Raw genomic sequence first — 72,089 nt, 5'->3', positions numbered from 1 at the left:
ACTCTAGCAACAATAATAACAATGGAAAACCCTTTAAGTTGGTACGCCATCAAAAGTATAAGAATTTCCAATGCGTTACCATAAACTATTAACGCAAGTAAGAACCATGTAAAGTTGTGCTAGTGCACAAGAAAACACATGAAACTTAAATTATACGTCCACAGACGTCGAAGTATATCACACACGACTATTCAAAGCAAGACCTTTGGAAAATAGGGCACGACGACACCAATACGAATCTCGTCAGTGGAAGAACTACCTTTGGAAAAGCAGCATTTGGCCACGTGATCCTACAAACAACATGAATCTTGCTAAGGTACGTTGGAACAAGATTTTACATCATCGGTGCACAGTCTAATCAGAGTCATAATTATTGACGCTGCAAAAGAAGTCACATATCGGTACAATTCCCCTATTTCATTGACGACAAAATATGCAATATTCGACATTCCATGATAACGTCACTTAACAACGGTTATCACACGAAATTCCAGATAAAGTTCTTATATTCCTTTCATTAAAATCCTGACTTCTACATATAATGAGTTGACCTTCGCGTTTCTACTTCTCCTAATGGTCATCATACCATGAGGATTTCTTTCATAATAGCGAATATTGATCTATTTCATTTCTTGGTAAATCCACACGTTACACATGCACTGTTTGTTGTGCATGTGTTTCATTTAAGTTATGAAGACCATAGGAGGGCTTCATTCCAATCTATTGTTTTATCAAAAGTTCAAATCTCGTTTTGCTATACTTGATCTTTGCATTATAAACCGCATTTTTGCAAAACGATAATTCTTTGATATTGAATCGATGAATTTCCTGAAAAACTCGATTTTCTTTTGAATGGTATACATGGTTTTTGTTGTAACCATGTCAGAACTTTCTTGGACTCGTTTTGTTTAAACCAAGTTCAACTGTTTGAACTTGCTCGCATTACGTATTCAATTTAAGATCCCATATGATGGATTGCAGCTATCATATTCGAAATAATCCCAACAAGCACTTCAATTCTCTTGAACCATAACATGCTTGTTTGATCTTCGACTTCATTGAATTGTTTCTTTGATCACGATCACCTTGTGGTGACATTTTCACAAGTTTGAAGCTTGCGCTAATCTCGTTGCTTACACCATGCTCGGATTTAATTATTTAATTATTTATTATGCATTGATATTAAATCCGCTTGTTTGATCTATGTATTGTCAGTCTTAATGCAATTGTGTGTTAAGATAATGGTACCCCAGTTCGTGTTAAATATTCCGGTGTACCTCTAAAGTTTCTTTCATCATTGATCGAAAATTCTATAATATTCATTTGGTCTTACCATCATCAATTGAAAATCCTATTCAAAATGAATATCTAAAAATTTTACTTCTTTGAAGCTTTCAGTTGCTTACACGGTGAATTTGTTCGATCGGCATAATTATTGAACTATTTCAATCATTACGACGCCTTACGGTATCGGTATAAACTTGTAGCTTGGGCTAATCATAAGCATACGAATCATTCAAAACTATGTATTTCTTTCGCTCATTCTTGAAAAGTGGTCTTAATACAACTATGTGTTAAGACAATAATACACCAAATTTTGTTGTATATCGGTGTATCCTTATGTCAACACATTGATTTTTCTTATATCATAATTCGATAGTGACAAATTATTTTCGTATTTCTATTTCATTCAAGCTTGTTGACTCCAAGTCGTCCTCAGTTGACAATCAAAGTAAGTTCCCTTTTGACAATGACTTCTATTTTTTCTAAAGTCATTTACAACTTGTAAACATTCACATCTATTGATCATATATCTTTTCGACTTGAACCTAATCACCTTGGAAACTATATCATTTCATCTCATTCATTTGAACATCTTATCTTTTGAAATATCTCGATTCGCTTCCTTGAAACTCTCAGTTAATTTCGAAAATAGTAAATTTATTCGGTCACCATAATTATTGAATTCTTACAGCACTTTGCAGTGTCCGTATAAATTTGTAGCCTGTGCTAATAATAAACCCTATTCATACGTCATTCGTTTAATTCGTCATTTTAATAGTCCTAAGACAGTTATGTATTCAGACCATGATACACTAAATTCTATTGTCTAGTGTATCCTTACCATTTAAGTAAATGATATTGATTTTCGGGTTGATCATTGACAAATCATTTATATATATATATATAGAGAGAGAGAGAGAGTAGGGTTCCTACGGAAAGTGTGTTTTTCCTAGAAAGTCTAGGAAGCGATCTTGTCCATCCGATTGGTGTGTTTAAGGGTTGAGATCAAATCAATGGCAATCTTGTAATAATTTACTAAATTTAATAGATTGTTTTAAATGAGGAGGGGCAATTTCGTCCTTATGTGTGTTTTAAATCAATCAAAAATAACCGTCAGAGATATCACATCTCCTTAATACACGCCAATTTCCCTCTCTCTCTTTCTCTCTCTAAAATCATACCAAAAATACAACGAAAACCCTCTAAAATCATACCAAAAATACCTAAAATCATGGATCAAGATAAGAGATTTACCAACTTCTATATACGTAAGATCTTCCCAACATTGTGTTCTGTGTTTTAGTAGGCGATTAGGGTTCAATCGTGTTCTACATTGAAGTAATTGATGTTTGAAGGGAAGAGATTCAAAGAACAGAGGGATTTGAACAAGATGGATGGAAGCAGAGATGAAGTCGCCGGAAGAAAAGTTGAAGTTGCTGGAAGCACAGTTTAAGTCGCAAGAACCCTAGGTGTGTGTTTAAAATAACAATTGTTTGTAGGTATTCCGTTTGTTGTGGATGACTCTGCTTGCTGGGGCGATATCTACTGATGTAAAACACATTTGTATGAATCCGCTTGATGTTAAAACACAGCTGTATGAATCTGAATTGCTGTTAAAACACAGCTGTATGAATCTGAATGATAAAACACATTTGTATGAATCTGCTTGTTGTTAAAACACAGCTGTATGAATCTGAATTGCTGTTAAAACACAGTTGTATGAATCTGAATGATAAAACACATTTGTATGAATCTGCTTGCTGTTAAAACACAGCTGTATGAATCTGAATGAGAAAACACATTTGTATGAATCTGCTTGCTGTTAAAACACAGCTGTATGAATCTGAATGATAAAACACATTTCTATGAATCTGCTTGCTGTTAAAACACAGTTGTATGAATATGAATTGCTGTTAAAACACAGTTATATGAATTTGAATGATAAAACACATTTGTATGAATCTGCTTGCTGTTAAAACACACTTGTATGAATCTGAATGCTAAAACACAACTGTATGAATCTGCTTGCTGTTAAAACACAACTGTATGAATCTGAATGCTAAAACACAACTGTATGCATCTGCTTGCTGTTAAAACACAACTGTTTAAATCTGAATGCTAAAACACAACTGTATGAATCTGCTTGCAGTTAAAACACAGCCGTATGATCTGAATGTTAAAACACAGTACCAAGAACATGCTGATAGATTCCAGCAAGAAAACGAAGGAAAGATTGATATTAAGTGAGATAAAAAAAATCGAAAACAAAAAATTCCGAAATTTATGGATAGTTAGTTATTGAAGATAATTTCCTAAAATAAAAATAAATTGTGAAAGTACATAAATGCCCATTTAGATAAAATCCTTCAATGCAACATGTCGCGTTCTTATTGCTTCCTAGACTTTCTAGAAAAAAACACACTTTCCACCCAACTCCTACTCTATATATATATATATATATATATATATATATATATATATATATATATATATATATATATATATATACTTCCATTCACAAATAGAGATTTATCAATTCAGAATCTCCCTCAATTTATCAAAGTAAGTTCTCTTCTGACATTGAATTCTATTGTTTCTACAAAGTCATTTTATTTCAAAATTCATGCCTATCAAATATCTTTTGATTCATAAAACTTTGTCAAACTTGTTTCATCTGTTGGATCGTCGTTGACCCTGAATGAGTCGATCAGAAGAGTAGTTTCTCTAATTCAAAGGCGGAATCAGTGAATTAGATGCTCAAACTAAATATAATGCTTCACTTTATTGATTCTGATAATGTTTACAACCTGGAAGCAATTCGGCAGCACTTCGTTACAAGTTCCAAGTCGTTACAAATGAAACAACCATGCACCTATTTATAGAGTACTGGAACCGCTTATACAGACTGCCATAAAAGCGATCCAGACAAGTTAATGTGGTTCGCTTATATGAACAATGTTCATATAAGCGGTCCAGCATGATAGTGTGGGTCGCTTTTATAGACATTGTTCACATAAGCGATCCAACATGCTAATTTACCACTTCTCGTTTCTCGAACCTCGTGCACTGGTTATTCTAACCTATCCTATCCTATTACATGATACAAGACGAAGTCAATAGACGTAGTGCACCAACAGACTCCCCCTCGGATATTGACGAAGTCTTCAGTGAACATTCTCTGTTATGCCACCTCTTCAGTCTTGATCATCTTTGCCAACTTCATCATCAGTAGGCTCCCCCTCTCATCAAGCTTCCGTGCTTTTAGAGATCATCACCTTGCTTTTCAGCTACAAGCTCTTCCTCACTTACAACTTATCTTCAGACTCCCCCTTAGACTCGGCTCTTTAGGATCGTAATCTGGTTCTTTCCTGTAATCACTCATACAAATGATAAGTAACAACATTTTAAACTCATCAACCAATAACCGTAAACTGGCACTATACAACTTTCTAAAACACTCCCCACAGATTATCATTCAAGTTCAAATTAATGACCTTGAAAATATTCACAACCTGTTTTTGAGGTTTTCTAAAAATTTCAAGTTTCAAATTAATGAACTCGTTTTGTTTTCAGAAACACAATCAGCATACTTAGATTTTGAAACTCAGCAACTCAGACATCGGTTTATCGAAAATAACGCAGAAATCAAACTCTTTTTGTATTTTCTGAAAATATAAAGCAGTAAAGAAATATATACAAACATATTTACAAACAATATTTTTGTTTGAGTATGCGTCAGAGGATCATATCAGTTTTTGACAAGTCACAAGTACCGTTAAGCTTTAAATCATATTCAGAATTAAACAATTCACTTAGATTGTCGATATACTGATCCATTTAAATTTTCATACAAATTTCAACTGATTCAGGATACGATTTAGATGTTTTAAGACTTAAACTCATTCATGTGTCCCACCTCTTGAATATACTCCCGTATCCAGAATCCCAATATTCAGTCTTACAAGTAAGAATACTACAATGATGTCTGTACATAAATTAGGGGTTAAATGCGAGAACTGAGGGATCTCAGGTCAGAACTTCCGTTCAGCAGAGAGATATCAGTTTCGACTTTGCAGTGTGTCCCCTTTAGAGGATCTTTTCAGCTACAACAGATGATTATCAATTTTATTGTCTAATCAGCTGAGGGCTTTATGCTATATTTCAAGCATTTCAAGATAAAGTATTAGCCAGGGACTAGGTCAGAACTACCGTTCAGCAGAAGTCCCGGAATAATACCCCAGACATCATAGAGTATAAACACCTAGTATATCAGAATAAGAGACCTTTCAAATGAGATTTCAGGGGTTACCTATATATCCAAGTAGTGTTCCCCACAAAATAAGTAAGTTTGAATTTAGGTTTATATCCCGAAAAAGCTTACTAAATGTATAAAAACCTATCGGCATATCATTTGTGAGACTGCTTAATGCTATTTAATCATTACATTTCTTTAGCATACTGTAACTGTCTACTGATGTACAATCATTTCCTCTTTTTACGCAAAACTCAAATTTTTGAATTTATCATGTTTTTGTATTTTTCAAATTTTCTAATGTTTTTGTATTTTCTAACAAAATTTCTCCCCCTAAAATGCAAAACCATTAAAGAAATTTGACAAACCGATACTGATAGCTTTGTCTCGCCATCCATTTTCTGCTTCTCATGCTCTGTTTTGCAGAAAATATAACATCAAGTACCCCCATGATTTATAACCCATTGATTTTGACAGTTAGAAAACCGTTCTTCAACTTGTGAGTAATCATGTTTGTTCCGCCGTGAGGGTTTTGGCATAGTCCATCACCACTTATTCAAAGTAAACTAATATCAAACATCACAATCATCAACCAAACAAACAAACAACCAACAAACAAACAGCAATCATCAAACACAACACAAACTTATACAAAACAACAAACAAACTCCTTGTCTGACCAAAACCAGGGATCTTCAACCTCTTCCTGTGCAATACTCTCACAATCTTCATCAGCAATTATCACCTGCACATTTAAACCTTATCAAATACGCAAACAATTTATCATAAAAATTTCAATCAATAAAGATAAATGCCGATTCATGCTTCGCAATCCAGGAAGCTCCGGCAATTCCAACCACTTAATCAAACATGGTGTCCACCCAGGCCTCAGCAGCCTTAGGTGTAACCTTGATTCTAGCAACCTGAATTTTAAAGTTTTTAGCCTTGAGCGGTGGAAAATTTGCATCATAGACAACCACATCTGAATACTCAGACGTTTTCTCCGCAGAAGTTGAACTTATTGTATCAGTTTTTGGTTTCCAACTTTGTTTCTGTTTCTCATCTTTCATCAACTCAACACTTTTCTTAACAGACCACACTTGACCTCCTGGAGTACCTCTTTTGTAAAAATTAGTTTCTTTCTGAACCTTTTGAGTTTGAACAACATTTTTAGGTTTCCAAATCTTTTGAGGTTTTTTCACACCAACCGATGTTTTCCGACTCCATGATGTTCTCATTCTGGGTGTGTGAGAATTCCAGGTCTGTCTAGAATTAAACCTATTCGGGTTTGATTTCCAATTTTGATTTGAGGCAAACTTGTTTGTTGTATACCGCCAAGTTTGTCTTGAATCAAATCTGGTTGACCGCGGTTTCACACTCTCAGATTTCTGTGTCTCAACATCAACAGACTTTGGATTTGGACACTTTCGTGCAACATGTCCAATTTGATCACATTTAAAACATACTTTCTTTGAAACATCCTTTGCCTGTTGTTGTTTCTTTTTCATATCCTCAAACTCTGCATTAGATTGTTTTCCAATTTTGAATTTTTCTTCTTCGGTGAAACTTATTCCTTGAACAAAATTCATTTTTGTCTGAAAATTGGACCTTTCAGTTCTGTTTTGATTATGTTTCTTCTTATACCCCAAACCAGACTTCATATTTTTCTTCTTAGAACCAGGTTTGTTAGAAGACCCTTTGAAACCTTTACCAGCAAACTTCGACATTTCAGACTTCTCAATTTCAACCATCTTAAAAACTTTGTCAATTTTCTCTAAAATCACATTCTGAATCGGGAAAACCACATCCAAGAATAGTTTGTCCGATCCAATCATGGTATAAACCAATCCTTTTGAATCATCATTCAGATTCTTCTCAGATTTCGTGTCTTTCAGATATCCATCATAAAGATTTCCTTCATCTTCATCCTGTGATTCAGACTTTCCTTTCAAAACACTATTACCCACCTTACATACCACCTCTGAATCATCAGCATCATCAGATTTGGTGTAAGTCACATCGATACTTTCAGGTAATTGGTCAACTATGTTCAAACCTTTTGCCACCTTTTCCTCATCATAAAAAGTATAATTGTCCCTCAATGGTGGTGGTACCTGATGAAACTCTGAACCAATACCCTTTTTACAATTATTAGTATCTTTGTCATCTGGTGTGATATTGAAAATACGTTCGAGAATGTACGAAGAGTTGTGATAACTTTGAAGTTTTGTAACAATCTTTTCTTTTTCAGCCAAGACTTGTTTAAGATTAGCAATTTCATCAACACGCTTGTTTAATTCAATTTGTTTTTCTTTAAACTGTCTTTCATACAATTCTTTGGTTGTTAAAGTTTCAGACAATCTCTGATCAAAACTTTTGACTTGGCTCTTCAAAGTATCATAAGCTTCTTGTACTTTTTGATTGACCATTTTAAAGAATCATATTGTTTTTGTAACTCTAGAAACTTAGATTCTTTCTCAATGCAATCAACACATTTTGTGTCACATTTTTCTTTCAAAACCTTATTTTCTTTTTCAAAATCATGACATTTCTGTGTTAATTTCTCAACTTTTAATTTTAAGCTTTGCTCTGTGTCAATCCTTTCTTTACATTTCAGTTTTAACGCATTTTCAAGTTTGTTCATTTCATTATCTTTTGTTTTGATTATTTCTTCTTTTTCAATACAGGCTTTGCACTTTTCAATGCAATTCCTGCACTTGTTTTCCTTTTCTACAACCAATTCAATTTGATAATCCAGAAGATTTTATTACCTCAGTGATTGAAACTTCAGCGTGCTCAGCTTCCTTTGTCTCCTGTATCTTCTCAACTTTTTCTTCCATCTCTTTCGGCTTTTGTTCTTCCTCAGCTTTTTGATTCTCTTCACCAGCAAGCTTTGCAACAGTCTTTACTTCTTCAATCATCTTCTTCAACTCTTCTTCTTTTCTCTTCTTCATCTCTACCACCTTCGGTAGACTCGTTTCAAAGACTTCTCTCAACTTGTTCATCAACTCTGGCAGATAGCTGCTATCAGAAAGCCTTTTCGTGTTGAAAGTACGCTCACTTGGAAACACATTGGTTACAGCATCAAAATCAACTTTTGACGGATCTACCACTGGATTCCCCTGTGGATCCAAGTAACACTCCAACTCTTCATTCCATCTCTTGGCTCTCTGTGCTTCTTGAAATGGTTCATACAGTTTGCCAATCTCCCATCTTGCACTGTCTCTTCTCCACCATGTATCATGATCATCTTTTGCCACGAATGCATAACCAACAGCATCCTGTTCTGGAAGAACTTCTTTGCTCCAGTCATAGCCTTCATCATCATAAATGACTGCTAGAGCCCTTGATTTTTCTTCCTGCTGTTTCAACCTTGGTGGTTCAGACTTATTTTGATGATAAATCGCTTTCTTGTAATAGTCTTCGTTGAACGGATTTTCAGAATCTTCAGCAACATACGAATTTCTGCACTCGCGCTTGAAGTGACCTTTTTGTTTGCATTGAAAACATGTCACTTTGGATTTGTCAAAACCCAGTTTAGTAGATGGCCCTCCAATTGACTTCCTCCCCGTAATTTCCATGAACCGTTGTGCTCGACGAACTGCACTGGCCATGCACCATCTGATATCCATCAGTTCCATCTCTTCGGGGTCTACTTGATCATACTCTTCTTTTGTCAAATTGGTATTTCCAATCTTCCCTGCAACGAGGCCTTCATACGATTCCAATACAGATGCTAAGAAAACCATCTGTTGTTTTGCTGATTCTTCACTGAAGTTCTGCCCATTCTTTAAATCGATTGTGATATTACACTGAAATACATTCTTTGAAGCAGTTTGATCTGAAGTGTTTGAAGAAGAACCACTGTGAAAACCACTGTGAAGACTTTCATTGTTGACTGATTTCGAACTTTCAGCAGAAAATGCTGTTTTTGGAGAACCAGCATTTGGTACATTTCCTCTGTAATAAATCTCTACATTCTGCTGATACGCTGGACTGTTGACTTTAGATCTCTTTAACTCCAATTCATGGCTTTCAAGCCTCTCAATCAGCAAGTCAACCTTTAGATCATCTGGCTTGATTGTATTCTTCAGCATAAGAGCAAAATATTGCCAATCTTGATCATTTGGCAATGCATCAAACAATTTATCCACCATCAATTCTTCAGAATATTCAATTTTATATCTAACCAATTCCATTTTCAGATGTCCAAATCTTTCTAACATCTTACAAACAGATTCATTTTTCATGCAATTGAACACTTCAAACTCTTTACGCAACAATTTCTTCTTGTTTTTTACAATCTCGTTACTCCCAACACACTTTCTCTCCAATGCTTCCCACAATTTCTTTGACGTTTTTTCTTGTTCAAGCAATGAAATAATATCCTCTCTCACTGACTGTTTAATCAAAGTTATCATTCTGTATTCAGCAACAACATTCTTTACATCTTTTTCTGTAAAATCTTTCTCCTCTATTAACTCTCCCTCTGCTTTCTCTGGTGCTTGATATTCAGTTACTAACTTTAACCAGCTTTCAGGAGCGAAAGCTTTCACCCATCCTTCAAACCTGTTTTTCCACCAATTATAATCTTCAACTTTCATCAATTTTGGTGGCTTTTGTTGACTTCCGTACATGTTTTCGAACTTCAGATTATCCGAAATCTCTTTTGAATATTCTTTCAACTCAGCTCTTCTATCAGACGATTCAGTCGTAAACGCGTTGTAGAAAGTATTGTAGAATTCTTCACCGTTGTTCGACATTTTTGATCTCCTGAAAATCAATAACCTGGAAGCAAACAAACAAACTTAATCAGTTCAAACAATATCAAGTAATTTTGAAATATACTAATACTCGATTGTCGTGAAATAATCTTGACACTTGAATGAAATCAGATTGATCGTATGAGCGAAATCAGAATGGCCAAATAAGCGGACCAAAAACTTTGACAAATGAGCGAATCTGGATTGGACCAAATAAGCGAACCAGGACTTGTCACTCAAGCGGTCCAGAAAGTGTCACTCGAGCGGACCAGGAAATGTTCAGATGAGCGGACCAAACTTATTTTGGAGCGGTCCAGATGAAATAATGTACGAATGAGCGGCCCAGGCTATGATCGTTCGAGCGATCCAGGGATGTACACTCGAGCGATCCAAGGCAGTTTTTGGAGCGGTCCAGATGCAAAACTGAACAAATGAGCGGTTCAAACAACTTCTTTTCGAGCGATCCTGGAAGTTCGAAAAAGCGATCCTTAGTTTTTAGCCTGTTTTACCCATTTTTAGTCCGAATTTCAATCTAAAACTTTCTAGGGTTTGTTATTGTCCAGTAATACACGTCCTGTGAAAAATTCGTCCGATTTTAACCGTGGAAACTTGTTTAAATCGAAAAAGAAGGTGTAGAAGACAGAAAACGGATCAAATTTGAGCTGAACTCTTCTTCCTGAGCTCTGATACCACTTGTTGGATCGTCGTTGACCCTGAATGAGTCGATCAGAAGAGTAGTTTCTCTAATTCAAAGGCGGAATCAGTGAATTAGATGCTCAAACTAAATATAATGCTTCACTTTATTGATTCTGATAATGTTTACAACCTGGAAGCAATTCGGCAGCACTTCGTTACAAGTTCCAAGCCGTTACAAATGAAACAACCATGCACCTATTTATAGAGTACTGGAACCGCTTATACGGACTGCCATAAAAGCGATCCAGACAAGTTAATGTGGTTCGCTTATATGAACAATGTTCATATAAGCGGTCCAGCATGATAGTGTAGGTCGCTTTTATGGACATTGTTCACATAAGCGATCCAACATGCTAATTTACCACTTCTCGTTTCTCGAACCTCGTGCACTGGTTATTCTAACCTATCCTATCCTATTACATGATACAAGACGAAGTCAATAGACGTAGTGCACCAACATCATCCCATTTGGTTAACATCAATTCCTGAAACTAAAAATTTTAAAACCATTTGAATTCCAACTATCCAATGAAATTGATCTTTTGATTCCATCCCAGACACCATGATATATTAAAAGAAGTAACGTAACCCCAAGAAGATATCATAGTCCAAATCTAGAGGACGAGATTTAAAACAAGGTGGGGAGGATGTAACAACTCTCACCAAAATTATTATTAATTTATTTACTTTGTCCAATAGGAAACCCTAATTGAGACCCCCAAGTAATCCTGCATAAACCCTAAAAATTTCAGAACAATCATAATCAGGATCAGGGCCCCTAAAACTCAGGGGGGGGTAAACCCTAGTTAGTAATATCCACACAGTTTGCTGTCTAAATCTAAATTTAACATTCCGTCGACTCACCTGAGCTACAAACACACGTGGCTACCCTATGATAGGATGTGACCCTTCGCGTCACGCGACGCCCATACATGACCCCTCGCGTCACGCGAGGGGGTCAAATTCTCAGTATAAATAGAGGGGTTTGGGACTTGAATTTCTGCGTTTGTTCGACGTAAAAATTCATTTTCTACGTTGAGTTATCTTCTGTTTACTACCAAACACACACATAAGCTCGAATTCTGCTACGATACAGGGTATTAACTCGATCGCTGCTAAGATTCAATGTCCGATCGATTGAAACTATCCGAGGGATGTTTAAGTGCTGCGCAAACACGGGTTATACTTTGTCAATTCATCGTGATTCCGACGGGATGTTTGAGTGTCGCCCGAACTCGGGCTATACTCTGTCATTCGTTGCGAATCCGCTAGATGTTTAAGTATCGCACTTTGTCATTCGTCGTGAAGGTTTTAATCTCGTGAGCTTATCGTAAAAGTTGTATTCAGTTACTTACCTAGTTTCGTATGCATTATTGTTTAAATTAGGTTATCAGGCTTATCAGTAGGCTAAACTCTACCCCATACACTTACAATCAAAGTAGATGCTAATTCTCAGAAGTAATTGAATCAGGAAGCTTGTTAAATCAATACTGCATGCTTATAAAGTGAGTCATTCTCTTTTTACCAAACTTGCTTTCAAAATCATGTTTGTTTTCAAAGTTATAATTACAGGGATTAAGTCTTTGTAGTCTTCATTACAGCCGGTATGTGGGGTTTTGTATACATTACTTGTTATTCGTCACCATTGGACAACGGGTTAGCCAAGGGGTGATATGACCATAATCACAGACACCATTGGACAACGAGATAGCCAATAGGTGGTCGAGTGACAAATACCGTGGGTATATGGTTGACATGTATAGACATTGTAATCGCTCTTAATACTGTAAATTATAACTATGGGTCATTTTGTGCAAACTGAATGAACTCACTCAGTATTTCCTGCTGACAAAACCTTTTTAAAACGCGTTTCAGGTAATTACAGTAGATCGGAATAAGATATGGATACGGCACCAAAAAGGTTTACAGAAGTGGCTTGATTTATCAATTAAATTAAATTAAGAAAAAAAATTTATGTAATCGGGTTTATCCCTTATTAAAGCTACCATTGTAAAACATGGGTTTTTATCCCATCTATTTAATAAATAAAAAATCCTGTGTTTTCTAAACTCTGATATTTTTCCTAACTCACGGTTCTGATGAAATTTCCGCTGCAATGTTTTCAAAAATAACCACCGGTACCACTTGGCTGTTCGCGGCCCAACGATCTCGTCCAGGGTAGGGTCGGGGTTCGTGACAGAAGGGGAATGCTGAGCAGCCATTTCAAAGTTGATCCTGTCAAGGTGGATCCGAATCCTTTGCACAAGTAAGCCTCTTTGAAATATGATGGATAGGATTGATCTCCATACGTTCCCTATATTGGGTGACGTGCTCCTTAGGATCAGTAGTTCTATCATACAACTTCATATTAGGAGTTTGGAATCTTTTTGGGATCTCCGTACTACATATTGGGGGAGCGAACCTAGAGATCTTGTGACTCTTAGGAGATACCTCTGGTATTGGTTGCACCACTCCTGGTACACTGGAGATCATGTCCCTTAACTTCTTCAATTCTCTTGCCATTTTTGGATTGACTCCTGCAATCTGCATAAAATTGTCATTCAACGAATTATTATTAGTAAGATTACCAGTGTTAGGTTCCTGGCTCAAGGATCCTAGGGTATCTCTCGAATCTCTGTTTGATGTGATCTTGACAAAATGAGCAGGACCAATTGGTGCCAATCCTGAATGCATGGGCAAGAAATCTCCTTGGTGAACTCCTGAAGATCCTGGCGTATTGAAGTTTAGAGTTCTGGCCTGGAGAGGTGTTGTTACTTCCATCGAGTTCCTGGAGTTCTTCAACTCCCTCAATTCCTTGAACAACAGTTGGTTGGTCTCATGTTGTTGTTTTATCTGGTTTTGCACCGAGGCGAACATCAACAAGATCTCATCATTTGAAGCCAAGACAGGTCCTGTAGTTGATTTTCCAGATCCTAAATACATTCCCTGTAGTAGTAGTGGCTTTCTTCTTGTGACCGGAGCAAACAGAGGAAGAGAATTGTTGGTTCCATTTGTTGCAACTGTTATAAAGGATGTGGTTGATGAGGATTTTGGTTGAGAAGCCATTTCCGAAAATAGTTTTGCAAGAAATTGATTCAAAAGGAATTTTAACAAAAATTTTATGATGAAAAGCACCACTGGCCCCACGGTGGGCGCCAAATTGTTTTGGTCAAAAACTTGTATGATGAACTTAATAAACAAAATAAGAAAGTGAGGTTAGGTGCTTATGAAAATGGTATACTTTATATCTAGGATCCTGAGTTTACTGTGAGGATCCTCAGTTCTGAAAATAAATTACGTGATGATTTTGCTTGATAAAACCTTGGATTTACGACAGACATGTATGAAAATTGTGAACAATAACCAACACAAATGATATGCTATGGGGAAAGAGCCTTTGATCCTCCTTGTGAAGATGATATCCGACACAAAAAACCCCGGGAGCTGGAAACTTCACAGCTCCACTAAGATTTTTATAAAAATGAGTATAAAGAATGTGACTTGATCAACCGAATCTAGGTGTTACAACGGACAACTTTGTATGTGTAAGTGTATTGAGTGTTTGCAACGAGTGTGATGTGTCTAAGTTGATCCGATCAAGCCAATTTATAGTACAAGTACAAAATAAATCCTAACTACTGTTCCGAAATATCCGGGATCCTGAAAGAACCAGTCTTCGACCATTGCCACCCTCCAACTTTATTTCCACACGTTTCTTTGAACTAACTCTTCGATAATTCTAGTGCAACGTCCCTCCTAGCCGTTAACAAAGAATATTCCTACCAGATATTCCTTCAACATAGAAGCAATTGATTATTAACAAATATGTTAAGGATCCTAAGTCCTTTCAGGATCCCGACACGATTAAACTACATCAGGATCCTACTACAGACCTGCTACACTCAGGATCCTGACTATCAATATTCTATCCCAAACAGGATAGATGGAAAGACTTTAATGTTCAGGATGTAATTTTGTAACTTCGGGCAGGGTCGTTCCTATGTTTTTGGAGATCATAAGTGAACTATGAAGTGGAGGCCCTTGGCAAAATTAATAAGCTTCTTGTTTACCTTTTTTTGCCTTTTTGCATCACCAGATTTAAAAGTTCGGATTCGATCTGACATTGCTAAAAAAATCAATTAAGAGATTAACAATGAGCCCTAATTCCTAAACAACAAACTAAAATAACCAAACAAACAAGCCCTAAAGGCCTAAACAGTAAACAACAAAATGAAATCAGGCAATCAGCAATTCATAAATCGTAACAAATGAAATAAGCAATTCACAAATCGCAAGTTCACAACATATGAGGATAATAATATCTAACCTGAGTGCCACTGTCAAACCGCAAAACTGAGCCAGCAACAATACCAAACCTCGAATGGCAAAACTTAGCCACCAACAATATCAACTCTCAAATCGCAAAACTAAGCCAACAACAATACCATATCTCAAATCGCATTACAGAGTCACAAATAATTGCAAAACGTATTTATCTTTGAGGGGGGGGACTTTAGACTTTGAGCAATATAAAAACTGATAACTATGTAAAATCTTAAAATAGTTGTTTACCTTTGTTCAATCGAGATTCAAATGCCATGATTCATGATACCCCAAATATGAATTCTCAAATCCCTAAAGTCCGCCCTACGATACTAGTTGCCAATGATTCCATCGCTGGTTACTCAGTCTACGCCGTAGATTTCGAAGTTCATCAATTCCTGTTTCTCATCGATTGAACCATTATTGCACGTCAATTTTAATAGCCTCCCGCCTTTCACGTTTATCTGGGAGTGAAACTTGGGTTTAGTGACTGCGGCTCTGATTGTTTGGAGGATTGGATTTGGGCCAAGGTTATTTAGCATATTATTACATATATGGGCCTAGTATAATAAAAACAGACCAGAAAATTGGAGGCCTCTCAGTTTAGGTGGCCCTAGCCCTAGGCCTAAGGTCTTAAGCCTATTGGGCCGACCCTGACTTCGGGTTCCAGTTTCTAGTTGGCCCGATTTTTCTATATTTTTTTATAGAAGTTTCGTCGTTAAAAGAACACAAATGTTTTGAAATGCTATATAACACCACTTATATACTTTTTGTGACACTTGTTATATAACCTCACCTCCTCCGTATTATAACATGTTATTACTACAAATGGAGTAATGGAAACACAAAATTAGTTTTATCCTACAAAATACAAATAATATTCCTTGATCAACACAAAATTGATTTTTGTAACCCAAGATGTACACCTAGTCAAAAGTAACACTTTTAATAAAAGATCTAAATTTTCAATTATTAACTAGTCTCAAACCACATAATTCCTCAACAAACCTTACACATGTATATATATCTGCGTGTCAGCCGTTCAAAAAAAAAAAAAAAAAAAAAAAAAAAAAAAAAAAAAAAAAAAAAAAAAAAAAAAAAAAAAAAAAAAAAAAAAAAAATATATCTGCGTGTATATATCGATCGAGGCGTCGGTTCCTTGAGACTCGCGTGAAATTTCGTGATTTCTTCTCAATAATCACCTTTCTGGTCCAGATCTTTCTCTCTCTCATACGCGTAATCTGCTGCTAATTGATCCCGATCCGGATCACAATTTATGTAAGCTCACATTTCTTTTCAATTGTAGCTACACGATTCGAGTATTTGTTTATATGAATGATGATGAGAATTGATTGTTTTGCTTAGATCTATCTGGTTTAGTGCTTGATGTGCTGGATCGAAGTTCTGTAAACCTTAATTTGATGTTAAAGAAATGCGTAATTTGATCTAGATCTGGTGTTATCGTTAGTTATGATTCATGTTTTAGGTTTTAGGTTTTAGGTTTAATGTGTGTAGGTTGATAATTGATTGACTTTTTGTTTGATTTTGAATCTAATTATAGTTAGATTTAGTTCAAGTTGAACATTTGATGTTTGATATAGATGCTGATTGTGATCTGTTTTGATTACTTAGTTTTTATTGCAGTTTTCTTTTATTTCAGGAAATTAGCATGTGTTTTTCTAGGTTAAATGCAATAACTTGTAGATTAATGATCTGTTAGTTAGTTTTTTTTTTCTTTTTTGTTGAATGGTGAAATCTTATTAAAACACTAACAAGGTACTAAAGAAAGCAAGGATGTATTTATTAGCTTGTTTGTTTCTTTTGTTTTGTTTTGTTTTGTTTTTGTTGTTGAACGGCTAAAGTTTTATTAAAACACTAGCAAGGTGCTAGAGAAAGAAAGGAGAAATCTGTTAGCTTGTGCTTTCCATATTTCTGAAGAATGTTATTTGGATCTGTCAAACATGCTATACAGTTTGGCAATTATGTGATTTGTCGTTGACTTAACTTTGTTGGTTTGTTGTTCATAGTGTGTTGTTGAATAATTATAAAGGTTTTTATCGTGTGGATTTTGTAATCAGACTTTTGATTTGTTAAACTTGTGACAGTTACGGTATGGCTACTTACGAGCCAAAGAACATCCTTATCACTGGAGCTGCAGGCTTCATTGCCTCTCATGTTGCTAACCGGCTGATCAGAAACTACCCTGATTACAAGATCGTTGTGCTTGACAAGCTTGACTATTGTTCCAATCTGAAGAATCTTAACCCGTCCAGATCATCCCCCAACTTCAAGTTTGTGAAGGGGGATATCGGGAGCGCCGACCTCGTCAACTACCTTCTGATCACCGAGTCGATCGATACCATCATGCACTTTGCGGCACAGACTCACGTCGATAACTCGTTTGGCAACAGTTTTGAGTTCACAAAGAATAACATCTACGGAACGCATGTGCTTCTAGAAGCCTGCAAAGTCACCGGCCAGATTAGAAGGTTTATTCACGTGAGTACGGATGAGGTGTATGGAGAAACAGAGGAGGATGCCGTTGTTGGTAACCATGAAGCTTCGCAACTTCTTCCTACGAACCCGTATTCAGCCACAAAAGCTGGTGCGGAAATGCTTGTTATGGCTTACGGTAGGTCATACGGGTTGCCCGTGATCACCACTAGAGGAAACAATGTTTATGGCCCAAACCAGTTTCCGGAAAAACTAATCCCGAAGTTCATTCTCCTGGCGATGAGAGGACAACCGCTTCCGATTCACGGTGACGGTTCTAACGTAAGGAGTTACCTCTATTGCGAAGACGTTGCTGAGGCGTTTGAAGTAATTCTTCACAAGGGGGAAGTTGGTCATGTTTACAACATCGGGACCAAAAAGGAAAGGAGAGTGATTGATGTTGCAAAAGATATGTGTAAGCTTTTCAATATGGATCCAGATTCAAGCATTAAGTTTGTGGAGAACAGGCCGTTTAACGATCAGCGGTATTTCTTAGACGACGAGAAGTTGAAGAGCTTGGGTTGGTCCGAAAGGACCATATGGGAAGAGGGTCTGAAAAAGACCATCGAGTGGTACACGAGTAACCCGAACTGGTGGGGAGATGTCTCTGGAGCACTTCTGCCTCATCCAAGAATGTTAATGATGCCAGGTGGCGTTGACAGACTCGTTGACGGGCCGGAAAATGCTGATTTTGATTCAGCTGATGTGGCGATCAATACTTCTCAGATCGGAGTCCAGATCCCTAGCTCGAAAGCCAGTGGCATTGCTCCTAAGAAACCGGCTTTGAAGTTTCTCATTTATGGGAAAACAGGGTGGATCGGTGGTTTACTTGGGAAGTTATGTGAAAAGCAACAGATTCAATACGAGTATGGAAAAGGTCGTTTGGAAGACCGTTCGCAACTTTTGGCTGATATTCAAACTATTAAACCTACTCATGTTTTCAATGCTGCTGGCGTCACTGGCAGACCAAATGTTGACTGGTGTGAATCTCACAAGACGGAAACTATTCGTACCAATGTGTCGGGCACACTCAATCTAGCTGACGTATGTAGAGAACATGGACTCTTGATGATTAACTTTGCTACTGGATGCATCTTTGAGTATGATGCTAAACACCCCGAAGGTTCCGGAATCGGTTTTAAGGAAGAAGATACGCCAAATTTCACTGGGTCCTTCTATTCAAAAACCAAAGCTATGGTAATCACTAATTCACTATTATTCCGTCATTCTTTTTGTCGATATATTAGTAATGTATAAATATCGCGTGTTCAGGTGGAGGAGCTTTTGAAAGAGTATGACAATGTGTGCACGCTTAGAGTCCGAATGCCGATTTCATCCGATCTCAACAACCCACGCAACTTCATCACCAAGATTGCTCGTTACGATAAAGTTGTGAACATACCCAACAGCATGACAATCTTGGATGAGCTTTTACCGATTTCAATGGAGATGGCAAAGAGGAATCTGAGGGGAATCTGGAACTTTACGAATCCCGGGGTGGTAAGCCACAACGAGATTCTTGAAATGTACAAGGAGTACATAAACCCAGAATTCAAGTGGGTAAATTTCACTCTGGAAGAACAAGCAAAAGTGATTGTGGCCGCACGAAGCAATAACGAGTTGGATGCATCAAAGTTGAAGAAAGAGTTCCCCGAGCTGCTATCGATTAAGGAGTCGTTGATCAAGTACGTATTCGAACCGAACAAGCAACAGTGAAAATGATATGATGATTCTTTATAGAATTTGTAGAACTCAAGATTCACTTGTGTTTGGTTACTTGCTAGTTTGGTTTTGGATTATACATCTGTAATGTTTAAAGTCATATTCGTTCTAGTGTTTGTTTCCAAGTATCATCATACAGAGATTATAGGAGGCGAGGTTGATTCTCTAGGCGTATTTTATATTCATCATTTTGTCTACAGTTGGTTTGTTCAACAGTTGGTCGGTTTTCGATATCTTCTCTTCAGTTCCATTAGAAACCACACGCAGGCTTGTATTGGATTCTCTATGATATTTGTTATTTCTTGACCATAAATTGTTTGTGTGAAGATGTATACATTGAATGCACAATTTGAGATGGGACAGCTCACAGCACATGCCTGGTGTGACCAGCTAATGGCCAACTCACATGGTCCATTTGACAGGCAATTACTCTGCTTTAATGCCTCTATGGTTCACACGGGATCAAGTACCACACCTGACCGGTCCTTCAAAAATTGGTAGGGCCTTTTGTGAAAGGTCTTGGAAAATCAGTGGCTGCAGTATCGACTGTTGGTTGAGTAATAAGATATATCAATTCGCGTGTATCGTTTAGGGGCAAGGCGGGCGTGGCTCTTTGTTAACGTGCTTGGTTGACAATTGAATGGAAATGAAACTGATTCACTTGAATTCCTTTATGGAAGTCGAAATAAGTTCTAAACTGGGAACAAAAGGAGTCTGAACCACACACCCTTAGGGGTGGTTTGTTTACCTCTTAATGAGGCTCTTAATGGTTCAGACCTCTTACCGGTTCAGTACTTAATGGTTCGGACTGTTTGTTTCACGAGCAGATATCTGAATGGTTCAGACATTTGCCTCTAAATGGTTAAGATTTATACAAAGTCTGAATGGTTAAGACCTCTAATCTGAATTGGTTCGACATTTGTCTCTTAACGGTTAAGCATTATACAGGCTCTTAATGGTTCAGACCCCTTACTGGTTCAGCATTTAATGGTTCAGACCTCTTACTGGTTCAGTACTTAACCATTCAGATGTTGCCAAACAGCCCCTAAGTCTGTTTCAATAGGTCACCCTTTACACAACTTTATTCCTTTAACAAAAATGTGTTTTTTTTTTTTTTTTTTCCCTTTGTTCATTATCCATCGTTACGAGATGGAAATTTATACAACTTTTTTCGGAAAGAAGTCTGAAATTTTAAATGCCTCTGGCGTGTGTTGGTTAATCAGCAATCAAAAGGCGTTTGGCCTAGCAGTACCAAGCGCGCAAGAAAAGATGTGGTTGCGTCTTCAAGTCGTTTGGTGTAACAAAAGGGTCCACATTTTACTATTTTGTAAAGGTTGATCATTATCAAATACAAAAAAGATGGCAACAAAGTCTAGCACAATTTAATATTATGCGTGTTTCAAAATAAAGTAATGCATTAACTTTGACCATGACACAGAGAAAAAATGGGCAGACAAGATGTACATTTTTTTAAGATGATCAAATCTACAATTGACACGAACCCAAAAACAGATCATCCATCTTCTCACCATTAATTATGAGCACTCTCAAATCACAACCCCCCAACATGCATGCATATTCTTACAAAACAATAACACCATTAGCTGGCTGCCTTCACACATGCCCCACATTAGGATTGCAACACATGATCGATCATAGTAATGGAACAAACACCATTCAATCTAACAAATGTGTATACAACTAATTAATTTTCAAAAGGCTTGAGTAAGATCTTTCAAAAACGAAACCACGTCATCCGATGTTGGTAAAAGGTACCGCGCGTTTGTCCGGGTCCGTCCTACGGCACACGAGAAATAGTTATCTGCTTTAAGATCTAGAACATTCCATGACACCTTGTCAGGTGCCACCGATGATGACCGTTTTCCACCATTCTCAAAACCATTGTTCCTGTTATTGTTTATTGTTGGTTTGTTATGTGGACTTTGAAGAGGTCGTTGCTGCTTCTGAGACGTTTTCGGCCCACTTTTAGAGTGTTTCTTATCTCCGGGACCCTTTGTAGCATCACTTAGTTTGGGTCGGGGAATACCCATGCCGTTGTAGGGAAGCTCTGGCTCGAAAAAGGTGAATATATCCTCGTCCTAAAAGTATACATATAAATCTTGAATCAAAATTATGACATGTGTATATGCAAGACTCTAGGCAAATCCTACATTGGCTGGCTGCAGGGCTCATATTAGACACAACACGATGACCTGAGGGGCTAGACACAAACACGAACTTGTTTGATAAGACAAGAACCTGTTGATTGAGGGTTGTGAATGTGATTGTGAGATGCGGGCAACGGGCATGCGGCTGAGAGAGACTGAGGAAGGGAGAATGTGAGATGCGCTGGGTTTTATTCAATTGTGAGGTCGTGTATGTCAGTTTAACTCCCACCCCATATCCTATTTTCTAATAAAAATTATTAACGTGTCTTAATGGGTGCTTAACATGTCTTTAACTTGTTCAGACACGAAAATTAACAGGTCTTATCATGTCGACTTGTTTAAGACACAAAACTTGTTAAGGTCAAACACAAAACCTATTAAGGCCGTGTCGTGTTATCGTGTCCGTGTCTGAAATTGGTTGTGAACAAGACAGATGTTGGGGTATGTCATATAAAGATTGTCCGACCTCAAATAATACCAACGGGTTTTGGGCACATTGGCTATGGATGAGAGGAGAGTTTTACAGTTATGCGTGCTTGGGGAGTAATTCTAGGTAGAAGTCCAAAAAACGAAAACCGTGAATTCCTAACAGATAATATTGGTTGATTTGAGAGGCCGGATGTCATAGTATGTATATGTGCAGAGATAGGTGTAAAACTTACCTTCCCTAGAAAATGGCCGATACATAGGACATAATCAATTGGGGATGAAATAGATTTGCTATGAACTATCTCGCCCAATATACGAACAATTGTGATACCCTGTAAAAGATTGTTACCATGGATTAGAATTCGATGCATTTACCTATGATTCACGTTATGTAATTATCTTTAACGTATTAAACGGGTGGAATCAAAGAATTAGCTTAAAAGAAAATGGGTTGAAAGTACATCAACGTGTATTTTTTATGCATAATGTTCTGAAAACTAGATTGTTGTTGAAAAATTGTAATCAAATCCGACATACTAAATCATAAACAAAGTAGGGAAGTAACCTTAGTTACACCAGCTGCTCGAACTTCAACTGATCGGCTACCTTGTACAACATCCACAGATGCATTAGATATCGGGCCGGTCCACAAATGCTGCAGCATGTCTCGGGCTTGAAGCCTCCCGAATTCAACATCTGCATTCGCATTTCCATCAAAACAAGCAACCAAAAAAACACAACATTTTAACAAAGGATCATGAAAACATGTCGAAATACCTGCATACTTGTAATTCCATACCAGTGATGTCTCACGAAGCTCAAAATGTGATCGCGGTGTTCTTTCAGTAAAATACTCAAAGACATGCTGTTACAAAGATTTATAAAACAATAACTATAAAAAAATAATCAAAATCTTTGAATAAAAACGATTTAGGAGGTTGTATGCATCTCAAATAGTTTAGGCTAGGGCTGCAAAAAAACCGAACGACCTTGTTCGTGTTCATTTGTTAAGAAATATATAATTTTTAAGAACTGTTCATGAACACTTACCGAACCAGTTTTTATGTTCGTGTTCGTTTGCTAAGGAGATGGACGTGTTTGTTAATTTTAGGCAGCGAACGTTAATGAACGCCAATGAACACAGATGGATACAAATGAACACAAACAAGCCTTCATGAACAGAATATAAAATACATTGACACTTACTAAATATTTCATTTGTCAGAATTTTGAAGTATTTAAGTAAAATATAAAAACGAAAAACACTAACGAACTATCGAACATAAACGAACACGTTACCAAACGTTTACGAAGATATAAACGAACAAAATTTCTTGTTCATGTTCATTTGTTTAATAAATGAACGGACACAAACGAACTTCCCACCAAACGGTTCACGAACTGTTCGCTGAACGTTGGGTTCGTCTGGATAAACACAACCCAACCCATTTATAAGTAAACGGGTCGAAAATATTTACATATAAAGGTAAAAGCAGAACCTTTACACTGTCGACCCATTCCATATTTGAATGCTCGGGCATAGTTGTCATCCATGCTCCCTTAGCGGATCGCAGAAACATTCCATTCTCAGCCGCCAACCACATGTTAAACTCACCAAAGTTCTGAGAAATTCAGAATACTTCAACATCGTCAAATGAACACGTTAAATGATTAAAAAATAACTAATACATAGATTTGGAATAATACATCATCCAATACACTCTGATCACTTCCACTAAGAACAACAACGGTTGTATGTGGATCATCGCAAAGCTTCATCAGTGATTCTTTCAACTCCGGGTGCAATTTAAGATCCATTTCACGGATCTGATCACCTCCACGTCTACCAGGAGTATCAATTGGTTCGGTTAATGTAGCACTGAATCCCTGTGGTTGTTTACCGATGTCAAGCGTGAGAAAAGTCAACACAAGATAAGTAAAGTCAACACAAGCAGCATTACCAGTATGATTAATCGATTACTTGACTGTAAATAACACTCGATAGCCTCTTCAACTGGCAGTGGTGGTGGAACTTGCCTTATTCTTTGTTGTGCTTCAACTACAGTATCGTTCAGTTCACTACAACAGTCAGCATTTGAATAGGTCAAACCCTTATTAAAGTCAAAAGTCAACTGTTACTTTAGGATGGATCGAAAGTCACTAAATTGTCTTTTATTGATGAACAGATTATTATTGTAATAACATTATCTAATGCATTAACTCTTTAAAAAGAAAAAAAAATGTTTGCCAGTCAACCTGACTCGGGACCCACCCTGCCCATTTTGTACCTTAAGAAATGTATGCGAGCCAAAACCGACTCGACGTGTTAGTAGAAAAACTAGTATCATCCCATTACCGAAGCTGGCCATTTTTGTACCTGACAAAAGTTTCGGCCCATTCTTGAGCAGTATGGGTCGTGACATGCAAGAAGTTGTGGCAGTGGCGTTTTTCTCTTTCTTCAGCGCTCATATTCAAAGCTTGGCCTATTGAAGCTGCAACTTCGGTTATATTCCATGGGTTAACAAGAATAGCCCCAGCACCAAGGGATTGTGCTGCTCCCGCAAACTACACATACACAAAATGAATGATCACACACACACACACACATAGTTATATACTGTATACAGTTACCTCACTTAAAATCAGCACCCCTCTTTTAGCATCTTGGCATGCCACATACTCATAACTGACGAGATTCATTCCGTCCCTCAAAGATGTGACAATTGCTATATCTGTTAAAGTAAAATTAAATACATATTTCGTAAAGCTCAACTTTGGTTATATGATATGAAGAGAATCAATCATGAGAGGTATGGATTAGTACCGGTGACCGCATATAGTGCACATAAAGCTTGAAAATCAAGAGACCGGTCCTGCATGCATATCAGAATGCTCTTCAATATTAAATAAACAACAAGATCAGTGGGTGTGTAAAGTGTAAAAACACACACACACACAAACTTAATTTTGTTAAGAAAGAAAAGTTTTTTTACTAGAAAACAGATTGCTAACCAGATGGTGAATTGGAACCGTTGTTAGTGTCCCGAATCTTCCATTGATCCGGCCCACAATTTCATGGACTTGACTCGTGAGTTTCTGATCTGAAAAGTCGCATAATGGGAGATCAAAGATATATCAGCAACATTAAAAACTGAAACTATCAAATTTTTATTAACTTACACTCGGGAACGTCGGTTCTTGTTGGTACGGCAATCTGTAACAAAACCACTTTATCACGCCAATATGGATTCTCTTCCAAAAACTTCTCAAATGCAAGGATCTTTTGGGGAATCCCTTTGATCATATCTAGTCGGTCAACACCTAACATTACCTGTAACAAGATTAAACGTTGCAAGAAATTTGACATGTTTTGGTTCGTAATTTATTCTTTCTTAGTTTGTAACCGTGACACAGGGCCCACGAATACTCTGCTAACCAATGTATGAAAAGTATGTTTAAAAAAAATGACTTTTGACATCACCTTTCTCCCTGAAAATCTCTCTTTTAGTTCTTTCATATGTTCTTGCACTTGTGGATTCTCGAGCGCACGAATGAAACGATCTGAATCTATACCAATTGGAAACTGTATTTCCACCAGTTAAAGAACAAACGTCAGAGAAAACGATTAATTATGTAACTAACAATTTAAATTAAAAATTACCGCAGCAACACGCGTCAGCCTCCCTTGATCCTCTACACCTTCAGGAGTACCTTCGAGTCCAAGTATACGAGTACAAGCACTAACGAAATGTCTTGCATAATCATACGTATGGAAACTGAAAAATATTTAACTAAGTTACCATATCATATTACGTTTTTTTTAGAATTAGTAACGGTTTTTTTTTTTTTTTTTTTTTTTTGAGAAATAAAAACTTACCCAACCAGATCAGCAGCGAGAACTGCGCGTAATAGCTCAGAACGAGAAGGCAATGTTCTATGAATTTCAGAAGACGGAAACGGTGTATGAAGAAACCAACCAACTTTCATGTTACTGTTATGATCTTTTAAGCATTTTGGAAGGAACATAAGGTGATAATCATGGCACCAAACCACATCACCTTCTTCGTAATGCTCGTTCACCACATCAGCAAACATTTGATTCGCTTTCTTGTACGCTGCAAATTGAGATTGGAAGCTTCTAGTTGTTGCTAGACGGTCTTCTTGTGGAAGACCGAGATAATGAAAAAGAGGCCATAATATGTTGTTACAATAGCCGTTGTAATATTGATGCACAACTTCTTCATCAAGAAACACCGGTATACATCTCTGCAATAACAATAACTTATCATAACCGTTAACATCAACCAACACTCTTTATGCAAATTTTGAAACACGGTCGGTACCTTCTCAGCCAATGCTGTAGTTAACGCTCGTTGCCCGGGCTCATCGGGCACATTTACACCAGCCCACCCGATCCATTTTGCTTCAACCTCCTTAACACCTTCAATACGTTAAAATGAAACCAATTAAACTGATTTCGATAAGTTTGAGAACAAAAAACATTAAAAAACTTACCAAGAAGCGCGCTAACAAGCCCGCCAGCACTAACTTCAAGCGACCAACTTTCTTCACCTCGTCTAACCGCAGAAACAGGCAGTCTGTTAGCAACAACCAATAAGCGCTGCGTAAACAGTCCACCATCCGGTTTCTCCCAACTGTCGCGCGCAGCAGAAGCACCTTCTAGATATTGTTCAACCAAATTATCACTAAACTCAAAGCCATCATTAGTGTTTGGTTCATTAGAATTTGAAGCTTTGCTGTTCTTTCTTAGCTCTCTTTCTCGTAAAAGTCTCTCGATACGACTCGATGGGACTGATGTGTTGCCATTGCTGTTGTACTTATTTGCAGGCATAATTGTGTTCCCAAACCAGTTGTTCTACATTAAAATTCAAACAACCAAACACTTGAGTAAACAAACAAACAGACAAAATCTGTATGGGCTAACAGGGAAAGTACAATAAAACCCTTTTTTCTAGTAAACATAAAAACCTTTTTTGTTACTTGAAATATTACCGAATTAAGCAAAATGGAATAAACACAAATTCTTCATCATCATCATCCTCAATAAACACAAAAGAAACATGGAGAAAAATGGGATCCACATGATATTATCAGATTACAAATGGGGCCCATGATGTTTCAGTCCAAGATTTTAAACAATTACAATTGCAAACCTCAAAAAGAATGGTATCATGTGTTTCAAGATTTCAGAAAACACAGACATTGCATTTGAAAAGCGGATAAAGATGAAACTTTCAAGAAATCAAACAAACCCCAGTTCATAAAGATTACCAAAATTGAGTAATTTTGATGAAGTGAATCAGCCGTTAGATCGATCGTGGGGTGCAAGAATCACAATCTCAGCCGTTGAATCGAGTGTTTTAGAGAGAGAAACGAAGCTTTGGGTGGCATAGTGTGAGAAAGAAGAGGGATCCTCGTGTAAGCTTTACAAGGTCTGTCTGTGTCTCACAGCCATGCAGGTAAACCAAATCAATGATTGGTGAAGATCAGGATTGTATTTATTGATTTGTTTTTGAGTTGGTGGGATGGGGATTTGGGACATGGGTTGACACGTGGATTTCGAATCCCCGGCTGGTGAGTGACGTGTTGGGTCGCTATGACGGAGCGTAGCTAGCCCACGTGGGTTGGCCAGTTTTATAAAAATAAAAAAAAAACCTAAAATTAAAAAATACACACAAAATTAAAAAAAAAACCTAAAATTATTATTAAAATTTCCTCAAAATTCTACAAAAAAAAGCTTACAAAATTTAAAAAAAAAAGCCTAAAGCGTTAGGTAGATTTCGAACAGGGCGAGCTTGTCAAACGGCTTCCGCTCCTTGCCCCGGAACTCGATGTTGGCCACCGCCATCCGGTCTTCGTGACTTATATCACCGCCCGGGACACTGTCGTAGTAGGCTTTAAAACGGTCGAGCTTCGGTCGTAGTTCGCGCCACTTGTGTTGGCACGCTTTTAAATTGTGCCGGTCGTTCCCCACGTTGTGCCGGTAGCTAGCGAAAGCTTTCGGCCAGTAACGGGTCTCACGTGGTTGGCGGCCCTTCATCGCGTCCACGACGCTCATGACAAGTGCTAGCTCTTTCTCATGCGTCCAAGAGGCCATTTATCAAGTGTGTGTGGGTAGCGGGTTCGGGTAGGTGGAGTGAAGGGTTGGTGTAGCGATGTGGACAGGCGGTGGGGTTGGGGGGTTTTATAGTGACCTGGGTGAACCGTTTGGCTTGGCCAAACGGTTATTTTTTAAATGTTAAACATAGCCGCTATGACCTAGCCAACCCAGCCAATGAGAGCCAGCCACGGAGGACCGCTAGGCATGCCCAACGCCCGGGCTGAAACCCCCGCCCAAGGGGCCACGTCGAAACCCAAGCCCACCCGGGGTGGTGACTTGGGAGTTTGTACCCAACCCACGCCCCATACCCGATAGTCTAAACAATAAACCTATTTTTTTTAAGTTTGACATTTTATCACCACATCATATCGTTATCGTTTGAGACGACAAACTTATATGATGTGTAAAAAACATAAGAGAATAATGACCTTTTGCAATCGAGTTTTTAATTTTTGGACGTTCAAAAGGAGGCCGCGTCATATGGAGAGGATAATGACGTAATCGGTATCGGTTTTTAATGAAGACCTTGTCTACAGATGGTCCTTGGAGGAGATGGAGGGTTTTCGGTGAGAGAGGGAGGGCAGGTGAGGTCACTAGGGTTTTTGGGTTCTCATGAGTTTTGCTAGAAAAGTCTAACGTGGAGGTTCTTGGACTTTGGTGTGTTGTTGATGCTCTAATATGGTTCGAAATGGTTTTATTGAAGGCTTGCGTAGGCAAATGGGACACATTGATAATTTTTGTAAAAGAAAATACAAATTTGTTGTATGCTATTCGGTGCATTACTTGCTATTCGGTGCATTACTGATGCTCAAACAAAGTTCTAGGTCTAAATAGAGTAGTTGTTGGTAACGCACCAAATATATGAATCTGTCGTATGTTAACGCACCAAATAACAACATTAACACATTACTAAATTAATACAACATCATAAAATAGATTACATAGCACCATTAAACTTTTTTAATGCATAAAATTGATTTATTGATGGTGAAAGTAATTTTGTACTAAAGGCTTGTGGAGGCTTGTGGTTTCTATTATTGATTTATTCGGGCTTGTGGTTTCTATTATTGATTTATTCGGGCTGTTTAGAGATTTAATGGCGTTTTTTTAAAAAGCACCAACAAATGCCCTATTATTTGTTATTACTCTCTAAAAAACCATAATCATTGCACCGAAAACTAATTTTGTACTAGAGGCGCCCCTCTTCAAATATGGTTCGAGGTCTAAATAGAGTATCTATTGAATGCATATGTAGGCAAACCAGACATGTAGATTATTTTTTAAAAGAGAATTCGTATCCGTCATGTATTCTGCGGTGCGTTGCTGTGATACTCTAATATGATCCGAGGACAAAAAAGGAAATTTATTGAATGATTTCGTAGGCAAATGAAACGTCGATATTATATTTGAAAAGAGGATACAAATCTCTTGTATCTTCGGTGATGCATTGTTGATGCTCTAATATGGTCGGATGTCTAAAAAGAGTAATTATTGAATGCTTTCGTAGGCAAACTCGACACGTTGATATAACTTTCTAAAAGAGGATAGAAATGGGTCCTATTTTCTCTAGTGATGATGCTTAGTATGGTTAAGGTCTAAAAAGAGTATTTATTTAATGTTTCTCTTTGACAAATGGACATATTAATATTGTTTTCTAAAGATGACACAAATCGCTTATCTTTTTTAGACCTTCGATTTGAAACAAATTTCTCACGTGTTTATTGTGAGATGTCTTGATTGTTGAAAAGAATATTTCTTAAATTTTAATTCTAACTAGATATTATAATTGTGAGATGTCTTAATTGTTTTTTTTAACAGCAAGGAATGATGTGTCAATCACCGTAACATCGGATGCTGTGGCTAAGGTCGACTACTCAACCACCGTCAGCCCCTTGGCTCTCCCAGATGCGTGGAAACCTGACCTCCACCCGCCCGAAAGCACGACACTGGAATAATCGATAAAAGTTCGCCTCCCATCCAAGACGAACCGGCGCCACCCGCATTCGCCCTTCACCTGGATGCCGCATAAAATAATGGGAAGAGTGGGAGTCGAACATGGGTTATAAGGAAAACCAACTTTTTTTTCCCAACCACTCCACCACTACCTCACTGGCATATGTCTTAATTGTTAAAAAGAATTTTTCAGTTGCCTTTTGGTTAACTATTAGCGTTGAGTCATGCTAATTAACACAAGTATCTTTCCGTTAAAGAATAATGTTTTTAGCATTGAGTATGCTAATTTTTTTAATGGGAAGTTATATTCCTCTACACCAATAATTTTAAATTATTCTTCATTGCTTAGTTTTAAACCTGAGACCTTCTCTTTAAAAGAGCATGTGTCTCTATCAAATGAGCTACCTTGAGTTAGTGCCAATAACCACGCCTATCTTTCCCTTGTCTTCTGTTAAAGAACATTTTTTATGCTAAACGAAAGTTTCAAAAGAAAATTAACAAATGATGTCCTAATTATTTAATCAAGGTTTCAATTAGAGGTGGTAAAATGGATGGGTTGGATTGGATTGGTTGTTGGGTCAGGATGGGTTTGGGTTAGAATGAGTTTGGGTTAAGATGGGTAAAAGAAAGAAGAAGGTTAGAATGAGTTTGGGTCAGGATGAGTTCGGGTCAGGATGGGTATGGGTCAGGATGGATTGAGAATACGTCAATAATAATAAAAACTGAAAAAAATATAAAAAATGAACAAAAATTATAAAAAAATTTAAAAAACGAAAAAAAATTAAAAATTTTAAAAATTTAAAAAAATTAAAAAACGAAAAAAATTAAAAAAAACTAAAAAAATTTAAAAAATAAAAAATCTGGGAATGTACAAGATTTATTAAATCTGCGGATGAATCATATCAGCCTGAACTTTATTTCAGCAAAAAGACAATCTGCAAATAAACCAGAATTCAGCGGATGTACTTCTGTATTTTTACGGATCTGTTGTCAATCTGCAGCGAATGGACTGAATTTAACGGATGTAGACTGATTCTAAGTTCTGCAGACAGATAACTCTACAGCGGATAATTCAGACATAAGTGCGACTTAAACGGTGCGAATGTAATTAATTCTGCGGCTGATAACTCTACAGCGGATAATTCTGCAATGGACTATTCTGTTTTAACTCGAATTAGTTTCTAATGTAAATTCACAGCAATCCTTTATCCATTAAACAATCCTAACTCAATCTGTATGTATGCAATTATATCAACACTAACTCTCCTGATGGCACCCAATTATATCATTATTCACTTTAGGATCATTTTAGTATGAACAAATGAGTATGCACAGATTCTGTGCAGGGACAAAACAAGAGAAACACACACTAAAACACACTTTACTATTGTTAAATGCAGAAGGCTATATAACTACCTTTTTGACCCGTTAATATTCGACTCCTAAATTATAAGCATAAACATAAGAATGATACTAATAAATTTAGAATATCTTGATTAATCTTTCCAACGAAGTGAACGGACACAATTTTTTACCAGATTCGTACGAATGAACCCTAGATAGAGAAAACCTGCTGAAACAATGGAATTACGGTAGTCACAGGTTCGCGTTCAAAGAACTCGCCGCGTGAAAGAGGAGGAGGATGATGAGAGATTGAGAGAGATCGGTCTTGTAGTTGCTCTTTCTGAGAAACCCTAACTGTGCGTGTTCTTACCCATCTTGACCTGCTAGGTGATAATGTCTTACCCATCCTGACCCATCTTGTGATTATGTTTAATATACTTTGGCCCATCTTGACCTACTAACAATTTACTTATGGCCCAACATAACCCAAACTGTTATTTTAAATGTCATCTTGACCCAAAATTTAGTTAATGGGTTTATTTTGCCAGCCCTAGTTTCAATGTTTTTATTTCACTTGGTTTTAATGTGAACACAATGCTCGTAATATTTTAAAATAGGACTCATTAGCCGATAATAACCCATACTATCAATTTGATTAATTGACATTCAAAATTTTCAATTCAATTTTATTGCTAAGCGTAATCTCACTCTAATACAGAATTAATTTTATGTCTCTCATTTCATTTATATTGTTTAAGAACAATTTACAATATTTTGGTTAGAATAAAAATTAACTTATTGTTGATTAGGTCTAGGCGGAGTTACATCTACGTCACAGTCAGATTGTTCTTAGCAAAGAAAGTACGAGTCATGAGTGTTATTGAAAAATTATTAGCATGTATTTTATTATCAACGATGAATCTTAATTTGAATTATTAAAATTCGAATTTATAGTGTTTTACCGTGCAAAGTGTAGGTGAACACACAACCTTTGATCAGGCAATCCAATGGTTGAGATTAGGTGGTCCCAAAATGTAGAATTTACATGACACAAAACAAGGAAACCAAGTGAGGAAAAGACAAAATAAAAAGATCTAATATTGTTGACTCATAAACTCATTTTCTCCACGATTTTCAAATAACTATAACTTTTTCAAACGATAATATTTAAAAAAATATTTACACTGTATTAATGAGCATTTTATTATAGATAAATATCATAAAAACCAACATACTTTCTATTTTTTCTCATAAAAGTCTTTTGTTTCATGAAAGTCCCTTCACATTTTTTTTGCACATAAAAAACCAACATACTTTCTTGTTTGCTTCATAAAAGTCCCTCCACTTTTTTTTGCACTTACAAAACCAACATACTTTCTTTTTTGTCTCATAAAATCCCTCTAACCATTTTTTTATATACAAAAACAACATACTTTCTACTCTTATTCATATAAGTCCCTTAAAAATTTTAAACTTTAACAAAAGAAATCTCTTAATTGTGATCGGATGAAATCAAGAAAACATTACTTGACAAATTATGTTATACTTTTAACGACTTTAAATATATACATACCATTTTATTTGTTTGTTATTTTATTTTATTTTGAGTTATGTCATCCAACCTCGTAAATTTTATTGTATTGTTTTCTGAATAATATTTATTGTTATCAATTTGTTGAATTTAAAATGGTAAAGATAGACAAACGTTAAACATACTTTGGTTTACCATATATCCAATTTTAAACACTAATACATCTCAATTCTTTTCTAACGTGATTTTAATAAGTAAAAAAATAATTCACAATTTTGTTCAAGTTTAACCTTTGGGGGGACTTTTATATTCAAAAAGCTGTTTAGGGACTTTTATGAGGAAAAAAATAAAAAGTATGTTGGTTTTTTATGGTATTTCCCCTTTCATTATCTTTAATTTTTGTAGGTTATTTCTTTAATTTTCTTCATTTTTAATTTTTTTATTTTACAAGCTATAACGTTACATGATTTTGTGACGAGTAAAATGCCCGAATAGTCCATGTGGTTTTGTAAAATAACACCTATAGTCCTCAACTTTTGGAAATTACACCAGTGCTCCCTGTGGTTTGACAAGTTGTTACTCGGATAGTCCCTGGAGTGGATGTTCATTAGTTTTCTCCATTAAGTCCATCTAAAATTACTTATTTACCCCTCCCTTTTAAAGATAAAAAAAATATAGATTATTAAAAGTATGAAGCCCACCATATTTACCCCTTCCTTATAAACAACCGATCACCCACCTTCACCTTCACCGCCACCCACACCCACCATCACCATAGCCACCCTACCCCTTGACCGCCGAACAAACACCCACCCCGCCCCTTCATCGCCGACCAAACCCTCACCCCCTGCCACCTTCTTCCTCACTCCACAACAACCAAACCCCGTCGAACCACTTTGTTCATCCCCTTCTTTATTTCTCAGTCTTAAGAACACCACGACCGTGCGTGTTGCTTCTCAACTTCCACAACACATAGATCCAACATCACTGTGGAGAAAATATGGTTAAAATCTGTAGCAGGCACTCAATTCTCAATGGTTCAGCTGCACCGATAAAATCTGCAGAGGAGTAAAAGGGGTGACGAGCAAAGGGGTGGGGATTATGTATACAGATTGTTTGGGTGGGTTATTGCGAGATTAAAGAGAGAATTTGGAGTGTTTCAATTGGTGCGGCGGTTATATTTTTAGGGTGGAGGTGGTGCGGCAGTGGTGGGTTTAGGGTGGAGGTGGTGCGGCGGTCGGGGTTCAGGGATGAGGTGGTGCAGTGGTGGTGGTGCGGCGTCGTGATAGTGGTTGTTACAGTGGTTGATTGGTGGTGTTTAGTAGATGTGGTATGGTATGGTGGTGGTGACCGGTGGTTTTGTGGTGGCATGGTAGTGGTAGTGGTGGTTTTGTAGAGAGATTCACAGATTTAGAGAGAGAAAGGTGGGGTGGGGGTGGGGTGTTATATATTTGTATTTAATAATTAATAATTAATTGTGGGGCCCAATTGATATTTAAATGATTAATTAGTTTTTTCTTATATTTTAATAAAAGGAAGGGGTAATTTTGTCTTTTTACATAGATTTAACGGGGAAAACTAACGGACATCCACTTTAGGGGCTATCCGAGTAACAACTCGTCAAACCACAGAAAGCACCGGTGTAATTTCCAAAAGTTGGGGACTATAGGTATTATTTTACAAAACCACAGGGACTATCCGGGCATTTTACTCTTTTGTAACATTACGTCAGTACGCAGGGGTGTCTCCTATAACTTTTTAAAAAACATTCGGCCATGGGCGACATAAACAACTAGGCCCAAAATTCTGGTTAAGGGAAAATGAATTAAAATGAAAGATCTTGATGCTAGAGTCAAGCCTTAAACTTGAGATCTCTACATTATCTTGAGATGGTTTTTTTCCACTCACTACCAACATTTTTATGCATAATAAATGGATGCATATACTATATATATATATATATATATATATAAGCTTATAAAAACCTTTCAGGACCTATGAAAATTTGGGCCTTAAGCGATGACAAGGGTTGGCCGGCCATGCTAGTACGTAATTACATAACATGCATCTTATTATTGAAACAAGTGTAACGTTATGTGATTGTGTATGAATACGTAATTTCGTAACAATAGTTGACTATGTATTATTACATGAGTTTCAATACACATTACGTGATTATGTGATTTCATTATACTATTTATGTGAAAATCCACTAAGTGATTACGTAATTACTTATTAACCATAACTGTAATAAAAAAACAAAACATATAATACAAAAAGTATTTCACGGAAGGCCTAATATTTCATGTCTAATCACGTATTAATTAAAAATATAATATAAGACATTAACCAGTCAACCTATAATAACCACGCAATGTCGTATATTACAGATTTAATCACATAATAATGCATAAACAATTAAGTTCTCGTTATTGAATGTGTAATTATGTAATAAACATAACTATAATATATTTAATTCTAAAAAATCATATTGAATGTTTAATCACGTAATTAATCACGTAATCACTTATCCTGTATAAAAATTTAAAGATTAAGAAAACCATAGCAATAAACTACTCAATTTTAAGAGAATGGAATGTTCATTAATACAATATTATACGAAAAAATTATAGCCGTTTGAAAATCATGAGAGAAGTGGGTCAGTGAGTCAATAATATTGGATCTTCCTACGATACCCTTGTCTTTAAATACTTCGTACAACTCGGCTTTCATGTACAATAAGGACCATGTACAAGAATCCCTTAATGTGCGAAGTATATGAAAAGTTTTGGGCCTTTGATCAAGCAATCCAATGGTTGAGATTAGGTGGTCCCTAAATGTAGAATTCATGTGACACAAAACAATGGAAACAAGTGGGGAAACGACAAAATAGGAAGATCCAATATTGTTGACTCATAAACCTATTTCTCCACAATTTTCAAACAGCTATAACCTTTTCACAATATTTTTCAAAAAAATTACATCGTATTAACGAGTATTTCATTCTCTTTAATTTCAGAAGACTATTGCTATAGTTTTTTTAATTTAAAAAATATTTTACAAGATATAATGTTACGTGATTTTGCAACGTTACGTGATTATGAGCAAGTACATAATATTCATTATATTCTTGAAACAAGTGTAATGTTACTTGATTATGTATCAATACATAATTACGTAACAATAGTTGACTATGTATTATTACGTGATTTTGAATAGTTGTTACGTGATTATGTGATTTCATTATAGTGTTATGTAGAAGCCTGCAAAGTGATTACGTAATTACGTATTAACCATAACTGTAATAAAAAATAAAACATAAATATATAATATTTCACGGAAGGCCTAATATTTCATGTCTAATCATGCATTAAATATAAATGTACTACAAAACATTAACCAATCAACCTATAATAACCATGTAACATTGTGCATCACAGATTTAATTACGTAATAAAAATAAGAGTTAATTACTGTTTTTGTCCCTCTGGTTTGTCAAAAATCACTATTTCAGTCCATTAGTTTAAAACTTGCGATTTCAGTCCCTGTAGTTTCGTTTTCGTAACCATTTCAGTCCACCTCGTAACCATTTCAGTCCCTGTATTTAACAGAATAATGGATTGAAATGGTTACAAAAGTGAAACCACGGGGACTGAAATGGTTACGAAAGTGAAACCATAGGGACTGAAATCGCAATTTTTAAACTAATGGACTGAAACAGTGATTTTTGACAAACCACAGGGACAAAAACAGTAATTAACTCTAAAAGTAAATAGTTAAGTTCTCATTAATCACGTAGTAAGGCATTAACAATTAACTTCTCATTATTAAGTGTGTAATCACGTAATAAATATAACTATAATAACATCAATTATAATAAGGCATTAACAATTAAGTTCTCATTATTAAATGTGTTTTTTTTTGAAAGGTAAACTTCATTAAACAAACGGCACACCTACAAATCGAGGGGCACAACCGCCAACAAACCAAAACTACATGAAAACAAATTTACACCAATGATCCCACTCTATCTTTTTACATTTACTTCTATTACTAAACCATAAAAAACCTAAGGCTTTCACCTCATTGACTATATCCTCAATTCTAGCTTCCTTGTTTTCGAACCTAGCTTTATTCCTTGCTTTCCATAAACACCACACAGCGATCCTGACGATACCTTTAAAAGCCTCCTTTTTATTTCCGCTTAATCCCACAAAATCGTGAATTTTAGCAACGTCCTTGAAATCGAAGAAGAATAATTGTTTCACTTTGCACCACCTGCTAATATGTTGCCAAACCACCGTCGCAATCAGGCAAGACGAAAAAATGTGAGAAACCGAGTCCACCCCATCTTTGCACAGAACGCATTCATCTTCCTGAACATCAATGTGTCTGGATCTCAAAGCTTCGGCCGTAGCAATCGAGTTAAGACCGGCTCTCCACATAAGAATATTTACTTTACCCGGAACCCACTTACACTCCTCGATCTGAACCTGAGAACTGTTGCTTTGCTGGCCACTGCAGGAAAGTAAATTTTTTACAGCCCGAACACTGAAGGCTTTATCCGCAGCCCCAATCCACTCCCAACTGTCGGGACTATCGATCAGCTGGACATGGAGCAGTCTACCACAAAGATCAACCAATTCGTTCACTTCAACCTGATCCGAAATGTTTTTTCTCCAAACCCAACCATAACTCGATCCCGAACCGCCAGCCATCTCCCTCGTCTTTAATCTATCAACCACCTTACATCCTTTCTCCTTTTCCATCTTGAATAATTCTGGATATTTTAATTTGAGCGGTTCATCACATAGCCACGGGTCCAACCAAAAAGCCGTATTTTCTCCATTTCCTATCTTGCTTCTGAAAAAAGCTCTTAACGGGATCCCTTCAATCGAGGTTTTGGCAATAGTCTTTGCTATGTTACACCACACTCCTCCCATTGAAGATCTAAACGGGATGAAGTTCCAGTTAAACTTGGTCTTGTGAATGGCTTCCACAACTTTCACCCACAGTTTTTTTCTTTCCACTTTGAGTCTCCACCCCCATTTAGACAGAAGCGACACGTTTATGTTTCTAAGATTATATAAACCCAAGCCGCCTTTATTCTTCGGACACGTCACTGTCTTCCATGCCACCCAATGCATCTTCTTATTACTCTCATTCCCTCCCCATAAAAACCTTCTAACTTTGGCCTCCAAATCCGAGATGACCTTGCACGGGGCTTTATACAACGAAAAGTAGTAATTAGGGAGGCTTTCGAGAACGGATTTAATGAGAACCACTCTCCCCCCAATTGAAAGAAGCGAGGCCTTCCACCTAGATAACCGGGCATCAAAAATGTTATACACTTCCCTCCAATTTTCCACCCGGTTCATATTGGCACCGACTTTGATTCCGAGGTAACTGAACGGGAATGAACCCGCATTGCAACCAATAGACGAAGCCAAACCCCCAATTTCTTCTGCATTCACCCCCATCCCAAATAAACTCGACTTATCAAGGTTAATTTTAAGGCCAGAACATACATGAAAAATCCGTAAAATTCGCACCATATTTGAGATATTCTCTGACGACCACTCCCCCAAAATGATGGCATCGTCCGCATAGAATAAGTGAGAAATGTATGGCCCTTCGTTCGGTAACTTTAATCCTTTAACAATGCCTTCCTCTTTAGCTTTATCGATCAACGACGAAAGGACATCCATCACCAAAATGAAAAGAAACGGGGAAATGGGATCGCCTTGTCTTAAACCTTTGAAACATTGAAATTCGAACGTCGGAGAGCCGTTTACTAGCACCGAAGATCGCGCCGACTTGAGAATACCTTTGATCCAATGACACCAACGGTCGGGGAATCCCCTTTTGGACATAGAGTCGATGAGGAAATTCCAGTTCACGTTGTCATACGCTTTCTCGAAGTCAATTTTAAAGAAAAAACCTTTTTTCTTGCACTTCTCTCCCCAACGATGGATTTCATTGACCATGAGGGGACCATCCAAAATAAAATTCCCTTCTAAAAACGCGGACTGAGATTCAGAGACCACCGACCCAATCACCTTCTTTAACCTATTGGCAAGCACCTTGGAAACCACCTTACTAATGATACCAATAAGATTTATCGGCCTATAATTCTTAAGCTCCACAGGGTCTTTAAGCTTAGGAATTAAGGTGATGAAAGACGATCCGCTCCCCACACTGAACTCACCATTGGCGTGAAAGGCGTTCAACACCTCCAAGAAGTCTTCTTCAAAAAGATGCCAGAATTTTTTAATGAACCTCATGTTAAGCCCATCCGGACCAGGGGCTTTGTCGCTACCACATTCCGAAACCGCCACTTTGATCTCTTCTAAAGAGAAGGTTTGAATCAAAAAATTCTTTTCTTCCTCCCCCAAAGTCTTATTTCCCTCATACGAAATCAAAGGCCTAACCTCCCATTCTTCTTTAAACCGGGATCTAAAGTAAAACATGATCTCCTTTTTGACTCTAGCCGGATCCGATTCCCATCTCCCGTTTATGACCAGCCCCGGAATGCTATTAGATGCTTTCCTGAGATTTACTAGAGAATGAAAATATTTAGAATTTGCATCACCGTCGACAGCCCATTTGACTCTAGCCCTTTGTTTCGCCTCCGAACACTTCTTGATATCCCGTTCCAGAATAACTTTCTTATTTTCCGCGAAAACCCATTGTTCTTCTTCGTTAAGCTCCCTTATCTCCATAATACTTTCCAAAGTTTCAAGCTCCTCTAAAGCACTATCGAATTCTTCTCCTTCTTTTTTAAGATAATCATCTCTCCACACTTTTAACGCCTTTCTCAAATGAGAAAACTTAGCCGTAAGGCTGAGATCGGGGACCCCGATTGGGCAAAAAGAGCTCACCGCTTGTTCGACAGCCTCCTTGAAACCCTCTTTGTCAAACCAAAAATCGAAAACCCTGAAAGGTTTTGGCCCAAAGTTTTTGTCCCCCACCTCCAGAACAATAGGGCAATGGTCCGAGTAAAGGAATGGTAACGCCCTGAGAGAAGCAGAAGGCCACTTATTAAAGAACTCTGGGTTCACCAGAATTCTATCCAGTTTACTTAATTTTTTTCCGTTCTCTCTAGAGCATGTGAACCTGAAGCCTTTCATATCATATTCCAACAGGCTAGCTTGAGCAATAAAATCATTAAAATTATTTGCACAAGCCACTCTGAACCCGGAGTTCTTTCTTTCCGACTCATCCCTGACAGCATTGAAATCTCCTGCCACGACCCAAAAACCATTCCACCCTCCCATTATAACCAATATTTCGTTCCATAAAGCTAACTTAGCCGAAGTGCTTTGCGGAGCATACACGTTTAAAAAGTTTATCCGCTCACCACTACCTCTAAGCTTACCCCTAACAGCCAACAGACATCTTCTCTTGATTGACAGCTCCAGATCGAAGACCCCAGAATCCCAAAGACAAATTAATCCCCCCGATCTTCCAACCGAACCCACGAATTCCATCCCGTAATTCTTATTTCCCCAAATATTCTCGAATCTAATACTACTGACATCCTCCTTTTGAGATTCTTGCAAAGCCATAAAGTCAATTTTGTGTCTGATCTTCAATCCTTTAATCCAATTTTCCTTAACCGGGCCCCCAATACCTCTAACATTTAAGCTTAAAATATTCATGAGTAAACAACATTCTTACCTTCATTAAGCACAACCTCTCTTATTCTGTTGGATTGACCACCCAGCTCAGCACCCAACTTGATCCCCAATTCAATTGTAGCGTCAATCTCCTTTTGGAGTCCCTCTCCCACTACCATTCTCTCTAGACCCGAGTCCTGAGTATCTGGAACTATCAGCACCTCCGGCTCTCCCTCCACCTTTGTCGACAGCTCATCTTCACAAGCCCCTTGACTAATCGGATCAACAAATTCCTTTTCCACGCCTTCATTAGACACCTCCGGTGAAACGTACCTGTTACTCCTTGACTGAACTCCCTGATTAGCGAAATTCTGTAACCCAACTGGCCAAGAAAAAACAGTGGGCTCTTCTGACTCTACCCTTGACCTTTTTTTGGGCCTGGGCTCGACTGCAGAGTAAGAAGCATTGGGCTTCCTTACATGGGTATCTTTGAAAAGGTTAAAAGGTTTTTTATTTTTGGTTTTTACCTCATTCCTTTTATTATTAACCGCTTGGGCCCCACCAAAATTAAACTCGTCATCAATGCCAGCCGCCAGAACCTCGGGATTTCCTCCCTCTTTCGTTTGTTCCTCGAGACTTTCAATGTTCACAGACCGACCTCCAACTTCCCCATGCAACTCATGCACATCATTTTCATTTCCCAAAACTACCTTCACTGTTTTACCTGACCTCTGAGCTTCTTCTACCGCCCTTTCATCTTCCTCGTCGTCGATGCGTATCTCCTGTGACCACTTTTCCGATGGGCAATCGACCTCCGACCCGTCCCCTTCCATACCTTCCGGCATCCATTCCTCTGCTACCTCTTCTACCCAGACTTTATACCTTTTATCCTTCCAGACCAGAGAAACCACCTCCTCGATCCTTTCCCCATCCCCTCTTAAAACCCCGATACAATTAACCGAGAGATCCACATCTTCCACAGATCTTTGAGAAGCATGAACAATTTTCCCGAAGCGACGGGCTATCGAATCATAGACTTCGTCTTCCGCTAAATGAATGGGAACCCCAACTATTCTCAGCCAAGCGATCCTTTCGAACGGAAGGGATTGTCCATTCCAATGATCCAGGGATGAAAACCAATCCTTCCATATTCCATTGTTACAGACAAAACTATTACAGTGATCTACCGAAAGAAATTTAACCAGCACAAACAAACCTCCCAGATAACTGAACGTGACATCCTTTTCCCCTGCTTTAGACATTAACGAGAAAAGATTATTGAGAATAGACACATTCTTACAGTAACCAACCGCTGCCACATTCACCAAATCTTTAAAAGCGAAAATATTTTCATAAACTTCGACCTCCACACCTCCGTCCCTCGCATGATTCGAAGAACCCGCTGCCTTAGCTCCACTATCCTTGACGAAGAGATCTCTGAACGACTTACCTCCTCCATTGATCTTGAAGGCTTGGGACTTAGGAATTTGATTGCCCTGATTCCCCCCACTTGTTTCCTCCGGGTTAAAACTCTTCTTGTCAACCGGCCCGTTAAAAAGAGTCGCGTTTTCAGCAGCAAATCGAGCAAGATTCACTTTGAGTTTCGACTTCCCCATTTTGGTTCCGTTCAACGCTCGTTCCATATCCTTCACGTCCCTTACATCTCTAAAGCTGATAAAACCAAACTTGTTTCCGACCTTGTCCTTTTTCCTAGCAATATATACCCCAGCCACCTCTCCAAATACCTTAACGAATTCCGAGAGTTCCCAAGGTGTACAGCCCTGTGGAAGGTTTGTGACAAAGAATTTGGTGATGCTACCTCTATCCATCTTTCTTTCAGGCCCTTTGTTCATGGATTTGCGTTTGGAACGGGGTTCCAACCAAGGGCCGTCTTCCTCCATAACAAAAACCAAAGTGACGAATAGACTTCTAATCGAACCGCTCCCCAACCCTCCAAAAAAGCAAACGAAACAGATACAACTTGACCCTACGGGTGTTAATGGGATTCGAATCGATCTAGCTAAACTATACACAGATAGCCGCGACCAATATCAGACCCGCTAAGCCCCGAAGAAATCCAGAAGTCTCTGTGGGAATTGAGGGTAGAGGAGGGAAACCACGCGAAAAAGGAGAAGGAAGATAACCGGATGGGGGAGATGCAAGGTCAAGATAGGGTGTAAGGTGCAAACCGGGACAGCCGGGACCTCACGCACTATTTCGACGGGCAAAAGTTTTTGACTAAATGGCATTTGATTTCTCATTATTAAATGTGTAATCACGTAATAAATATAACTATAATAACATCAATTATAACATATCATATTTAATGAAATGCTCATTTATTAATACGGTGTAATTTTTTTAATAGTATTGTATGAAAAAGTTGTAGGCGTTTAAAAACCGTGGACTAAGTGAGTCAACAATATTAGATCTTGCTATAATAGTCTGTATTTGAATGTGTCTTAAATTTCATATTGCTTGAATCTAATAACCGTTCCAGAAAAAAAAATAATTGAATTTCATCAATTTCTTATATTTTTATTCTACGAAAAATATATGGATGTCGATTTCATTCGACAAATAGATTGAATTTAATGCTATTTGGAACCTTCTTTTTTTTTTAACGGCATGTAAGGACGTGTCAACTAGAACCTTCTTTTTAATGATGATCTTTTCTAATCTTTTTGAGTTATTTTCTTTTCTACGTAAAAATAAAAGTTGGTTGTTTTTATCCTTCAAACACTTGCCAATTAAAGTTAGTTCTTCTGTATTCTTCTCTAAAATTTGAGTAAATATAATCTTTTATGTTTGATGTAACAAATTAAAGGAACTTTTTATTGGTGTCAAACATGTTAAAGTTTAAAGAATTTAGTATATAAAACAAGGATTAGGATCAAATACAAAGGATTCTAATTGTAAGAAGTGTAAGAAAGATTTATAAAGTGATAAGTGTCCAACAACTAAAAAAAGCCCATTACAGAAAAAAAAAAAAAACCTTAAACATCCACCACCACCAAAAACCTAACCCCCCCAATCACCCACCCCAAAGATTTTTTTTTTTTTTTTTTTTGTGCCGAGGGGGTGGGGGTTTAGGTTTTTGGGTGGTGGTGGTAGTGGGGGTGGGTGTTTAGTTTTTTTTAGATTTTTTTTTTAGTTTTTTGGAGTTTTTTTGGTGAGGTATGGTTTTTTTTTTAGTAAACTGCTAAAATCGTCCCTGTGGTTTGACTCAAATTGCTAGATCAGTCTAAAATCAACTTTTTTTGCTAAAACAGTCCCTGAGCCTAGTTTCTGTTGCTATTTCAGTCCAATAAATTAACACCGTTAGAACCTCCGTTAATGAATGGGTAAAACTGCTAAATTCGTCCCTGAGGTTTGATTCAAGTTGCTAGATCAGTCCAAAATCAAGTTTTTTGAATTTGTTAATTATAAACTTATTTAGGTATATAATTTTTTTAGACTTGCATTAATTTTTTGAATTTGTTAATTATAAACTTATTTAGATTATAAACTTATTTAGGTATATAAATCATTAACATTACAAGAGAAAAAAATCCTTTTGTTAGTTATTTTGAAAAATTATTTGTTAGTTATTTTGATTATTATTATTATTATTATTATTATTATTATTATTATCATTAAATGTTTACTAATTATATACTTAAGTATTTAAATAAGATAATACTTAATTTAATTTAAATAAAATTAGTTTTAAAAATATAAATGTAGCTTTTTTGAAGAGCGTAATTTAACCGGCCCAGCCTTAAATACTGATTTTATTTTGATGTTGTTGTTGTTGTTACCATGTAAATATTTAGTATTTATTTAAGGATTTAAATAAGACAACAGTTAATTTAAACAATATTTAGTTATGAAAAATACAAACATTATATGTAAATTTAAATATTAAGAAATTAACATAATTTTTATTTGTTTTTATTTAATTCGTAATATTTCATGTTTAATATTTATCAGTTATTTTAATTTAATATTTGTATTATAAAGTTCTTTTATTCATTTTTTCTACTTAATTAAGTGGTTTCTTATTTAATAATACTTATCATTCAGGTGAGGTCGGACAACATGTCGTGCCAGAACAAGTCTCATAAAAAGGATTATTTTGGTTTGAGTCAAAACGGGTTCGGGTCAAACCAGTGTTTAAGACAGGTCAAATAAAATTGAGCTCTCCAAAAGAGCTAAATTCTGTTTATATTTTTATAACTAAACACTTTAAATTATATATTTAGGGTAGACTTGTAATTTATCTTAAATTTTAAGACATTTAAGAAAATATATAATGCATTTGGTACAAGTATTGATGCATTAAGAACCTGTCATTTATCATTTTTTTCTCTTGTGATATTAATGATTTATTCAACGAACATAAATATAACTGGACCCGCCTTAAATAAGTTTATTATCTTGTGATATTAATGATTTATATACCTAAATAAGTTTATAATTAACAAATTCAAAAAATTAATGCAAGTCTAGAAAAATTATATACCTAAATAAGTTTATAATCTACATAAGTTTATAATTAACAAATTCAAAAAATTAATGCAAGTCTAGAAAAATTATATACCTAAATAAGTTTATAATTAACAAATTCAAAAAACTTGATTTTGGACTGATCTAGCAACTTGAATCAAACCTCAGGGACGAATTTAGCAGTTTTACCCATTCATTAACGGAGGTTCTAACGGTGTTAATTTATTGGACTGAAATAGCAACAGAAACTAGGCTCAGGGACTGTTTTAGCAAAAAAAAAAGTTGATTTTGGACTGATCTAGCAATTTGAGTCAAACCTCAGGGATGATTTTAGCAGTTTACTCTTTTTTTTTTTGTTTTTCTTTGCCGGGGGGGGGGGTTAGCTTTTTGGGGTTTTTTTTTGGTGAGGTATAGCTTTTTTCTTTTTTTTTTTTTTTTTTTTGCCGGGGCGGGGGGGGGGGGGGTGAGGGGTTTAGGTTTTTGGGTGGTGGTGGGGTGGGTGTTTAGGTTTTGGGTGGTGATGTAGTGAGTTTAATTTTAGGTTATTGGACACTTGTCACTCTATAAATTCTTTTTATAATTTAAAGCCTTTATAAAATTAACTTGACCCTATAAAACAAATAACGGGTAGTCATAGGTTATAGTTATATTTTATAAATCAAATCATAATTTCTGAAAATATGATAAACACTGTTGAAAATGTGACGCAACTGTATATTTAGTTGTATGCACATAGAAGACAACAAATCATAATTTCTGAAAATATGATAAACATTGTTGAAAATGTGACGCAACTGTATATTTAGTTGTATGCATATAGAAGACAAAAGCATGGTTTTAGGTGCGATTGATTTGTAAATGAGAGAAAGTATGCTCTTTTATTTTCAAGAGAAGAGAAGAGATTTGGAAAGAAAGAAAAGAGTTATGGTGTTCTAGAGATATTTTTTTATAGGGACCGTTTTTCTTAGAGTAGCATGTTTGTCGTTGACACACGTACGTATCCAAAACAAGTACAAGTCGATGTACCTAAGCGGATGCGTTTGGAGTTCTGGTAGAGGGAAAATGGGGTTGTATATATCAATGAAAGTTATCTAAAGGAAAAATGGCCTACGAAAGGTTCTTCAAAGTAATAAACCCAAATGTGTGGTCAATCAACTAAAGCATAAAGAAGCCATCACACAAGGGTAAATAGGAACAAAGAACCACATAGAGCACGAATCTTCAGTGATTGGAAAGTGATGTACAAGAATAAGAACAACAAACGGGCCGGCATCTCATCTTCAAAATCTTCTTCTTTTACAATCAAATGATACTCCTTTGGCACCTTACACAAATCTCACATTGTCTGTCTAGAAGGGAGATGAATGGAACAAAAGGAATTCTCAACCGCAAATACCATCAATATTGCGTTTTGAGCGCATTGGATGTGGATGAGGGAACTTCACAACTTAACGTGATTGCTTGGGAGAATGGAGGATGAGCGGCCTCGTTAGAAATTTTGATACGGGCCACAAAAATGAAGACGTAAGCTATTAGTAGATAGAGGGGACAATATAGTTGATATGAGGAGTGTCTTAAAACAACATCATGTTAAACCTTAGCGTGCTAAAATATAAGTTGTCAAACAACATCATGTTAAACCTTTGTTCAAAATAAAGATGTAAAAACCTTAACATAACAAAAAGCAAACCTGTTTGTTGATTGCTAGTTGCGGAAGCGCTCACCTCCGTTCACTATCCACATCGTAAGTTTCCTTCTGGCGTTTGCGAACGAATATGTGAGAGGTTTTGTAGGAGAGGAAGGTGTGTATTAGAATGTAGAAAAGCATATATATATATATGGATGATGGTATAAGAATCATGAAAGCGTTTGCCAGCTGCTCGATCGATGTTTCAATTCCATTCCATTTGTTGTTGATACCCGAAATGTGTTGGTGGAAGAGAAAAAAAGGGTGGGATCGCCTTTTTTGTCAAAAGATGGCTGGGATGACGATCGATCGTTGAGAGGGAATTTGTTCTTCTAGCTTTTGTTTTTGAGTTTTAAATATTATTATTATTAATTAATGGGAAACATCTTTGAAGTTAATTACATGTAAAGGCCGATTTAAAAATTAAAATAATTTCATTTTAGCTCTTTAGTTTCTTTATTTTTTTTTTCTTTCTTTCTTCGATTTAAAAATCAAAATAATTTCATTTTAGCTCTTTACTCTCTTTTTTTCTTTCTTTCTACCATATGTTAAAATTATTTCATTGAAACTCGGAAATAATTTCATTTTAGCTCTTTACTCTCTTTTTTTCTTTCCTTCTACCATATCTTAAAATTATTTCATTTAAACTCGGATGTGTTACTTATTGGGTTGCATTACTACACGTACACTAACTTATTTTTATTTATTATATATAATAGATAATAGATTTCTTATGAGCATATTACATTTTTTATAGTTTTTAAGATAGGATGTTTTATAAAATTTTTAGATGTCAATTTCACATGCTTAATTGTATATATATGTATAAATTCTATTCAAAAATAAATTGTGAATTGTAACATACAAGTGATCAAAGCACAATCGTACATATTATTAAACCTTCGTCAAGGTTTAGTTTTTTTATTTTGTAAAATGATGTGTTTACCTTTTTTCGTTTTTTATTATTATAATATAAGGTCTTATAATTTTCGAAGATACCATTGTGGCATGCTTCTTTTTATCCACGATAAGGATCATATATAGTTGGTTTTTTTTTTTTTTTTGAGTTAGTAACGAACTGATACCGTCTAAGGGTATACGGTGTGGTGCCGCAAAGGGAAGTGGCAAAGTGGTTTGCCGGCGGCAACACCGCCGTCAACCCCTTTGTCGCGTCGGTTTGGTTAGTCACGCGATGACCGTTTGCCGCTCGGGAATCATCACTCAAACGGCTATAATGTCGTTGGCATTAATAAAAAAAATCATTTTTTACCTTTATAAATTACACAAATTCATTTCCATTTTTGTGACAACTGTCAAAAATCCAGGTATCCGTACAATTAATTAACCATGATTAGTGCCTAATGACTGTGCTGAATTACAATTAACTACTTTCTCATTACTGCATCATACTTACAAGTGCATCACATATTACATAATGACACATCATTATTACATGCAAACCATATTGACATAAACGATGCACAAAGCACAGTTAGCACAGTTAGCGGATAACTCAGAAAAAATGCTGACAGAACTCAGGACATAGACAGACAATGCAATGAGACACAGAATAAGCCAGAAACCAAGTACTACACTAGTATAGTGTGTAGGAAAGTGAGGATCACAAAACTGCCATTCTAAGTAATAGTTTAAGTGCCGGAAAATGCCTAAAACCCACATAAAGTGCAGAATTCTGCAAAATTTAGCAAAAATCAGCATTTTAACAAGCTAGTATCACGCAAAAATATGACTAAATGGTCTTGAATGCTTTCCTAAGTGTCGGGAATTAAAAGTGTCACAAAAGGGTACATAAAGAACACTAAACTGTATAGTTTACCACTTTAACGAACCAGTATCTAACCTGTAGGATCGTTTGCATGACCAAACGAGTCATTCAGTAGAGATCTCGTCCAATACGAAAGGCGGAATCAGATGTATCGGAGTTATTTCAGCTGGATACACACTAGAATCACTTTAACTATCTCTTGTATTGATTTGATGACGTTTTACAACCTGGAGATACTTCGGCAGAGCTTCGCTACCGGAATCCAAACATTACAAATGAAATGACCAAGCTCGCTATTTATAGAAGTCCCAGTTCGCATGGAATGGACTCATCAGACCTGGCCAGTGTCAGTTCATGTGAACTGGACAACCTTCTCTAAAATTCTATTTTCTCGTACTACGTGGCTTGATCTATTATTCTAGTTACAAGACTCGATACAAGACGAAGTCAACAGACATATGCACCAACAGACTCCCCCTTGGATGTTGACGAAGTTTTCGGTGTTGAGTCTTCAGTATGCCGAGTCTTCAATCTTTATCAGTCTTCACGCTCTTTCCAAAGTATCTAACAATGTAAGTATCCTCAATCTCTCTCTTCTCTTCTATCTCTTTCTAACTTTCCCAGAATCGCAATCTGACTCTTCAAACCTTCTTGATCAGATCTCTCGATTCTTCAAGCATCAGCAACTTCTATCTTGAACACAGTTACGTGATCAGAATCTGGCTCTTTACATCTTCAGACTCCCTCTTGGATGTTGATCCAAAATCTTCAGTATTAGCAGACAAGATTCGAACCTGGCTTTAAAGTCTTCAGACTCCCCCTTTCGATAAGCTGGGATCGCAGTCTGGAATTCACAATCTACAGGCTTTGGATCGAAAACCTGGCTCAAACTCTGCTCACTACGCTTTGCAATTTTCACAGATTCAGGACCGTTTCCTGGCTCTCCGTAGCTACAGGATCTGGAACCTGGCTTGAATCTGCATATCCTTAGGAGTCGAAACCTAGCTGTTTCTACCTGCACAGACTCTACCTCAAAATAAATTTCACATTTATAAAATCAATCTCAAACCATCACTTGTAGATATCATCCAAAATGATTTTACATTTATAATCTCTGATGACCAATTGTAAGAATACCATTTTTCTTATTTCTAAACAAACTCTCCCAAACCTGTTGTTCATCATGTTTAGCACTTGGAATTTTGAAAATCAGCTTTTCAACATCAATTGTCGAAAATAAGATGAAATAAAATCTTTTTGAGTTTTTCAAAATTTTATGCTAAAAACATAATCTTTTTGGATTTTGTTTAATGAAAAACAGTAAAGAAATATTTACAGACAATATTTTTGCGAGTTTGTGTAAGAGGATCATATCAGTTTTTGAGACAAATCACTAACACCGTTGATCTTTTTAGACTTTAATTTCTAAACGATTCACGTAGATTGTCAGTATACTGATCCACTAAAATTTTCACACAAAGTTCAACTGTTTCGAGATACGAGAATTAGAGTTTTAAGGACTTAAACTTATTCGCGTGTTCCACCTCAGAATATACTCCCGTATCCAGACTTCTATATTCAGCCTTACAGGTGAATGTACACTAATGATATCTGTAAATGGGTAATGCGAGACCATCAGAGCTCAGGCTAAAACTTCCGTTCAATCAGAGAGATGATGGCTCGTCTTTCGGTGTGTCCCGTTTGGGGATCTTTTCTTCAACAACTCATGATTAGCATTTTTCAACGTTTCATCATTTTTAAGCTGAGGGTGGGCTTTAAGATTAAAGCTGTGCAGAGCATTATACGAGGACTAGGACATTGCTTCCGCAAAATCAGAAGTCCTGGTATAATACCCCAGATATCATCATGCACAAAGACCTAGTATGTCAGAAGTAGAAAATCTTTCAAACAAGATTTTGGGGGTTACCCATATATCCGAGAGATGTTCCCCAAGAGATAAGTAAGTAATTGATATTTAAGTTTATATCTCGAAAACAATCTACTGAATGTATAGAAACCTACTGGCATATCCTCAGTGAGATCGTTTATCACATTTGACTTTCCAATTCTTTAGCGTGCTGTGATAGTCCACTGATGTACTATCATTTCCTCTTTTCACAACAAAACTCATTTTTGAATTTTTCAATGTTTTTGGATTTTAGATTTTATCATGTTTTTAGCTTTTTCAAATTTCCTAATGTTTTTGGATTTTCTGAAATTTCTTACTCCCCCTAAAATTCAAAACCATTTAAAGAAAATTTGACAAACCGATGAGAATTGATTCAATTCTCCATTCACTAGGCATAAACAATCAGAACTCCCCCTGACAACAAACTATTTTCCCATTATGATTTCAAAACACTTAAGTTTGTTTTAATCAAAATGGTTTTTTCGGAAAATTAGTTTTGTTGATTCCACTTGTAAAATCGGGGTTTAAATTCATCACTTTGTTTTTCAAACCACTTATATGAGGATTAAATCAAGTTCAACTTAACGACCTTGATTAACCACTTGTAGGTTCACTTTCAGAAACTTATCAACAATACCTTTTGCAAATTAAAATATGACAATTTTGAGTTTCGTAAGAAAGATGCCGATTCATGCTCCACGATTACCAACTTGGGAGTTCCGGCAAGTCCGGATTTTACTCTTGATAGGTTCTATCCCATGACGATACGAACATGGGTGAACCATCTTCATCTGGTTTACTCTTTTTCAATTCATAAAATTCCTTTACCCCTTTTTACCTTTTCATCAACCATTTTTTCAAAAATATGCTTCACTTTGGGGTTAAAGGCTTTTTCAATATCAAAATCTTTCTTTTCAGAAAAAAATTGATTTGAAATCTCAACTTTCCCAACTTTTTTTTAAAATTTTTAGCCCGCAATGGTGGAAAATTTTCGTCATCCATTGGCGGTACTGATTTTTCTCCTTTTTGCTCAACTTGTAGCTCTTCTGACTTGACGAGTCAGATTCATCGCCAGAACATGACTCCTCTGACTTTGACGAGTCAGATTCATTGTCAGAACTAACATCAGATTTCTTAACAACCCACTTTTGATTGTTAAGATTCACCTTTCTTTTGTAAAAACCTTTTGAACACTCACAAACCTCAAATATTGAATTTTCAAAAACTTTAAATTTTTTTGTTGGTGGTTTGGTTTTCTCAACAACTTTTTCTTTGAGTTTATCAGAGACTCCCTGTTTTGTTTGGATTGCCTTTGGACAGTTCCTGGCAATGTGACCAACTGTTTTGCATTGAAAACAGGTTCTCGTCTCCTTCCTTTGAGGTTGCTCATCATTCTTCATTCCCTCTTGCTTCTGAGCAAGGAATTCTTTGTTCGTCTGCTTCCAGAATGAGCTCTTTTCTTCTTCTTCCGAACTTGATCCTAAAATAAATACAGTTTTTGGTTTATAAGTTTTCTCATTTTTATGATTTTCTGGTGGAATAAAACCTAAACCTTTCTTTTTGTAATTACCGTTATGGTTTGGTTTCTTTTGATAACCAGAACCAGAACTGTAACCTTTTTTCTTGTTTAATCTTTGTTGAACTCTTGAGGTGTACTTTTTAGGTTTTTCAGAAAGATTTACATCTTTTATTTCAGAAATATTAATTTCTGTTAATTTGAAAACCTTTTTAATCATTTCAATTTTAACACCTCTTATTGGAAATTCTTCATCAGAATATAATTTGTCAGAATCATTCAAAGTATATGCTACTTTGAATGTTTCTTCATTCAAATTATTTTGTGATAACAGAAAATCTTTATTGTAAACCCGTTTGCCCTTTTCGACTGTTGGTCTTGACGTGTCAGACTTTGACGTTGATTTTGACTCTGACTCCTCGGTTTCATCTTTATCCAACACCTGATCGACCACTTTCTTTATTAACTCAGACTCATGATCAGTGTCGGACGATGTGAAAGTAACATCGATGTTGTCTGGCAATTTATCTGAAGGTTCAGATTCCCACTTAAAGTTGGTTGCCTTTTTTACTCTTTCTGAATTAGGATTTCGTGGAGAATATCCATTTTCAAGCGGAGGTGGACACTTGGTATAGTTAGTACTGTGTTTCTTACCAGTATCCTTTTCTTCAGATTCTTCTTTTTCAAATGCTTTCATGCCTTCAACTGTTGGATAAATCCTGTCAATCACATAAGAAGCACATGAGTAACTTTTTAATAACTTGTTTACCCTTTCAGTTTCTATTCTCTGGGTTTCCAATTTCTGTTCAAGTTCTGCACATCTCTCAATGTAATTATTGATAATTTTCTGCTTTGTCATGAACGCTCCTTGAAGTGTCTTCATAGCTGTCGCTTGTTCACTGCTTGATTCATTGTATTGATTCATAGCTTTGTTTAGAACGTTATAAGATTCTTTCAGTCTGTTCATGTGATGAATCAATGTGCTGTTTTGCTTTTTCACAGTCTCACCATTTTCACATTTCTCAGGCATCTTTGTTGCATCAGCTTCCTCTTCAATATTGAAAGCTGGAATTTCTTTGACCTGTTTCTTTATCACTCGAACATCTTCATCATCACTATCATCTTGTTCTTTTAACTTTCTTCTTTGTCACTCGAACATTTGCATCATCATTGTCATCTCTCTCGGCTAGTAATCTTAAGTGCTCTTTCATTTTTCTTTCATAATAATCATCATCACTATCTTCAACAATTGGTGTTTTTCTTGAAACCCTTTTTGTTGAAACTGGTTCTTCTTTACCAATTGAATTATCAAAAACTTGAGCAACAAAGGCTTTATGATCTGAAGTTCTGGTAGGATTATAATCATCCCAACTGAAGCCTTTTGGAAGCCTTTCATCATCTTGATCTATCTGTGACAACTCGTATTTCGAACCCACTTTTGTGTAACGTTACGTGATTATGTGAACTCTATTTGAATAACATGTTATACGTGCCTTGTGTGAAATTGTGAATGTTTGTTTATATGTTGCACGATCCGATCGTACATAGCCCACTTGACTACACAAACCCAACCGACCCATGCATGTTTGGCCGACTCGAGACCAAGGACAACCCAATGATGGGTTCGGTCCACTTCATGTACATGCATAACACATATGGTGTTAGTAACCTTCTCTCATTTGTTTCAAACACACAAGTTATACCAAACCCTAGAACTCCTTCTCTCTCTCTCTCTCTCTCGTTTCCTCTTGAAGCCGGCGACAACACCACCTGGACTCGAGACCTCACGGGTTTCATCCCTAAGCCGGTTAGTGTTTTAAGTGTTTGTTGTTATATGATTTCATGTTTGATGATGTTTCTTGCATGATAATCTAGGGTTATTGTTACATGATTGATTGTGTTCTTGCTAATCGACTCATATGCATAATGATTATGAATACATATGAAATCGGTTGCATGTATGATAAACAATACGGAATTTCATGATCATGTTCCTGTGAATCGGATAGTGTTTATAGAACTCGATCGGATTGAAAACCTGTTAACATATTTAATTTACACATAAGCTAGGGTGCATGCTAGTTAGAATCGGCTGGTTTGATAATCCGATTGCATATTTGTTTGATTGATGGATTATTGTTCTTGATGATGGTATGCATATGATCGAAACTGTTGGAAAATCGTATTTGATCCGATTATGAAACTGCTAAATCTGTTGACTAATTTTACGGAACAAATTAAGCTGATGATTAAGGAAACCAGGAAGTTGTTACAATCTGCTAGACTCGACCAGGGTTGCGAGTCGGGAACCCACAGTCTCGACTCGAGACCACCTTACCGACACAAAACAGCACAACTCGAGACCAGCATTTGCGAGTCCGGTTGCGACTCGAGACCGTGTAGTCTCGACCAGACCATGACAACTCGAGACCACCTTTGTTGCGACTCGAGACCCCGAAACCAGTACACCTCGAGACCGACTAGTCTCAACTCGAGATCGTTAGTCTCGACTCGAGACCGTGAACACTTGCACACTATCGGACTTTCACTGTTACGAGCCCAATTGATTGGGCCGGATTTCGTTATTTACGTAACTGTTCCTGCTAATGCTCATACGTGAATTGCCATGATTATACTTATGTACAATACGTGTAGAACATACGTGGTATACTTGAATGCGAACCTGACTTGTATGGTAACCATGCTAGGACGTGGTTGATCACCATATAGCTTACTTGAACTTTCTGTGTATCTGCCGAGCAAACCAAGGTGAGTTCACACAGCCAAGGCATGGGGTTCCCACCCCCCAGGGTGGGAATGGGATTGAATGATTTATTCGTACATACTTAGTTAACCGAACCTAATGATATGGTCCACGGGAGAGGAAGCGCAAAGATAAGATACGGCTAGACTAGTATACCAATTGAACTGATCTTCGCACACACGCCAGGGGTTGGCTGCGATATTATGACTGATCTTCGCACACACGCCAGGGGTTGGCTGCGATATTATGACTAATCATTCCCACACATGCCTCGGGAAGGCTGCGAACTATAGATACTAAATCTTCGCAAGTAATGCCAGGGTGGCCGCGATACAAATATACATAGTCTGGGATATTTGGGAGTATTACCCCAAATCTTCGCATACATGCCGAGAGGCCAGCGATGGAAAACAACACGATACATGATTTAACGAACGAACATAATACTGCCCATACTATTACAATTACTGAACTTTACACTGTGAACTCGCTCAACTAGTTGTTGACTCTCTGCTGCATGCCTTGCAGGACCTTAGGTACTTATGGAGCTTGCATAAGGAGGAGTAGGTCGTTGTGGACAAGGATTCGTGAATGTTTGCTAAACATTTATGAAATTTCAAACTATTAACTATACTGGGTTTATTCACATGCTTCCGCTACTTGATTTAAAGTTTGGTTTGTACATCAATTGTATTGAAATGGGTTTTATGAATTACTTTAACTATTATACGCTATGTTCAATATGATTGATGGCTTGATCCTGGTCATGTCACGCCTCCAAGCGGTGGTACTCCGCGGGAGGATTTTGGGGGTGTGACAGATTAGTATCAGAGCCATTGGTTATAGAGAACTAGGTTTTAATATGGAAAAACGTTTTATTAAAACCAGACTATAACCAGAACAGTGCTCTCATCGATCCACAACGAAGCTTCGCTCCATGTGCAAGACTCGACATCCTAGGTAATATGGTTTATTGTCACGGTCCCCGACCCGGTTTTACCCGTTTCAGGAGCCGCGGGACAGAAATCCCGTGATATTTATTTATGTGATTTTAGCAGCGGAATTTTAACATCAGGATCGTTGTAAAGCTAAAAACTTTTCCCGATTATTTTTATTTTACAATTCGGGACAAAACCCCGATAATTTACAATACATAAGTTTTAGTGATAAATCCTTGTTTCGAAACATATCTCTTTATTTTATAATGAGCCACTATTTTAAGCCTTGAAATGCTCCTCAACACTTTTCCTGATTTACAGTAGATCACCTGAAACATGTTTGAAAAAGGTTTTGTCAGCGGGGAAATACTGAGTGAATCATTCTATTTACTAAAACGACACTTTTGTTATAATTCACAGTATTAAGAGTTTTTACATATGTTTATTATCAACCAACTTTCAAGAATAGGTATTTGTCACACGACCAGCTCTGTGACTGTGGTCATATCACCATTGGCTGTCCCAATGAGTGACGTATATCACTTATTTTTAGGCTCGCCCACCTAATGTGATTAAAACAATAGTAATGTGCACAATACCCCACATACCGACTGTAATTTGGTGATTACATAAACTTAATCACTGTAATTATAATTCTGAAAAATGATTTGGAGTATTGTAAAACATATTTGATAAAAAGAGAGAATGACTCACATTGAAGATTTAGTATGGATAGAATATGATTTAGCATTGTTAACCTAATTTCAACAATAATGCACACAAAACAGGGTTAGTGATCAATACAGCAGTTACGATAACTCACGAGATCAAATTCTCACAATGAACGACAAAGTGCAATACTTAAACATTCATCGATTTAACGACGAACGACAAAGTATAACCCAATGTTGGCGGCACTTAAACATTCTTTGGATATATTGATCTCGGAAAATGAATCGTAATAGCGATCGAGTAATTATCCTGTTCCGCGGCAGCGATTCGAATACAGTGTGTGTTTAATTATGATGTATTGAGCTAATTCGACGTGCACAGAGCGTATCAACGTCGTTTTCATTCCAAAATTCAAGTCCCAATGTCGGCTATTTATAGCCAGAAAATAGTCATGCTTACGGACCGTATGACTTAACCCTTACGGTCCGTAAGGAAACCGGTAGGCTTACGGTCCGTAAGGACTTACCCTTACGGTCCGTAAAGGGTGCAGTCTATTTACCTAGCCTAGCTGGTTTCGGGACTAGCTTGGGTGACTCAACATTTTTCTTAAACGAATTTTAGACAACAAATTGAATAGATAAATATCAATTAGGGTTTATCCCCCCTGAGTTTTAGGGGCCCTGATCCTAATTCCGATTGTTCCAAAAATTTTAGGGTTAATGCGGAATTACTTGGATGTCTCAATTAGGGTTTCCTTATCGACTAATTATCATTCTAATTATTAATTTTAATGAGAGTTGTTACATCCTCCCCACCTTAGGAAAAATCTCGTCCTCGAGATTCATTGAAACAGCTGAGGGTATTTCTGCTTCATTTCTGACTCCAGTTCCCAAGTGTATTCCAGTCCTCTCTTTGAATTCCATTTGACTTTCACCAATACCAGTCGCTTGTGTTTGAGAAACTTAACTTTTCGGTCTTCTATTTGTAAAGGTTTCTCTTTGAATTTCAGCTTTTCGTTTACCTCTACATCTTGAAGAGGTACTACCAGGGATTCGTCTGATAGACATTTCTTGAGATTGGATATATGAAATACATCATGTACTTCAGCTAGTTCTTCTGGTAGTTGTAAACGATAAGCAACTGGCCCTATTCGTTGGATCACTGGAAATGGTCCAACATATCTGGGACTCAGTTTTCCTTTCTTACCAAATCGTACTACTCCTTTCCAAGGAGATACCTTCAATAGTACTTTATCTCCTATCTGGAATTCAAGTGGCTTGCGACGATTGTCTGCATAGCTCTTCTGGCGATCTCTGGCTGTTTTCAATCTTTCCTTGATTTGAGTTATCTTGTCTGTGGTTTCTTGCACGATTTCTGGTCCTGATAATTGACTTTCTCCTATTTCTGCCCAACATACGGGAGTTCTGCACTTGCGTCCATACAGTGCTTCGAATGGAGCGGCTTCGATGCTTGAATGATAACTATTATTATAGGAGAATTCGATTAATGGTAAATGGTTATCCCAATTACCACCAAAGTCAATTACACATGCTCGGAGCATGTCTTCTAGAGTTTGGATCGTCCTTTCACTTTGTCCGTCTGTCTGTGGATGATATGCAGTACTTAGATTCAGTCGAGTTCCCATTGATTCTTGGAAACTTGTCCAGAAGCGGGAAGTGAAACGACCATCTCTATCCGATACAATGGAGAGTGGAACTCCATGTAAGGATACTATTTCATCTACATACAGCTTGGCTAACCTTTCCATACTAAAGGTTTCCTTTATTGGTAGAAAATGAGCGGATTTGGTTAATCGGTCTACGATCACCCAAATGGCATCATTACCTTTTTTGGTTTTGGGTAACTTAGTAACAAAGTCCATTGTTATGAGTTCCCATTTCCATACAGGCATTTCTAACTGTTGTAGTAGACCTGAGGGTTTCTGATGTTCGGCTTTAACTTGTGAACAAGTTAAACACTTAGATACGTATTCGGCTATATCCTTTTTCATTCCTATCCACCAAAAATTCTTTCTTAAATCTTGGTACATTTTATTGTTTCCTGGGTGTATGGTATATCTAGATTTATGAGCTTCCTCTAAAATCTTTGATCTTAAATTTCCTTGTTTAGGTACCCAAATTCTGCTTTTGTGGAATTTCCAAATTCCCTCATTTCCTTGTTCGAATTCTTTTAGGTAACCTTTCATTCCTTCGGCATCGTCCTTGATTGCCGTTTCCTGAATTTCCTTCAATTGTTCCATTAAATCTACTTGTAGATTTATTCTAAGAGCACGGACTCGCTTTTGCTTTTCATGGATCTTACGACTTAAGGCGTCTGCGACTACGTTTGCCTTTCCTTCGTGATATTGAATATCACAATCGTAATCACTCAAGATTTCCATCCATCTTCTTTGCCTCATGTTTAACTCTTTTTGCCCAAATATATATCTTAAACTCTTATGATCTGTATAAACAGTAAACTTACTTCCATACAGATAATGTCTCCATATCTTAAGGGCAAAAACTATAGCTCCTAATTCTAAATCATGAGTCGTATAGTTTTCCTCGTGCTTCTTCAATTGTCTGGAAGCATACGCAATTACCTTTTTGCGTTGCATCAACACACATCCGTATCCTAATTTTGAAGCATCACAATATACCTCAAAATCTTCTGTTCCTTCTGGTAAGGCTAAGATTGGAGCATTGGTCAATTTCTGCTTTAAGATTCTGAAGGCTTCTTCTTGTTTAGGTCCCCACTCAAATTTAGTGGCTTTACAGGTTAGCTTAGTTAATGGTACAGCTATCTTGGAAAAATCCTTAATAAACCGTCTATAATATCCAGCTAATCCTATAAAACTTCTAATTTCCATTGCAGTTTGCGGAACCTTCCAATTGGTAATTGCTTCTATCTTAGCAGGATCTACGTGAATACCTTCGTGATTCACCATGTGTCCTAAGAATTGCACTTCTTGTAGCCAAAATTCACACTTTGAGAATTTAGCGTACAACTTTTCTTTTCTTAACAAAGTTAAGAGTGCATGCAAGTGCTGACAATGTTCGACCTGACTTTTTGAATAAATAAGTATATCGTCTATGAAAACAATTACAAATTTATCCAAATATGGTTTACAGATTCTGTTCATCATGTCCATAAATGCTGCGGGTGCATTAGTTAATCCAAAGGGCATGACTGTAAACTCATAATGTCCATACCTAGTCCTAAATGCAGTTTTAGGTATGTCTTCTTCTTGAACCTTTAATTGATGATATCCGGAGCGCAAGTCTATCTTAGAAAAATATTTAGCGCCTTGTAATTGATCGAAAAGATCATCAATCCTAGGTAATGGGTATCGATTCTTAATTGTAACCTTATTCAATTCTTTATAATCGATACACATTCTCATTGATCCATCTTTCTTTTTCACAAACAACACCGGTGCACCCCAAGGGGATGAACTAGGTTGTATAAATCCTTTGCTTAGTAATTCATCTAATTGATTTTTCAATTCTAACATTTCGGTAGGAGCTAATCGATAGGGTGCCTTGGCTATCGGTGTAGTTCCTGGAATTAGATGAATCCTAAATTCTACCTTTCTATCTGGTGGTAGTCCAGGTAAATCTTCTGGAAAAACATCTGGGTATTCTGAGACTACAGGAATTTCCTTAAGTTCTTTTCCTTTAGTACAAATGATTACTGAAATCATATATACTATTCCTTGTTTCCGTTCATAATTAGCAACTTTCATTACTGATATGAACTTTAGTGGCTTCCGAGGTTTATCTCCTGAAATCTTAATTACTTCTCCAGTAGGTGTTTGAATTTCTATAGAGTTTCTATCACAAATGATTTGAGCATGGTTGGCTATTAACCAATCCATTCCTAACACAACATCAAACTCGGCTAATTTCATAGGCAATAGGTTTGCAGTAAATTTATGACCTAAGAGTTCTATTTCTACTTTTTGCAAAACCTGATGGATTTTGACTGAATTCCCATCTGCAGTTTCGACTGTAAAAATCTGCCTAACGATAGTTAAAGGTAACTTAAGAGCTTGACAGAATGAAGTATTTATAAAACTTTGGTTTGCACCAGAGTCAAATAATACTTTTGCATAAATGTTGTGAACTAAAAACGTACCGGCTATCACATCCGGGATGAGTTCTGCTTCTTGAGTAGTTAGCTGGAATGCTCTGGCATTCTTCTTAGTAGCTCCTTCAGCTGCCTTGGGTTTGTTGTCTACTGGGTTAACTAAGTTAGGACATTCTGGTTTGATATGTCCGGCTTCCCCACAATTGTAACAAATTATGGATTTCTTTCTGCAGTTTTCTTCCCGATGTCCTATTGTCTTGCAAAAATTGCAAAGTTTGTTACATTTTCCAAAATGTTTCTTTTTCAAATTTTGCAGAATGGCACAGTTGAAGATTGTCCTGTTCCTCTCTTTTTGAAATTACTACTATTACCCACCCTAAATCCTTGGGTAATTTTCTGAGCTAATTCCTTCTTCCTATCTTCATCTCTTGTGCGTATCAGTTCATCAGTTAAGGTGTTAGCTAATTATACTGCATCGTCAATAGTGCGAGGTCTCGCAGCCTTAACGATATTTCGAATTTCGCTAATTAATCCCCAAATATAGCGAGAAATGAGTACCGGTTCTGGCGAAGCCAGGTTAGGTACCACTCTAGCATATTCAAAGAATGTCGAAGTATAACCACGACAATCCACACCTATCATCCGATGAGTTAGGAACTTATTTGCCATTTGTTCCTTTTCATACTCAGGACAAAATTTTCTTTCTACCAGACTCTTGAATTCTTCCCAAGTCATACCATAAGCCTTATTTCTTCCTTTAGCTTGTAACACAGTGTTCCACCATTCCAGTGCTCCTTCTTTAAACAGATTTGAGGCGTACATGACTTGATCATCTTTGGCACACTTGCTTATTGCAATCACTGCTTCGGTTTTCTCTAACCAACGCAGCGATGCAGTTGCCCCTCCATTGCCTGCAAATTCAGTGGGTTTACAAGCAAGAAATTCTTTGAAAGTGCAACCAGGTGTTGCAACCTTTCACTTTTTAGGGAGCGACGTGTGCTGGGTTTCATTATCATGATTAGCATGATTATTACCCCCGTTTATACTATTACTGAAGTTATCCTTAATAGTATGTTTACTAGGAATAATTTGTTGCGGTTCGATTGGATTTTTCATAGCGGCAACAAATGCTGGAATAGCATTAGCTATTCCTTAAGCAACAATATTTTCAATATCTTGTCTAGTCATATATTGATCTCCTGGATGTTGCTCCGATTGATTAACCTCATTTACTGGTTCATTACCACTATTTGCCATCTGATAATATATAATAATTTGTATTAGTATTTGATAAATAGTAATCATACATAAACAATCAGACAATTTATAATACACGTATAGTCAAAACTATCGATTTCTCGATTCCATTTCATATCCGTTATAGTATGCATCACTACACACAAATATTTTACAAAGTTTTATTTGGAGTTATGTTACAGACTGATTTCACTATTTACTATACTATTACACAACTATAGTTTACCACCTTCCTATCCCTCACCATTTGTTGTTCTAGAAACGCATTTCCCTTTCATCATACTTCCAAGCAATCTGTCCCCCTATCTCTCTGATTCTATTCCCTGCATCCATCAACTCTTCACCGAAATGGCGAAGTTCAGCCATATTCTCAGTGCTCATTGGTGGATTAGGTAGGGGTTCTGGGTCGAATTGCGGAAGGAAGGAATAAGGGTCGTTGACAATATTTTGAAATTGCCAATCATTTGTCCACCATTCTTCCATTTCTACAGGTTGGGCGTGGACTATTGGTTCTGGGATTGCTGGTGCAAAATTCATAGGGAGTGGATTTTCACTAGGATAGGTAAAAACATTCGTATTGACAGGCTGAATAGTTTCACAGTTTGCCAATAGAAAATCTATTTTATCCTGAAAAGTTATTTCCTGGTTTTGGTTTTGATTGGAGCTCTCTCCGATTTCTATCTGTTTTGGCCTAGAACCTTGTCCTACTTCTATTTCTATTTCTTGAGAATATTCCTCAAACTGTATCTCCATTTGCCTAGAATCTTTCTCGATTTCAGTTTCCATTTCCGGCTGTTTACCAGTTTCTTTTGCTATTTCTAAAGGATTGTTTATTTTAGGAAGTTTCGGGACTGGCTTTTTCCTACGGATACGATGTCCCCACACGTAATTCTTCTTTTTCTTTCGTTTTGGCTTTGTCAAAGGTGGAGCATGGAATTCTACAGGTTGGTCCACATCAGCAAAGTATCCAGTAAACTCTTGGGAAACTTCTATATTCACCGGGCAAAGATTGAGGTTCTGAAAAGCTTCAGATATCTCGCTCATGCTGTGTAGCATATATGCAAAATGCACAGAATTGCTAAGTTAAAACTTTGGAACAAAGTTTAATAAATAAACATCGAAGTTTTATTGCACATTATTTGTAAAATAACAGAAAAGAACACACTCAGATTTATTTATTTATTTACTGAGAAGTGTTATTACTAGATTTAGGGTATTTAAAGATTTGCATGTTCTGCTACAGTGGCTAGCATATACAAATTTGCCCATTTCTCATCTAGCTTATCTTCCCAAGGTGATTTATTGATTAATTCCTGGGTTTCCTTTTTAATCCTCTTTTCTCGGATTTGCTCTTTACTTTTCTTAATAATCATACTCCTTTTTCTAGGAGAAAGCGGATTCTCATATTGTGCTTTTCGCACAAATATTCCTTCTTCAGGAATTGTAGGGAGCTTTGAAAATTTAGTTTTGGATGAACTTCCCTCTTCGTAGACGGACCTATCTAGTTTAAGATAGATATCTTGCAACTTTTGCTTACCCATACTGTAACTAACAAATAGTCAACTAAAAACACATAACAGTAATCAGGAAATATTAAGTATCTGTTAAATACTTAATTAGCTTAACTCAGTGGCTCTGATACCACCTTATTCTGTCACGGCCCCCGACCCGGTTTTACCCGTTTCAGGAGCCGCGGGACAGAAATCCCGTGATATTTATTTATGTGATTTTAGCAGCGGAATTTTAACATCAGGATCGTTGTAAAGCTAAAAACTTTTCCCGATTATTTTTATTTTACAATTCGGGATAAAACCCCGATAATTTACAATACATAAGTTTTAGTGATAAATCCTTGTTTCGAAACATATCTCTTTATTTTATAATGAGCCACTATTTTAAGCCTTGAAATGCTCCTCAGCACTTTTCCTGATTTACAGTAGATCACCTGAAACATGTTTGAAAAAGGTTTTGTCAGCGGGGAAATACTGAGTGAATCATTCTATTTACTAAAATGACACTTTTGTTATAATTCACAGTATTAAGAGTTTTTACATATGTTTATTATCAACCAACTTTCAAGAATAGGTATTTGTCACATGACCAGCTCTGTGACTGTGGTCATATCACCATTGGCTGTCCCAATGAGTGACGTATATCACTTATTTTTAGGCTCGCCCACCTAATGTGATTAAAACAATAGTAATGTGCACAATACCCCACATACCGGCTGTAATTTGGTGATTACATAAACTTAATCACTGTAATTATAATTCTGAAAAATGATTTGGATTATTGTAAAACATATTTGATAAAAAGAGAGAATGACTCACATTGCAGATTTAGTATGGATAGAATATGATTTAGCCCTGTTAACCTAATTTCAACAATATTGCACACAAAACAGGGTTAGTGATCAATACAGCAGTTACGATAACTCACGAGATCAAATTCTCACAATGAACGACAAAGTGCAATACTTAAACATTCATCGATTTAACGACGAACGACAAAGTATAACCCAATGTGGGCGGCACTTAAACATTCTTTGGATAAATTGATCTCGGAAAATGAATCGTAATAGCGATCGAGTAATTATCCTGTTCCGCGGCAGCGATTCGAATACAGTGTGTGTTTAATTATGATGTATTGAGCTAATTCGACGTGCACAGAGCGTATCAACGTCGTTTTCATTCCAAAATTCAAGTCCCAATGTCGGCTATTTATAGCCAGAAAATAGTCATGCTTACGGACCGTATGACTTAACCCTTACGGTCCGTAAGGAAACCGGTAGGCTTACGGTCCGTAAGGACTTACCCTTACGGTCCGTAAAGGGTGCAGTCTATTTACCTAGCCTAGCTGGTTTCGGGACTAGCTTGGGTGACTCAACATTTTTCTTAAACGAATTTTAGACAGCAAATTGAATAGATAAATATCAATTAGGGTTTATCCCCCCTGAGTTTTAGGGGCCCTGATCCTAATTCCGATTGTTCCGAAAATTTTAGGGTTAATGCGGAATTACTTGGGTGTCTCAATTAGGGTTTCTTTATCGACTAATTATCATTCTAATTATTAATTTTAATGAGAGTTGTTACATCTATGTTTATTGCCTACATGCTAGAACTATATAGAACTTTGCTCGTAGTATGCTTAGATACACATGACCCTATTACATGAGAATACCTATGTGCTTACACTCTTCTGTCATCGCACTACTCGCGAATCATTCTCACTTATGCTACTTTTACTATGAAGATCATGTTTGGACGAATTAACATGACTCAAGCCTAGTTGACGGCTCTCATTAACGGACAAGTTGCTGCGGCACTTGCAGCCGCACAAGCAGGAGGTATATCCTGTAGTCATAACTCACACTAGGATTTTTAAATCCTACACTCCTAAACCAACTCTCGTGTTTAAACTTTGCCCTATTCGTACACAAGAGGTCAACACACTCAGTCACCTGCTTACACCTTCAAAAATCTCAAGGTTTGCCAACCTAGTACCTTCAGTGGAGCTGAGGGAGTTGAAGGCCTCCTCCACTGGTTCGAAAGGCTCGAAACTGATTTTGAGGTGCATGATTGCCCTGAGTCTCGAAGAGTAAAGTTTGCTACTGGAACACTAGAAGGTGCTGCATTAACCTGGTGGGAAGCACAGGTTCAAATGTTAGGACTGGCAGCTGCTAATGCCACTCCCTGGAACGAGTTCAAGGACCTAATTAAGGAAGAGTTTTGCAGTCGAGAAGACATCCACAAACTAGAGGTAGAGTTCCTCAACTTGCAGATGACGGGGTCTGAAATTGAGGTTTATACGAGGAGATCGAATGAATTAGCCACATTTTGTCCCACTATGGTAGACTCTCCCACCAAACACATCGAGTTGTATCTCAAGGGTCTGGTGCCCGAAGTTCAGAGTCATGTGGCCGCAGCTAATCTCGGCACTATCCAGCAAGTCACTCGGCTTGCTCATCGTCTCACAGACCAGGCAGTAGAATAAAACAAACTACCGAAACGTGTTAAAGCTGATACTACATGTGCTTCTAGTGATAACAAACGCAAGTGGGATGAAAACCTGAGCAAGGGATTAATTTTGGCCCAGCCTCTGACGCAGCAGCAAGAGATAGATGACTACCAGAGCCCCAGACATCAGTTTTCTAGTAGTCATGGGCAGAAAAGATATCGAGGAATTCACCCATGGTGCAACAATTGTAACAGACACCACAGTGGCCAGTGCAACAAGGGTCGTTGCCAGCGGTGTCTCAAGATTGGTCATGAAGCTAAGGATTGTCGAAACTCACGTCCTGTAACTCAAGAACAACAACGACCGCCTCAATCTTCACAGAACCAGCACCTGCAACTACCAGCTCCACAGAACACACAGCTGCAGCCACAGCGTGGAAACCGGGGATGTTTCCAGTGTGGGGCTGAAAGTCATTTTAAACGAGATTGCCCTCAATTAAACCAGGACCAGACTCAGAACCACGACCATGGAAACAATGACGCCGAGGCCGCGTGTACGTGATTGGTTAGGGTGACGCAAGGAACGATCTTAACGTAATAATGGGTAAGTTTCTTCTTGTCGACTTCTATGTTACTATATTGTTTGATTCGGGTGTGAATACCAATTATATGTCTTTGAAAGTTAGTCGAATGTTAAAACGTACACCAACTCCCTTGAACACCCAACGTGTCGTAGTGTTAGTTAATGGTAAAGGTCTAGAGGCCGTACATAGTTCAGGGTTGTAATCTTATCCTCGCTGGTTAGATGTTCCCTATCGACTTCATTCCTATAGTTCTGGACAGCACCTATAGCTCGAGCACTGTATCGTTTAGCTCCAACTGAACTAGAAGAACTGTCAAAACAGCTACAAGAGCTCTTGGAAAAGGGCTTTATTCGTCCAAGCTCTTCGCCTTGGGGAGCTCCAGTGTTATTCGTGAAAAAGAAGGACGGTACCTTCAGGATGTGCATAGACTACCGGGAACTCAACAAGGTGACGGTGAAGAACCGTTATCCTCTTCCATGCATAGATGACTTACTCGACCAATTGCAAGGGTCGTGCTACTACTCCAAGATATACTTAAGGTCGGGTTACCATCAGCAGAGAGTCCGAGAGGAGGACGTCTCCAAGACAGCATTTAGAACTCGATACGGCCACTACGAGTTTCTTGTCATGCCGTTCGGGTTAACGAACGCGCCTGCCGTATTTATGGATCTTATGAACAGGGTGTGCAAACCCTACTTAGACAAGTTTGTGATTGTATTCATTGACGACATTCTGATCTATTCCAAGAGTCAGGAGGAGCACGAGCAGCACCTACAACTTATCTTAGAACTTCTACGAAAGGAACAACTGTACGCCAAGTTCTCAAAATGTGACTTCTGGCTTCGTGAAGTCCACTTCCTAGGCCATGTGGTGAACAAGGATGGGATTCATGTTGATCCATCCAAGGTAGATTCGATCAGGAACTGGCCTGCACCGCGTACACCAACGAAAATACGCCAATTCTTGGGTTTGGCAGGTTACTACAGGAGGTTTATCAAGGACTTTTCAAAGATCGCACAGCCGCTTACGCTACTGACACAGAAGGATGTCACCTACCATTGGGGTAATACGCAGGAAACCGCTTTTCAGCACTTAAAGGATAGACTTTGCAGTACACCAATCCTCTCATTGCCAGAGGGCACAGACGACTTCGTGGTTTACTGTGATGCATCCATTCAGGGTCTTGGATGTGGTTAATGCAGCACGACAAGGTTATTGCTTACGCTTCACGCCAACTCAAGGTTCATGAACGGAACTACACGACGCACGATTTAGAGCTGGGAGCTGTTGTTTTCGCACTTAAGATATGGCGACACTACCTGTATGGTACCAAGTGCACTATCTACACCGATCACAGGAGTCTCGAGCATATCTTCAAGCAGAAGGAATTGAACATGCGCCAACGTCGATGAGTTGAACTACTAAACGATTACGAATGCGCCATCAAGTACCATCCAGGCAAAGCCAATGTTGTGGCTGACGCCCTCAGTCGGAAAGACACTCTACCTAGACACGTGCGAGCATTGCAGCTCACCATCCAGTCTAATCTTCCAGCACAGATACGAGATGCTCAGATAGAAGCATTGAAACCAGAAAACGTCAGGGCTGAAGCCCTACGCGGCTCAAGGCAACGACTAGAACAGAAGGAAGACGGCGCCTACTACGTAACGGGGCGAATTTGGGTCCCACTATATGGCGGTTTACGAGAACTTGTGATGGATGAAGCACACAAGTCTCGCTACTCGATACATCCAGGTTCGGATAAGATGTACCACGACATCAGGACGACGTATTGGTGGCCTAGCATGAAGGCCCACATTGCCACTTATGTCGGCAAATGCTTGACCTGTGCAAGAGTCAAGGCAGAGTATCAGAAACCAGCAGGCTTACTTCAGCAACCCAAGTTACCACAATGGAAATGGGAGGAAATTTCCATGGATTTTGTTACAAGCCTACCTAGATCCCAGCGTGGGAACGATACTATTTGGGTGATCGTGGATCGACTCACCAAGTCTGCTCACTTCTTGGCGATCAAAGAAACAGACAAGTTTTCCACACTAGCAGACATATATTTGAAGGAAGTAGTCTCAAGGCACGGGGTGCCCACCTCTATCATTTCGGATCGCGAGGCACGATTCACTTCAGAACTATGGCAAGCTATGCACAAAGCTTTTGGCTCACAGCTAGACATGAGCACAGCATACCACCCTTAGACGGATGGGCAGTCTGAGCGCACGATTCAAACCTTAGAAGACATGCTTCGGGGATGTGTCATCGATTTCGGCAACAGCTGGGAAAAGCATCTCCCTTTGGTGGAGTTCTCGTATAATAACAGTTATCACACCAGCATCCAAGCCGCTTCATTTGAGGCATTGTACGGGCGTAAATGCCGGTCACCTCTCTGTTGGGCGGAGGTGGGGGATAGTCAGATCACGGGTCCAGAACTTATAGTGGACACCACGGAAAAGATTGCACAAATACGACAACGCATGGCGGCAGCTCACGACCGTCAGAAAAGCTACGCGGATAAGCGTAGGAAGCCATTGGAATTTCAGGTCGGGGACCGGGTTTTACTCAAAGTCTCGCCCTAGAAGGGTGTGGTTCGTTTTGGCAAACGGGGCAAGCTCAAACCGCGGTATGTCGGACCGTTCGAAATCATAGAAAGAATAGGCAAAGTAGCCTACAGACTAAACCTACCAGCTGAACACGGTGCAGTTCACAACGTCTTTCACGTGTTGAATCTGAAGAAGTGCCTGTCAGATGAGACCCTCATAGTTCCTCTGAAGGAACTCACTATCGACGAGCAGTTACTTTTCGTCGAGGAACCAGTAGAAATCACGGACCGGGATGTTAAGGTCCTCAAGCACAAGAGAATCCCTCTTGTTCGAGTTCGATGGAATTCTCGTCGTGGCCCAGAGTACACCTGGGAACGAGAAGATCAGATGACAGAAAAGTATCCCCAGTTTATTCGGAACCAATGCAACCACTACTGAGGCTGAAGCTACTACTGCGGAATTTCGGGACGAAATTCCAGATCAACGGGGGGAGGATGTGACACCCCAGGAAAACCAGTGAACGATACAACTTACCTAGCTTCCTCAGTGAGTACGTACCAAATTTCGGGACGAAATTTCTTTTAAGTTGGGGATAATGTGACAACTCGTATTTCGAACCCACTTTTGTGTAACGTTACATGATTATGTGAACTCTATTTGAATAACATGTTATACGTGCCTTGTGTGAAATTGTGAATGTTTGTTTATATGTTGCACGATCCGATCGTACATAGCCCACTTGACTACACAAACCCAACCGGCCCATGCATGTTTGGCCGACTCGAGACCAAGGACAACCCAATGATGGGTTCGGCCCACTTCATGTACACGCATAACACATAGGGTGTTAGTAACCTTCTCTCATTTGTTTCAAACACACAAGTTATACCAAACCCTAGAACTCCTTCTCTCTCTCTCTCTCATTTCCTCTTGAAGCCGGCGACAACACCACCTGGACTCGAGACCTCACGGGTTTCATCCCTAAGCCGGTTAGTGTTTTAAGTGTTTGTTGTTATATGATTTCATGTTTGATGATGTTTCTTGCATGATAATCTAGGGCTATTGTTACATGATTGATTGTGTTCTTGCTAATCGACTCATGTGCATAATGATTATGAATACATATGAAATCGGTTGCATGTGTGATAAACAATACGGAATTTCATGATCATGTTCCTGTGAATCGGATAGTGTTTATAGAACTCGATCGGATTGAAAACATGTTAACATATTTAATTTACACATAAGCTAGGGTGCATGCTAGTTAGAATCGGCTGGTTTGATAATCCGATTGCATATTTGTTTGATTGATGGATTATTGTTCTTGATGACGGTATGCATATGATCGAAACTGTTGGAAAATCGTATTTGATCCGATTATGAAACTGCTAAATCTGTTGACTAATTTTACGGAACAAATTAAGCTGATGATTAAGGAAACCAGGAAGTTGTTACAATCTGCTAGACTCGACCAGGGTTGCGAGTCGGGAACCCACAGTCTCGACTCGAGACCACCTTACCGACACAAAACAGCACAACTCGAGACCAGCATTTGCGAGTCCGGTTGCGACTCGAGACCGTGTAGTCTCGACCAGACCATGACAACTCGAGACCACCTTTGTTGCGACTCGAGACCCCGAAACCAGTACACCTCGAGACCGACTAGTCTCGACTCGAGATCGTTAGTCTCGACTCGAGACCGTGAACACTTGCACACTATCGGACTTTCACTGTTACGAGCCCAATTGATTGGGCCGGATTTCGTTATTTATGTAACTGTTCCTGCTAATGCTCATACGTGAATTGCCATGATTATACTTGTGTACAATACGTGTAGAACATACGTGCTATACTTGAATGCGAACCTGACTTGTATGGTAACCATGCTAGGACGTGGTTGATCACCATATAGCTTACTTGAACTTTCTGTGTATCTGCCGAGCAAACCAAGGTGAGTTCACACAGCCAAGGCATGGGGTTCCCAGGGTGGGAATGGGATTGAATGATTTATTCGTACATACTTAGTTAACCGAACCTAATGATATGGTCCACGGGAGAGGAAGAGCAAAGATAAGATACGACTAGACTAGTATACCAATTGAACTGATCTTCGCACACACGCCAAGGGTTGGCTGCGATATTATGACTGATCTTCGCACACACGCCAGGGGTTGGCTGCGATATTATGACTAATCATTCGCACACATGCCTCGGGAAGGCTGCGAACTATAGATACTAAATCTTCGCAAGTAATGCCAGGGTGGCCGCGATACAAATATACATAGTCTAGGATATTTGGGAGTATTACCCCAAATCTTCGCATACATGCCGAGAGGCCAGCGATGGAAAACAACACGATACATGATTTAACGAACGAACATAATACTGCCCATACTATTACAATTACTGAACTTTACACTGTGAACTCGCTCAACTAGTTGTTGACTCTCTGCTGCATGCCTTGCAGGACCTTAGGTACTTATGGAGCTTGCATAAGGAGGAGCAGGTCGTTGTGGACAAGGATTCGTGAATGTTTGCTAAACATTTATGACATTTCAAACTATTAACTATACTGGGTTTATTCACATGCTTCCGCTACTTGATTTAAAGTTTGGTTTGTACATCAATTGTATTGAAATGGGTTTTATGAATTACTTTAACTATTATACGCTATGTTCAATATGATTGATGGCTTGATCCTGGTCATGTCACGCCTCCAAGCGGTGGTACTCCGCATGAGGATTTTGGGGGTGTGACACTATCAGACATGCTTTACCATCAACTGAAAGATATTTATCCCAGCTGAATCCTTTTGGCGATCTTTCATCATCTTGATTAACTAGATAAGCTTTCTTTGATTCTTCAATCTCCTTCCTAGCATGTGAAGTTTGTGGCGATTGTTGTTGATACGGCTGTTGAGCAACTTGATGATAAATCGCTTTCCGATAATAATCATTGTTTCCGAAAGGATTTTGAGCTTCTCTTACTTCACGATTTGTACATTCTCGCTTGAAATGCCTTTTTTCCCTGCAACGAAAACAAGTAACTTTAGATTTATCAAATCCTAAAGTAGAAACATTAGCATCACGAAAATCATCTCTTCCAGTAATCTTCTTAAACTTCTCAGCTCTCCTCAACACACTAGCCAAACACCACTTAATATCCATTAATTCCAACTCCTCAGCATCGA

The 72,089-nt window shown here is 37.6% G+C and overlaps 2 protein-coding genes across 5 annotated transcripts; one reads left to right on the top strand and one right to left on the bottom strand.

Moving 5' to 3' along the window:
* Window positions 1–16,441: 16,441 nt before the first annotated feature.
* Window positions 16,442–19,790, top strand: LOC110897518 (trifunctional UDP-glucose 4,6-dehydratase/UDP-4-keto-6-deoxy-D-glucose 3,5-epimerase/UDP-4-keto-L-rhamnose-reductase RHM1). The gene is made up of 3 exons (XM_022144268.2): window positions 16,442–16,596; window positions 17,424–19,008; window positions 19,084–19,790. Exons 2-3 carry the CDS (start codon window positions 17,431–17,433, stop codon window positions 19,525–19,527), a joined length of 2,022 nt encoding a protein of 673 aa, XP_021999960.1. The 5' UTR covers window positions 16,442–16,596; window positions 17,424–17,430; the 3' UTR covers window positions 19,528–19,790.
* Window positions 19,791–21,032: 1,242 nt separating this feature from the next.
* Window positions 21,033–47,017, bottom strand: LOC110897517 (alpha,alpha-trehalose-phosphate synthase [UDP-forming] 1). 4 transcript variants are annotated; one of them, XM_022144265.2, is made up of 18 exons: window positions 46,877–47,017; window positions 26,646–27,006; window positions 26,474–26,571; window positions 26,008–26,396; window positions 25,792–25,906; window positions 25,612–25,713; window positions 25,311–25,461; window positions 25,143–25,231; window positions 24,955–25,003; window positions 24,762–24,862; window positions 24,508–24,695; window positions 24,092–24,209; window positions 23,838–24,017; window positions 23,630–23,752; window positions 22,908–22,995; window positions 22,696–22,826; window positions 22,364–22,462; window positions 21,033–21,632 (listed from the first exon to the last, which is right to left on the bottom strand). In XM_022144265.2, exons 2-18 carry the CDS (start codon window positions 26,980–26,982, stop codon window positions 21,246–21,248), a joined length of 2,745 nt encoding a protein of 914 aa, XP_021999957.1. In that variant the 5' UTR covers window positions 26,983–27,006; window positions 46,877–47,017; the 3' UTR covers window positions 21,033–21,245. The 4 variants fall into 4 exon arrangements, with proteins under 4 accessions (XP_021999957.1, XP_021999959.1, XP_021999958.1 ...); XM_022144267.2 differs by having other exon boundaries at window positions 46,911–46,931; XM_022144266.2 differs by lacking the exon at window positions 46,877–47,017 and adding an exon at window positions 27,423–27,627.
* Between the last annotated feature and the right edge of the window lie 25,072 nt (window positions 47,018–72,089).

The sequence above is a fragment of the Helianthus annuus genome, chromosome 13, assembly GCF_002127325.2.
Source record: "Helianthus annuus cultivar XRQ/B chromosome 13, HanXRQr2.0-SUNRISE, whole genome shotgun sequence".
In the NCBI taxonomy this organism is placed as follows: domain Eukaryota; kingdom Viridiplantae; phylum Streptophyta; class Magnoliopsida; order Asterales; family Asteraceae; genus Helianthus; species Helianthus annuus.
The sequence above is the reverse complement of the archived record's forward strand: the minus strand, read 5'-3'. Positions and strand labels throughout refer to the sequence as shown.

Excerpts from the sequence above, each read along its gene's own strand:
- LOC110897518 (XM_022144268.2), top strand. The coding sequence starts at position 17,431 with ATGGCTACTTACGAGCCAAAGAACATCCTTATCACTGGAGCTGCAGGC. Across the intron at positions 19,009-19,083 it reads ATTCAAAAACCAAAGCTATG|GTGGAGGAGCTTTTGAAAGA; the intron begins GTAATCACTAAT and ends TCGCGTGTTCAG.
- LOC110897517 (XM_022144265.2), bottom strand. The coding sequence starts at position 26,982 with ATGCCTGCAAATAAGTACAACAGCAATGGCAACACATCAGTCCCATCG. Across the intron at positions 24,863-24,954 it reads TGCACTATATGCGGTCACCG|ATATAGCAATTGTCACATCT; the intron begins GTACTAATCCAT and ends TTACTTTAACAG. Across the intron at positions 22,996-23,629 it reads AATGGGTCGACAGTGTAAAG|CATGTCTTTGAGTATTTTAC; the intron begins GTTCTGCTTTTA and ends TCTTTGTAACAG.